We start from the raw sequence: 59,664 nt of genomic DNA, 5'->3' as shown, positions 1-59,664 counted from the left end.
GTCTGAGCAGGCGGGCATATATTTACTTCTATATTAGCTACAAATAGTATTAGAGCAGACCTTGCTCATGGCTTATAGGAACTAGGGGATACTATAACACAAGCTCATTGGAGCTGATTATAGGTTTATCGTGGTGCTTATGATTAAATTTGAATAGATTTGAACTTTTAGTCTGGCGAGAACATTAAGGCTTAAATAGAGAATATGTGAGGATCCTTACGAGCATGTATATAATCCCACATCGGCTATTTACTGAGTAGATCTTTGGTACTTATGTAGGACCAAAAAATTTAAATAACACATTTCGGCTAGCTTTTTTAAATGAGATTTTAGATTAATGTATATAATTAGCCACATATATCATCATTTAATCTCCAGCACTAATAGCTTTTTTATACATATATCACCTTATATGAATGTATAGAAGCTTCTATTCTCCCACAATCACGTAAAAGTTTGATTCAATCACCCACCATCGTTTGCTCATCAATGCACTCACCGAAGAATGGCCGATGCATGAGTTGTAGGAGGTGATCGTCCAGCTGGAAAACAAATACCGGTGTACCTTAACTCTATCAGTCAAAACCCCTTGTAATGCAATTTGTCTGGTTTTATTTAGGTCCTTTCAGATGTTAACATCTCGTATTATCTATATTGATTAATTAGGATCCTATGCTCGGGAGTTGGGATGCTCGTTGATAGAAGTATTTCAGCAACCTCACCTCGTCTTGTGACTAGTCCATCTCAGATACAGCAGTTACAGTACAAGTGTAGCACGACAAAAATCACACGGGAGTTTCAACCACTGTGAGTAGCTGGGCCCGAAAGAATTTGAGCAGTTATGGAGGAGTTTATCCCCTACTCCGTGACATTTGAGAGATGGCGAGGGAGAGTGTCACATTCCAGGCCATGCATGTATATCGTGAGGACTATAGGGCGGCTGACTGGGTGGTGGCATACATTGCGAGCCACTCGGAAGGTACCCTATGGAGTGGTGAGAGAGAGAGATGCCTGGAGTACTTTGGGACATTTTGTTTTCCGATTCTATTGGGTGTTTTCGTACCCGTGATGTATGAAATGCCCATTTTAGCCAAAAAAAAAAAATCACATGGGATTGCACAAATGAATGCATATATCTACGTCTATGTCTACTTAGATGAATATATCAAAAATTTACATAAATTCTTTGAGGAATAAATCTATGGATCGAATCGATAAGCGGCATTAACATATATCGGACAGGTCTATAAACCTCATGTTATCTCAATTAACATCTCGACTAACAATAGGATGCCAATGTTTTGGGACACCCAATCTGCATAGGCAGCGAAATTTCACGGCACTTTTTACTGCACACGAGAGTGGAAGAAATAATCCATTAAGTTTCACAAATGTAATTCTACGCAACTAAATTCTTTTAGAGTTTTCAATTTGGAAATTCTCTCATAAGCTCTAATAACCTAATGAATTCCACCGTTTTAGCTTCATATTCCTTCTCTCTCTCTCTCTCTCTTTTTTTTTTGTACAACATCGGCTCATATCCTATAGATGTGGATACGGCCAACAAAATCAGAAAACAACAGAACAAATAAAGAATCCAGCACTATGCCGTCTCCCATTCATATGAAGCCTCCAGAATGATGAGTCGCATAGGAGGCAATTCAATCAGCTACTCCATTTACTTTTTTGTAGATGTGTATAGTTTGATAGAAGCCACACTCCTGCACCTGCAGTAGTCTACGAATGTTAAAGAACAGCGGCCTACTCTCGCCATAGGAGGCAACACCACTCTTTTAACCTTTCATTTAGAAAAGCTTTGGGTTTATCTGCTGGAAATAGTACGAGTTAGACTGGTCTTCGTTTATGGGTTGTGTTCATACGAAGGAGTGGTTAATTTAGTGGGAGAGAAACGTGACGTTGGTCAACAGAACGGGATGACTTGTATCCACGCATCCCTTGTTCCACCGCGTGACGCGGGCCACCGTGAACTCCGCGTGATAACAGTGGGGGGGGGGGGGGAGGGATTGGCCGCCAGCCTCTTCACATGACCTGAAATTAATTAAATGTGAGCTCTACCCTTGATTATTCCTACTTTAGGGCTTCTTTCTTGTCTCTATTTTGGAAGGTCTCTTTTCTCCACAAGATTTATGGGGGCAGAAAATCCCTAATGCTGTATTTCATCAAAAAAGAAATGAAAAAAAATGGCTAATCCTATAGCACGTGATAATTTTCCCCTCTATTTACACTTGAAAAGGTTATTATAAATTCCCACTTATTTTAATCAAAAAACAAAGCATTGATTAATCAAGAATTATGTGAACATGTCACCATGAATGAATTATACAACCAAGATTTGTTGCATTTTACGAGCCATTATTAAGCTAGAAAACATTTGTTGCTTCGACTGAAAATGTGCAAGGAAATGATTGATTTGGAAAATTTAAAGAATATTATAATTTTTTCAAAATAATAGATAATTAGGAGATCAAGATTTATAAATGATATCAACGATCGACAGAATCAAATTTCTCCCTCAACAATTTTATCCATTTGTGTACCGCCTGAGTTTGATGAGATGCATAAGTGAGACCGATGGAAAACAGATTAATGCAGTATAACATCATCTATTGAGTAATTTATAAGTAAAACCATACCGCAAATCCTCCGAGCTATTGTCAAACGAGGACTAGGACTTTGTGCATTACAGAAATTTAGACCAGCAACCAGGGCATCCTCTTCGAGCTTAAGAGCACCTGGCCTTCGCAGCCAAACACAAATCATAGTCTGGTATAGTTTGCCTTTAGAAGCACTGTAATTTCTTGCATGAAATATGATAATTGACTTGGAACAAGACAATAGGGGAAGCCATGCGTCAAGCACTTCAATTAGATTATATTATATTAATTCTGATGATGGAACATCCTTCAGATTCTAAACCGGATCTTGTAGTCTCCTCTGTGTCGTTAGTTGAAGGATTTTGTGCAATAAAGTCGGAGCGGTCCCAGATTTTGCGCGAGCGATTGAGGACAGGCTAACAGATGTCCTGTGCGTTGAAAGTTATGGATTCACTAAATCCTAATTTTGCTGCATCGAGAATTAATCATCGGGCAATGCATTCGATCAAAATATGCTGCAAGAGTAATTTCACCATGTAGATTAATTGTTTTAGCCTTGATTCATGTTATATGACTCTCATTATGTGTACAAAAAATCGAAGCAACTCCGAAAATTGGAACCATAAATTGAAAGAAAAAAATCATTAATAGTTAGTTGTCTCAGTAGTACTCTAAGAACTTTCCAGCTTGGTTGACATCGAATGTATATTGACATTTAAAATCAAAAGCCAAAAAAATCTAATGTACGTGCCCTTTGCTTGTGCCACTTATCCCATCTTTGAGGAATAACGCTTTATCTATAACATGGAAATCTAATCTCTGGAACTTAGGAGATAAAATAAGTAGCAGTCGATAGCTCGTATTTAATTGAACACAAGTTGGCAATTTGAACCGATACATAGATAGTCGTGCATGCGTCATTCCGGGTGGCACCGACTGCTTTGTTGTTCCTTCGCATGATTTGCTCAGGTAAACATATAATAGCTTCTCACTTTAACGAGTACGTTTCCTGAACGGTGGGTGGTACAATTTTTGGAGAATCTAAGGTTCATATTTCAGTAAACGCGAATTTATTAGTTACATTCAATCCCACACGTTGGACACGCCTAACCATGTCCTGTGTCAAGACTTTGACTTGGTTATGCTCTGCTTCTTGTCTTCCCGCCCTTGGTCGGAAACATCATAGATTTGGATTCAATGAAACAACTCCAAAGACAACGTTTGGGGACCATCAACTCGTACAAGTCACCCAAACAAAGCGTTAAATGGATAAATTAAGCCATATATCTCTCAACATCATTTCCAATTTACATGTTGAGGCCTTTATTTTTGTCAGAGCAGCCGTAAATTTACAAATTTTATTCTTTTTTTCTCAAACAATTTTCAGAAAAAAAAAGGTGAGCTTTTTCCACAATTTTTATATATGGGGTGGCAAGAGATAAGACCTGTGACCACAGATGAGATGGAACTAAATCCCTCTGGGAATTCTTCCACATGACATGTGGGTTTTGTTGGGGGAAAACCAAAGTCGTAGTATTGGGGGAAAAAATCAAGTCATGCCAACCGGAAAGGCGCCCGATTAGGAAGGCGCCCGACCAGAAAGGCGCCCGATCAGGGAGGCGCTCGACCAGAAAAGCGCCGACCAAGAAGGTGCCCGACCAGGCAGGCGCCCGACCTCACAACGCTCAAGCTGGAGGCACCCTGCTGAGCAACTGGCTCGGCTCGGCACCCGTGCCGAGCCCATGCCTTAACCAAATACCCGACCTCCGCCTAATCCTCTAGAGGATCTGACAGTTAGATACCCGACTCCACCGTACTCTGTTACCGTCATCAAGCCATTAAGGCACGTGACTTCCGCAGGCCTTCGGCACGCCCTATCAATAATGCGTGTGACCCCCTGCGGGCCTCCAATGCACTCAACCATTAAATGAACACGGCTCAAGATGATCTCCGGATCACTGGACCATCAAAGCGTATGGCTCTTCCTGATCACCGGTTCACTCAGCAATCAATGCACTTGCTATCTACGAACCCTAGGCCCACCATGGCCGGCGGTTCAACCACTCCAATAGGTCTGATCAACCATGACAGTTCGCTGGCTCCGGTCTGATCCGGTCTTATTCTCCACAACGCCATTAATGAGCGTGATCGTGCCCAATTATCACGAAAAAGACAATCTACCCTGTCACCTCTCAGGTAACATAATATCCTTCTATAAAAGAGAACCTAAGGGGAAAGGAAAGGGGGACACACACAGGAACAAACATTCTCCTCTTTTACTCCACTCATATACTAGCCCCCCTCTGACTTAAGCATCGGAGGGCCGGTGCCGGAGACCCCGGCCACCGGCTTTCTTCCAGGATTCTCCAGGAGGACGCCACCAGCCGACGCGCCGCCACCTACTGTTCCAGCAGCGGAGCTCCTCCCCTCTCGGCTCACAGTCGCCCCCGGGTCCAATTTCCAGCAACAGGTTTTATCCATGAACACTCTCAAGCACAGTGGTCCATTGGAAAGGTCCCTGTGGTGGTTCCCGGAAGGGAGAGTTGTGATCTCTACCAGCTTTTTCTAAGGGTGGCCAGAGGACAGGGCAAGCTGTCAGTAAGGCATTATCTTGCCCCCACCATGTGCACCAAATCATCCGGCGGTGCATCACACCAATCTCATTCCCAATGAAAAGTTCCTCTGTTCCAATGAAAACTTTTGAGAAAAGGTTCCCAATACAGGATACAATTCTTCGAAATTGTCAAATAATGAGGACGGTGATTCTGTTTATAGAGAGAAAGAAGATGCTTCGACGATGATGTCAAGTTGATGGAGGGAGGCCGCCGCCATGAGTTAAAGAGTACGGTTGTTGAATAAGAGGAGAGGCGTACAGACTACAGAGCATTACAAATTGAAATGCTCTTCCTCTTCTTTGACTTCAATTACAGCACTTACTGCCATGGCAGTTCTCTTTTGATCTAGGTCACTACTGCCTGTCTTTAAAATAGTTATCTTGGAGGTCCATGAACAAGCAAACAGTCTGTATTAACTAGGAAAAAGGATGGTGTGGATTTCATGAAACACCATAGTGAAACGATTTTTTTTTTTTATTATTCTAAATTCTTATTCCTTTCTACTGATTAAAGTTCTTTTGCGCAGAACTTGTGGGCATGCATGTAAGTATCTTTCAGCATCCCCGAACCCTTGAGGAATCTATCAATGAGCAGAGACGCTGGCCAACAAGTGGTGAAAGAAAGAAGTGCTTAGTTTGTTTCTTTTTCAATTATATTTTCATAAGATGCTTGTTTCCCACTAAAAAAGACGCGTCCAAAATAGCCGAAACTTGAAAGAGACGGGTTAGGTTCGGTTTGGAAGCACATCTGCCACGCGTGAACACTAGCTAGTGACAATGTGCACAAATAGTTTTGGGTGGGTTAACGTTGGTCCAGCACCTAAACTCAGAAGGATATGCAATGGGATGCAACCGGGGGAGAAGCCTTTCGAGCAAAGTCATCAAGTCAAGCTTGAGCTGGCCAAATTGTAAGTATTAGCAGCATGCCGGATTTCAATTCAAGTTTGAGGTCTACTCACTATAGTTTGAAGCCAAACTCTTAAGCTCAAGCTCAGCTTGATGGTGTTATGGAGCAACACTTCTTGAGCCGAACTTTAGCTACTCACTAATGGCATATGAAAGAGGTCGGAGCTAGTAGTTCCACTAGAAACTTATATATTGATCAAGCCAAACAAGAGCAAGTTAGGCCATTTTCAGACATGGTTGCAGAACCATTTCCAGCTCAAAGTACCAAATTCTAGCTCAGCTCATTTACAAATCGAACGAGGGAATGATCCAAGCTGCCCACAAACAACTCCCTCGACAGAAGGCCCTGTCACACATATAGATAGCAGGGTATTGTCGAGTCCAGTCCAATGAAGGATTGCAGACTTGGACTGCAGGTGAAACGAGCCAAAATCAACAAAACATTGGGTTCAAATGTAGTCTGGGTCGGCCCCAATTAAGCTTTCGAATGATCCATAAAAACACAAATCTTCCCTCAAAACCTTTAATCTACGACAAGAGAAAAGCCGAAGAGGTCTATTACAGCTGAAAGATGCTGGAAGCTGAAATTGAAATACAATAATTATATATGTAAATATATTGATATGTTAGTCTCTTTTTTTAGCACAGTTTCAAAATATTTTTTTTCATCAAATTTCTGGTATTTCGACAAAATACTCTGGATTGTGCGACTAATGACTTATTTGATTAATCTCTATTATTTAGTAATAGTTGTGATTCTTTTATAATTATTATAACGTAAATTGATCGGATGAATAGTTGACTTCCTCTCTCTTCTTTTAGAAGATTTGAATTTTAATAACATAAAAATGAAAGCTGTAGTTTGGATAAATAGCAATAAATCAAATTAGTTATTAGAAGAAGAATGGATTATTTTGTGCCAATTACCAGAAGTTAGGTAGCTTTTCTCAAATAAAAAAGGACATTTTTAGGATTGAGCTGGAAAATGAGGAGCAATGACGAATCAATTACCAATGTGCCAAAGCTCACTGACCAAATCTAATAATAAACATCGCAATTAACTGGTGCTCAGTCCTAAAAAATCTATTTTACTGTATCTCCTGGTCTACATGATCTATGAATCATGTCCACTCGGATATCATTTCTCATAAACCAAGATCTTGTTCAAAAAAATCTAACCAAAAGTAATTTTTGGATAGCTTGATGTTGTATAAGTATCTTAAGATCTTCCTAGTGCAAAGAAAAATGGAACTAAATATACTTGAAAAAAAAGAGAAAAGACTCTTCTTTGGCCATGTTTCTAATCATTCTATCTGTTACATAACCCAAAGCTTAAGCAACAAACTGAATAGAATTAAAAAAATGACGAGGACTTGTTCTAGCGATCATCTTTCTTCCAAGCAAATATCGAAACAAATCAAATATTTTGGATATGCATTTCTTTTTTCCTGAATAAACTTTGAATAACTTATAAATCATAGAAAACAGTTTGGGCAATTTACGTAGGACGGAGGACAAGCCTCCTAAAAGACGTCCACATTTGCACAACCCCAAATAGTCGGCCCAAACGTATAGGACATTGTTAGCCCAAGACCATTTGTGGCAAGCCAGGCTGGTTGCCTATGGCTGAATGCATGTCTGATTATATCCGGTCGTACCTCTTTTTGCATGGAATTCGGGTCGGATTTGGATACTACTTTTTTGCTCTGGGGATCCAAATACAAATTCGGATAGTCAATTTAAAAATCTCTCGGATACAAATACACTTGATTTTTTCGAATTCCAAACCAAATTTAGATCGAGATATCTATATAATAAGGATAAATGAAAAGAGAAGAAGTTTAAGTTAAATTAAATCAGAAAATAAATTAAGTAATTAACTAAATCTAAACTAAAAGGAATGTAGATATTACATGGCTGCCTCTTAAGACAGTAACTAGAATACGATTTACCTGATTCGAATAAAATCTTTCAAACCATTCCGCATGCTTGAAAGGCTAAAACTTCTTATTTGTCCATTTCGTCCCTCATTTTTCACCATCTTCAAGCAATTAGAGTTTCGAAGATTCCATTTACTTCTTAGTTTCTATCCGACGGTTGCAACCGATGACAGCCATGAGACGCCTTTGAAGCGCCATAGATCTCATCTACTTCGGTGACGAGCAACGTTGAGCGGTATATTCTCTATAAAATTATTAGTTTTCACTATTAATAAATACTTATTAAAATTATATTTTTTTAATTGATTTTTTTAATAATCATATGTTTATTTCTAGTTTTTATCATTGAATTTTGCTCTACTTTGATTAATATCCGAAAAATATCTGATTTATATCTATACTCGAATAAAAAAATATAGATATATTTAATATCCAAATCACATCTATATCCGTTTATAACAAATATAAATATACTTAATATTTGATTCGTATTTGTATCTATTTAGAATAAATATAAATATTAATTTTAATATATATTTAATATCTATATCTTTAACTATATTTATTTAAAAAATAAATATAAATATGAATATATTAATACCTAATGTAAATCCCATCCGTTTTCACCCCCATCGTGGACTCGCAAAGCCATCGAGAAAACGACACGTTGTCGCTAATATACTTGATTTATAATTAAGAATACTAAAGTAATAACCGGAAGAAATACTGTAGTTAGTCTCCTCTCCCAATTAGGATCGTACAGCCTCTGTGTTTCACGTGGTTCATGGATGGCCGACGATCGCCAACCCATTCCCCCTCCATCGGCCGATCAGCGGTCCCAATTCCAATTCGGAGACTAGTCCTAACCGCCACGTAGTCCATCGTCACCGCGATCTGTTGACACGTACCCATCCATCTTCTCCCGAGCGGGGCCCACACGAGGGCAAGACAAGAGACGGACGTACGAAGTCAGAAATCGTGCATGCATGTGATCTCCCGACTGAAGCCACGTATCATGATCCGTCCTGTCTGCATTCAAAGGGCGGCAGGGACGCATTGGGTCGGACGTCACCGCCGGGCATTAAATGGGTGCAGTTGGGTTGGAAACTCTCTCTCTCTCTCGGCATTAAATCCCCTCTCCTGGGTGGGGCCCTGAGGGAGAGATATTGCGACAGTCATCATTGACTTCCTCAAGGAAACAGGTCTTCAATAAATTTCGATTTGACTGGGATGTCTCCTAGCGGTAACTTTTTTTTTTTTGATCAAAGGAATGGTCATAACTGATGGCTATTTTAGAACTTTGTTTTCTTCCCCACCTTAATGGCGCTCAGCGAACAACCCTTGAATCAGCCTTAAAGATACATCCGTTTAGTCATGGCAGCAGGTGTCAGACTGACAAGTGCATTAGTACATTAGTAATAGCACTTTACAATCTAATATTATGATGCAAAAACCGTATCTACAATATCATTTTGAAAGTTATAGTAATTATAAAATATTGATAGTAAATATAAATATTTATTATATACTATTATAGTAATTATTAAAACAATATGATAGCATACAAAAATATATTATAATATAATATAATATAATGTAGTCTTATATCATATTACATAATATATCACTTTATTTTTGTTGTAGCACTGGTGAAATGATAATGTAAATCAAATTTGGGAGTATAATTTGAGAGGATGAAGTGGGCATAAAATTATTCTAAGTTGGACAGAGAATAACCTGTGCTTGAAAAATAAGCATAAACAAGTTAGGCCGGGCATAACCAATTCTTAATATGCTGATTTTGCAAATGATGTTTAGTTTGCACAAAATTTTATTGCAGATCTTATGCTCCAATCAAACACCACCAAAAAATTTATTTAATTATTAATTTTATAACAAACTTTCATATTTATATTTTTTATTTTACAAAATGTGGATCTTAATATGTTTCTTCTAAATTTAGGTATGAGATAACGGTTGTCAAAACATATATATATATATATATATATATATATATATATATATATATATATATATATTAGATACTTAAATTATATATGGCATGTTCGTTTGATGCATGTCAAAATATTATTTGAATTTTTGGATTTTATATAAATATCCAAAATTTATTCAGTGCACATTACAGTTGATTTGTGACCAACTCCGATAAATTTGTATTGCAGTGTTTCATAGTTCATATAAGTTATAAGCCAGATCCACTCAAATATTATTTATAATTACTTAGAATCTCAGTAAAAAAATGGGTAGAAAAAAATATTTAAATTTTTTTAGCTTGTATAAATATTTAAAATATATTTAGTGTACAGCTAATGTGAGACAACAGACACCTGGATCCTCACGAGAACAATCAGCCATCATTATTTGCTTTTGTTTTTATGTTATAGTGATTTACTACCATGGTTGTAGTGACAGGTTCCATAGCCCCTATCATCATATATGGATATAAATGTCAGTACGTAGCATGTTGCTGCTACGTATTTGGTGTCTTAATTTGATGGATCATGTGACTGCAAATGCGCGACCAAGTGAGCGACGGCCAGATCTTGATGAATCTGTGCTGGCTATATGGACTCCTAAAATGAACAAGATTTCTCTTTCAAACGGGTCAAGTATACTTGGAAACTGAACCAAGATACAGGGCAACCCATCTTTACATCAAGCTACAGCAACAACAACAGTTTATAAATAAACAAATAAAAACATGGATTGCCTGAGGTTCGTCCAGTACAAGAGAGAGGCATAGCAGTCTCAAACCTGTATCAAAATTAAAGAGCAGAGAGAAAAAGAAGATTACAGCCTAAATAAGACCGGGAAGTAAAATTTAAGGCTGGACATGGAGTTAATCTCCCAACTGAGTGATCTAGCAAGCCTCCCAAGTAAAACTATAATGGAGCCTAATTACACCAGATTAAGCAGGAATATTGGCGTGGCATTAATTTCCTATTAGACGAGCTGGTCCTTGGATGAAGATGGTTAGCGCTCCAAGTCCCAAGCAAGGACGCCCCAAACGGAAGGCCCTAGTTTAACTGCAGGATTTGGGGCCTAGGGTTCTATATTTCTATCAGAAATGGGTCGTATTATGAAGGGATTGCATGAAACAAGAACTTAAAAACATGTGGAAGTTCATAATTCTCTCAACAAAAAAATGAAAAGAAAACAAGCATGTAGAAGTCTAAACAACAGCTGTATTCTTTGCATCGATTAATAATGGTTGAGGGCAACCTTTCACCGTGAGGGAAATAAAGCGGAAGATGGAAAAGGGAGGAAGGGGTTCTGAGGCCAAAAGTGGTTTAACCGGTTAGACTAACCCTCCCATTCAACCATTCACTGGCCCGGTCCATGGTTTCGGCCGGAAAGAAAAGTTCTAGGGCCGCAGGGACTTTAGGACTCCTCTATAAGAGAGAGCTCCCCTTTCCTCTAAGGGCCCTCCATGAAATTGAAATCCTCCATACGATTGCCCTCCACCCGCTGTACAGTTTATTTTTTCCATATGAGAAGGGGCGGTCCATTGAAGAAATTGGTAGGAACTAGGGAACTAACTAAATGAGGTGACACCATCGAATTGGAAAGCGCAAGGGCTAGACCGCCCGAAACCCTCCCTTCGAATTATCCTTGATTAGTCCTAAAGAGTAACATTAAACTATAAGTTAACCCAAAGTGGGTGCAACCAATCCAAAGGTCGACGTTTGGGGCAATCTTTGTATGAGATAAGCCGGGCGCGGGTCGAGGGAGCGGGCCCAGAAAAAGCATCCGAAAGCAAGCCGTGCAATCCGGACTTAAGTCAGGTGCACGGTGTTATCAGAAAACCCCCTGTCGGGTCATCTTGCATGAAGGATACTCCTTCTCTCTTTTTTTCTCACTTCGAAATTACTGCATCTCATTATTGTGCTCGCCAGAAATCAGGGCCGTTGACGCTGTCCGAGCCAAGTTAATGTCTCGGCCTTCTTCCCTTTTATTCTCTCTTCCTTCCACAGCCTCAAACTACCGCCACAGGTGAAGAAATTCACCGGAAATCAGTCGAACTTCACTTCCTCCTGTTTTCCGATTTGTTTTCCCCTTTTTTCGCCCATCTCCGCCGCCGACCGTCCACCACCTCTGGCTGCTATCCAAGTCCCCTGGCATGATCCCATCTCTCTTATTTTTTCTCTCTTCTTTCTCTCTCATCTGTTTCTCTCTCTCTAAGATGACCTATGGATCATCAACCGAGTTCTATCTCCTTATCCGATGGATCCGAGTTGATCTCCGGGCCCTAATCTGCCGTAGCGCCCAGGCAACCTACCAGACCAATCATTCTAATAGTGTCTAAGTGTTTATGAAACTCAGCTGTTGATGAACCTGTTAATTTGTCATAGAAAATAAATGCATTAATTGTCATCCTGTTTCTCATATCAACCTTCGTCTGAAAATTAAGCTATTTTCACAAAGGAGGGCGTGGAGAGCTCAATAAATTGGTTTTAATAATGTTATGATAATAAAATAATAGAGCTTCTCTGAAGGTTGCTGTTCCAAAAATTAATACCATTGCCTCACCAGGAACTCATTACCCACAACTGCCAACTACCCGTCCCCACACCCCGCCATAATTCTGGCTCGCTCTCCTCCCCCCACCGACTCCCTCAGGCCTATAAAATCCCCTCCAGCAGCAACCATTTCCTCCATCCCCACTTGCCTGTTTCCTAGCCTTTGAGAGACTTCCGCTTGTTTACGAGAGTGAGGTAAAAGAATCCCATACTACTAAGCCATGGCTCGCTCTGGTTCCCCCCTGGCCTTGGTAGCGGTGCTGGCCGTGCTGCTGGTGGCGGCACCGCACTCGGCGAACGCCATCACCTGCGGTCAGGTGGCGTCGGGCGTGTCGGGATGCATCTCCTACGCCCGCAGCGGTGGGTCGATCCCCCCCAACTGCTGCAGTGGAGTGAGGGGTCTCGTATCGAGCGCGAAGACCAGCGCTGACCGCCGGACCGTGTGCAACTGCCTCAAGAGAACGGCCTCCAGTATCAGTGGCCTCAAGCCCGGCCTTGTCGCCGGCATCCCTGGCAAGTGCGGCGTCAGAATCCCCTACACCATCAGCCCCTCCACCGACTGCTCTAAGTAAGCATCTGAAACCATTACCAACCATACTTAACTGGCCCCAGAACTCTGTATCGTACTTCGCTCAGCATCTTGCAAGGAATTATAGGACTTGAAAAAAAGAACTCATCCATGACTCATTACTTCAGATGAAGATTTGAAACAAGAATAGAATAATTAAAATAGAGTAGAATATATTTTTATGTATATTTTGATGAGGGGCTAACCGGCCATTTTCGTGGCTTTTCCTTGGTTAATTTTGCATGCAGGGTGAACTGAGTTCTTCTTCGGAAGACTATCTCCCATGTAACTTCTAGAGTGCTATATACTACGTCCTTGCTCGTTGAGACTTGAGAATAAGGTGGTAGCTGTACCACAGCGTGCTTTCGGTGTGGGAGCGGTCCACCAGCATGAGCTTTTGTGTTTTAGTATGTTTCATGTTATGAATATTCCGAGTGCCCGTATTTGTGGTGATTGGGTTAATTTTGTAGCACTCATGATGCATGAATGTCAGCTATTTGTTACTACTACTACTACCACTTCTACTTAATTTGGCCTTTATTTGAATGGATTGTGTGTGTGAGTGCCACATAACGAAGCGAGGAACGGTCAGATCTTGATCGGTTGGTGCATGCCCTGGCCACATGAGCTCTCCAGACCAAGTAGATATTCCACTTTCAAATGGCGTAGGTAGTCATGACATCCCATAAATGGCTTAATGGTACGGTTTATTTTTATATTCAGTAAAAAACAAAATGAAGAAAAAGAAACTGCAAGACGGAACGTAGTCTGAATTCGTATGGGACTGTGTCTAAGATGGACGCAACCATGCAACAAGGACAGGAAGTAATTTTTCCTAAATCTCGAGCTCACTTCTTATTTTTCTGAAGAGAAAATTAGATCGGGTCTGATCACCTTCATTGAGATAATGAAACAAGGAAAGTAGAAATTAGGAAAAAAACTGAAGAGAACCAGAAGTCGGAAGACGGAATACTAGCCGCGATGAGGGGTCGACATCCGACTGGAAGCAATGAACCTCTCGGTTGCTGAAAGCAAAATACAAAATACGAGGAATTGCCGCCAAGTAATATCTTCTCACACCATTAAACTATTGCATGGAGAGGCTCAAGCAGGCCCTGCTGCAACTGTCCCACTAACATTAGAATAATAGAAACCGAGGTGGGAAGCAATCCTCGAATTCGACGTCGTTCTTCTGGTGACAAGGAAATGATGAGCACATTGGAATGGCAAGGTTTCACCAACGTTGGTTTTCATAAACAATGGATCCCCACAAAAATCCTTATTACTGCTTACCTTTTCATGTCTCTGTTTAGCTTAAGCCACCTTACTTCAACTGGTTGCTATTCGTTTATAACGCGAGACATCCTAGCTAACCCTTAATTATGTAACCTAACAAAGGTAAATCATAGGTCTTCAAAACTGTCGTCATTGTCAGCGCAATGTAACTGGCTTCTGTCCTCTCTCTCTCGCCCTGAGAAATTTGAGCAAGCCGGAAAGACGTTCCAAAACCAGCAAGAGAGACTCGGGCACTGAACCCATCCAGTATGGGCGGTGCACAAGGCCCAATTGGCCGCTTCTTCGTTTGGATTTATTGTTCAGCATCCCTCTGCTATGGTACCCAAAACAAAGAACAAAAAAAAAGAACAAAAAATTACATGTAAATGTAACACGTCGACCTGGTGACTCCGTGGCACATTTAGTGGCATTCCTTGCTCTCTCTTCTGGTTCTTTCTCCTCCTCCATATATAATTAACTTCTTCCCCACCACCACCTCCACCTTGTCCCCGTCCGACGACGCTCCCCGGCCCCCGCAAGAGTCTGAATTTGATCAACATATTCAGCCTAGGCTAGTAATGCACCCTTAGATAAGGAGTTCCTCTCTTGTCTTCAGCTAGAATATCTCTGCCCGGCTGATTAAATTCTTGTAGGCTCCCTTGAACCTGGCTACTGCATATGCGCTGGCCCGACTCTCTACTCGTTCATTGGACTATTTAGCTTGCAGAACGGTTGCCTTACCAGAAATAAGGACTCGTTTGGTTTGCCGAGAAAAAGGAGGAGAAAATGTGGGGTCAAGAAAAGAGACAGAAAATTAGTTTTTTTATGAGAATAAGATATGAAAAAAAAAATTTGTTTTACAATAATATTTTTTAATTTTAGATAGAATAGAATATTTTTTTATTATATATATAATATTATATATATATATATATTAAAAAAAGTAGATGCTCAACTAAATAGAAATTATTCTAAAATGTGTCACTTTACTATGGTAACTAAACATATAAAAACTATATTTCTAAGTATCATATATTCACTCATCAATTTTTCAAAAAAGATATTTTAGTAAGTAGAAATTCTTTCTGCGAGTCAAACAAATTCTTAAAATGACTAAACTGTATCAGTCATTCTCTCGACCCGAGATCGCGAACAGCGGGGAGTTGTGGCAACCGCCGCAAACTTATAAAAAACTCTTTTCACAAACATGTAAGGCATTTCATCATGATATCGTAACCAAACAACGAAAATAATTTAAATAATACCAATCAAATTCTTATTAAATGACAAAAATACAAGTCTTGCAAACCAATAATATTCCAAAATCTAGCATCAACTCTAAAACAAAATATAGTCTAAACAAATATGTCAAAATATTGTCTCTAATCGCTCTTCCATGATAAATCTCCAAGTCGATGTAATTCTTCGAATTTGTAAAAATAGTAAAAAATTGTATAATGAGCTAAACAACTCAGTATGTAATGAACAGTATAAAGATATAACCAATTCCGTTTCAAAACACAAATTCATTGAAAATCATTATCTTTTAACTATTCATTTACGCAATCATAAATTTGATTCAAAATAAATAACATTCAACTCAACAGCATTTTACTATGACTACATTTATATTCGGTGGCTAAATCAGAAATAGGACTGCATTTATACTCTACGGAGTGGACTAGAATACCATGTTCATACTTTGCGAAGTGGGCCAGAAAACTACAATAATATTCTGTGAAGTAGGCCAAAATACCACACTTATACCTTTAGAGTAGGCCAGAATACCGCACTTATATTATGTGGAGTGGGCCATAATCAATAATAGTGAGAGTGCCAATGCATAACCCCTAGTTGGCAAAGTTCAGAATGTAATCAGATCGAGAGTTCAAATCTGATACACATCAAAGCTCTTTTTATAAAATAATATATATGTAATCCAATTAAAATATAGATATGCGATGTAAGAATAGTAAATAATTTAGTAATAGTCGAAAAATATTACTTTAATTTGCATATCTATTTTTTATTCAAATCACCATCTCGTAAAATTCATAAATCGCATATAAATCCATTAACAATTTATTCGATGTAAAAATAATATTATATAAATAAAGAACTTAGAAAATATAAATCATTATTTATCTCACAAATGCAATCCAACTAATATATCTAATTAATTCCAAAAATTCTTCTTGAAGTCTAATATTCAAAAAATTTAATTTTTATCATAATTTTTTTGGGTCAATTTTTTTGGGCTAATTACTCCGTGTCGGTCAAATGGACCTGCCAGGATACTGGGTATTATAGTATCGCTCTGAATGTCACCCCATCGATATGGCGTATCACCACTTGTTAGGGTCGGAGCTGGACAGCTAGGTCTCTTGGGTCGGACGAGGCATTTTTTATGACCTGGTGGTGTAGAGTCACATATTTTAGAGCTCATTTCCAGGCTGCGCATCGCGTCGTACACTGGTTCCATTTGTTTCCATCTAATTGCTGCTTCTTTTTTCTGTTAGCCGTGATTTTAGCTCCACTGTGAAACACTTGATCTGTGATACATGAAAGTACAGAGGAGGGTGCCGCTAATTATTCCAAAAAAAACATACGGACGTGGACATTTACACCTTTCGGTAATATATATATATATATATATATATATATATATATATATATATATATATATATATAGCTGAACACAGGATTATCTCATCGTTTTTATAAGCTTGCTCTAACAAACATACATGTGGCAAAAAATATATGCAATTTCCATGGAGAAGCTCACATGTGCATGAAACTTTAACCTTGTTAGAAATTCTTTATACTTTCATACGCTTTAGAGAGGAAACTGTTAAAGGATTTTTGAGCCATGGTTACTAGCTAGATTTTGGACCCTGTTTTCCGATTTATTTCTTTCTTTTTCCGGCCACCACCTCCATCTGCTATTTATGCCCTCTTGCATGATCTCATTTCTCTCATTTTTTTCTCTCTTCTTTTTCTCTTATATCTCTCCTTTCTAAAAAGACTTATGGATCCATCAACCGAGTCTCATCTTCCTATCCGATGGACCCGAGTTGACCCCTGTAAAGAGCCCTAATCTGCCATAGCGCTCGGGTAACCTACGAGACCGATCACCCTAACCCTATTAAGTGTTTATGAAACTGAATGTTGATTAACCTATTAATCTGCCATAGAAACGAAATGCATTAATTCTCATCCTATTTCTGATATCATCCTTCGTAGAAAATTAAGCTATTTTCACCCAGGGGCCAGGAGAGCGTGGAGGGCTCAATAAATTGGTTTTAATAATGTTATGATAATAAAATAATAGAGCTTCTCTGAAGGTTATTGTTCCAAAAATTATTACCATTGCCTCACCAGGAACTCATCATCACCCACTGCCAACCATGTGTCCCCACACCCCGCCACAATTCTGGCTCGCTCTCCTCCCGGCTCCCACCCCCGGCCCCCTCAGGCCTATATAATCCCCTCCAGCACCACTCATTTCCTCCATCCCCTTGCCTGTTTCCCAGCCTTTGAGAGACTTCCGTTTGTTTGCGAGAGTGAGGTAAAAGAATCCCATACTGCTAAGCCATGGCTCGCTCTGGTTCCCCCCTGGCCTTGGTAGCGGTGCTGGCCGTGCTGCTGGTGGCGTCGCCGCACGCGGCGAACGCCATCACCTGCGGTCAGGTGGCGTCGGCCTTGGCGGGATGCATCTCCTACGCCCGCAACGGTGGGTCGATCCCCCCCAACTGCTGCAGTGGAGTGAGGGGTCTCGCATCGAGGGCGAAGACCACCGCCGACCGCCGGACCGTGTGCAACTGCCTCAAGAACGCGATCTCCAGTATTAGAGGCCTCAAGCCCGGCCTTGTCAACGGCATCCCTGGCAAGTGCGGCGTTAGAATCCCCTACACCATCAGCCCCTCCACCGACTGCTCTAAGTAAGCACCTGAAACCATTACAAACCACACTTAACTGGCCCCAGAACTCTGTATCGTACTTCACTCTGCATCTTGCAAGGAATTATAGGACTTGAAATTTAAAAAAGAACTCATCCATGACTCATCACTTGAGATGAAGATTTGAAACAAGAATAGAATAATTAAAATAGAGTAGAATATATTTTTATGCATATTTTGATGAGGGGCTAACCGGCCATTTTCGTGGCTTTTCCTTTGGTTAATTTTGTATGCAGGGTGAACTGAGTTCTTCTTCGGAAGACTATCTCCCATGTAACTTCTAGAGTACCATATACTACGTACTTGATCGTTGAGACTTGAGAATAAGGTGGTAGCTGTACCACAACGTGCTTTCGGTGTGGGAGCGGTCCGCCAGTATGAGCTTTTGTGTTTTAGTGTGTTTCATGTTATGAATATTCCGAGTGCCCGTATTTGTGGTGATTGGGTTCATTTTGTAGCACTCGTGATATATGAATATCAGTTACTTGTTACTAGCACTATTGCTACTTAATTTGGCCTCTTATTTGAATGGATTGTGTGTGCGAGTGCAACGTAACGAAGCAGTTGGTGCCCTGGCCATATGAGCTCTCCAGATATTCGACCTTCAAATGGCGCAAGCCGTAACATCACATAAATGGATCAATGGTATAGTCTATTTTTATATACAATAAAAGATAAAATGAAGAAAAAGAAACGGCAAAATCGTACTTGGTGTGAATAGAAGAATATTGGCGTTTCTGTCCAATCGTTACATAGATACAATACAATATCTCACTTTCAGAGGTGCCCATTGAGTTCATTTGCTTTTGGTTTAATATCGCAGAAATATTTCCCCATGGCACATCTAGAATATGGGGCTAGAAATTGCAGAGAAGCAATATCCGAAGCGGTGCATGTTACAAAAATGGAATATTCCAATCGTTATATATATAGACACAATACAATCGTTACTTGTACTACTTCTACTACTACTACTACTAAATTTGGCCTCTTATTTGAATGGATTGTGTGTGTGAGTGCAACATAACAAAGCGAGGAACGGTTAGATCTTGATCAATTGGTGCCCTGGCCATATGAGCTCCCTAGATATTCGACCTTCAAATTGCGCAAGTAGTAACATCACATAAATGGCTTAATGGTACAATCTATTTTTATATGCAATAAAAAACAAAATGAAGAAAAAGAAATTGCAAAATGGATCGTAGTCTGAATGGAATATTCTAAAGCATTCACTTCTGAAAGAATTTGAATTAATTGTGCCACAGTCAAGTGTTTCCATCTAATCGCTGCATAGACATAATACAATGTCTCACTTTTAGAGGTGCCCCTTGAATTCATTTGCTTTTGATTTAATATTGCAAAAATATTTCCCCATGGCACACCCAGAATACGTACGGGCCAGAAATTGCAAAGGAGCAGAATCCAAAGCAATGGCTACTACAAGAATGAAATATTCCATAGCATTCACTTCTGAAAGAATTTGAACTAATTGTGCCATAGTTGAGCGTTTTTGTCCAATCGCTACATAAACATAATACAATGTCTCACTTTCAGAGGTGCCCCTTTGAGTTCATTTGCTTTTGGTTTAATATCATGGAAATATTCCCCCATGAACACCTAAAATATGGGATTAGAAATTGCAGAGGAGCAGGATCCGAAGCAGTGGCTGCTACAAAAATGAAATATTCCAAAGCATTTACTTCTGAAAGAATTTAAACTAATTGTGCTACAGTTGGGCATTTCTGTCCAATCGCTACATAGACATAATACAATGTCTCACTTTCAGAGGTGCCCCTTGAGTTCATTTGCTTTCGGTTTAATATCGCAAACATATTTTTCGATGGCATACCCAGAATATGGGGCTAGAAATTGCATAGGAGTAGGATCTGAAGCGGTGGCTGCTACAAGAATGGACTATTCCAAAGCATTTGTTTTTGGAAGAATTTGAACTAATCGTTCCACAGTCGAGCATTTCTGTCCAATCGTTACAGTCGAGCATTTCTATCCAATCGTTACATAGGCACAATACAATATCTCACTTTCAAAGGTGCTTATCATGTTTTTTGTTTTGTTTTCAATTTCATTCTTTCTTGCTTTTGGCATTATAGGTAAGCCAAAGCGCTTTCTTTTAAAAAAGCATTTGGCTCCATATTTCTTTCATTAGTCAAGCCACCTTTTTTGAATAAGTATTTAAGTAATTCGGGATCTATACTACTTGGAATGGCTCTCTCATATTGAGAAATTCTATTTAGTGGCATTCAATAATGGAATCCCTTGACAACTGCATAAATCACTACATTTTACTTTTCAATTGGAAGTGGTGAATATTATGGTTGTTTGGGCACTTCTGTAAGCCTTGCACCTCTATTGGGTAATGCCTGAGTCGCAGCATCAAGGTCTGACCCAAATTGAGCGAAGGCGGCCACTTCGCGATATTGTGCCAATTCCAGTTTTGAACTACCGCGGACTTGTTTCATAGCTCTCAACTGAGCGGCAGACCCGACGCGACTGACAGATAAGCCAACATTAATAGATGGTCTAATTTTGCGATAAAAGAGTTTTGTTTTCATACAGATCTGTTCATCTGTAATGGGGATCACATTGGTGGGGATATAGGCCGATACGTCTCCAGCTTGTGTTTCAATGACGGGTAACGCAGTCGAGCTACCTGCACCTATCTGGTCCGATCGTTTAGCGGCTCTTTCTAAGAGACGGGAATGTAAATAGAAAACATCCCCTGGGAAAGCCTCACGGCCTGGTGGTCGGCGTAACAATAATGACATTTGTCGATATGCCACCGCCTGTTTACTAAGATCATCATATATTATTAATGCGTGCATTCCATTATCCCAGAAATATTCTCCTATGGCACACCGAGAATATGGGCCAGAAATTATAGAGGAGTAGAATCCGAAGCGGTGGCTACTATAAGAATAGAATATTTTAAAGCATTCTTTTCTGAAAGAATTTGAACTAATTGTGCGACAGTCGAGTGTTTCCGTCCAATCGCTACATAGATACAATACAATCGTTACTTGTTACTACTACTACTACTACTACTACTGAATTTGGCCTCTTATTTGAATACATTGTGAGTGAGAGTGCAACATAACAAAGCGATCAGGAGCGGTCAGATCTTGATCAGTTGGTGCCCTCTCCTCTCCAGATATTCATCCTTCAAATGGCGCAAGTAGTAACATTACATAAATAGTTTAATGGTACAGTCTATTTTTATATACAGTAAAAAACAAAATAAAGAGAAAGAAACTGCAAAAACCGAACGTAGTCTGAATCCATATGGGATTGTGTATAAGATGGACACAACAATGCAACAAGGACAGTAAGTAGTTTTTCCTAAATCTTGAGTTCAGTTCTTATTTTTCTGAAGAGAAAATTAGACAGGGTCTGATCACCTTCATTGAGATAAGGAAAGTAGAAATTAGGAAAAAACTGAGGAGAACCAGAAGTCAGAAGACGGAAAACCAGCAGCGATGTGGAGGGGTCGACGTCCGACTGGAACCAATGAACCTCTCGATTGCGGAAAGCAAAATACGAGGAACAAGTCCATTGATCCATCAAGTAATGTCTTCTCACACCATTAAACCATCGCACGGAGAGGCTCTAGTAGGCCCCGCTGCCACTGTCCCACTAACAGTAGAATAATGGAAACCGAGGTGGGAAGCAATCCTCGAACTCGGCGTCGTTCTTCTGGCGACGAGGAAATGATGAGCCCACGGAAATGCCAAGGTTTCACCAACGTTGGTTTTCATAAACAATGGATCCCCCCTATAATCCTCATTACTGCTTACATTTTCATCTCTCTATCTAGCTTAAGCCACCTTAATTCAACTGGTTGCCATTCGTTTATCATGCGAGAGATCCTAACCCTTAATCATGCAACCTAACAAAGGTAAATCATAGGTCTTCAAAACTGTCGTCATTGTCAGTGCAATGTAACTGGCTTCTGTCCTCTCTCTCTCTCTCACCCTGAGAAATTTGAGCAAGCCGGAGAGAGACTCGGGCACTGAACCCACCCAATATGGGCGGTGCACAAGGCCCAATTGGCCGCTTCTTCTTTTGGATTTATTGTTCAGCATCCCTCTGCTATGGTAACCAAGACAAAGAAGAAAAAAAAGAACAAAAAATCACATGGAAATGTAACACGCCGACGTGGGGACTCCGTGGCACATTTAGTGGCATTCATATCTTCTTCCGAGTCCCAGCCTCCCGTCCAACCCCGACTTTGTCTCCGTCTTCCCTGCCTCTCGTCCAGGAAGTAATGGATACTTTACTTAGACAATTTATATAATAATATAAAATATAAATATAAATACAAATTATACTGAATCGGTTCAATGATATAATTAGTTTCATTTCAAAACATAAATTCATTAAAAATTTATATCTTTCAAATATTCGTATACGTAATCATACTTCGAAATGAATTACATTCAACTTAATAGTCTTTAACTATGGCCACAGTTATACCTTGTAGCCAAATCAGAAACAGAACCACATTTATATCCTGTGGAGTGGATTAGAATACCACACTTATACCATATAGAGTGGGCCAGAATACCACACTTATATCGTGCAGAGTGAGTCAGAATACTGCACTTATACCCTACGGAGAAGGCCGTAATCAATAATAGTCAGAGTGCCAATGTATAACCTCCAATTAAGAGGATTCAGAACATAGTTAGGCTGAGAGTTTAAATCTGATACACATCAAAGTTCTTTTTATAAAATAATAAATATATAATCTAATCAAAATATGCATATACGATATAAGAACAGTAAACAATATAGTAATAGCCCGAAAAATATTACTCCAATTTGCATATATATAGTTTTTCATTCAAATCGCCATCTTGTAAAATTTATAAATCACATATAAATCTATTAATAATTTATTTGATGTAAAAATAATATTATATAAATAAACAATCTAGAAAAGATAAATTATTACTTACCTTACAAATACAATCCAATTAATAGATCTAATTAATCCCAAAAAATCTTCTTAGAGCTAGCCTAGTATTCCAAAATTTTACTTTTTATTAGAATTTTATCATAGTTTTTTTTAGCCAATTACTCTAGATCGGTCAAATGGATTGGGCCAGGTACTGGGTATTACAATATCGCTCTAAATGTTACCCTATTGATATATATGTTACCCTATCACCACTTGTTAGGGCCGGACAGCCGGGTCTCGTGGGTCGGACGAGGCATTTTTTATGACCTGGCGGTGTAGCGTAGAGCTCATTTCCAATTAGCGCATCGCGTCGTCCACTGGTTCAATTCGTTTCCATCCAATTGCTTCTTTTTTTTCCCGTTAGCCGTGCATTTTGGCTCCACCATGAAACACTTGATCTGTGATAGATGAAAGTACAGAGGAAAGTCCTGCTAATTATTCCAAAAAAGATATACGGACCTGGACATTTACACTTTTCGGTAAATATGAAAACAGGATTATCTCATCGTATTTAAAAGCTTGATCTAACAAATATGCATGTGGAAAAAAATATATTCAATTTCCATGGAGAAGCTAACATGTACATGAAACTTTAACCTTGTTAGGAATTCTTTATACTGTAAAAGGATTTTTGGACCATGGTTACTAGATTATATAGTTCCAAGGACACAGCTATATCCATAATTTCATTGTTTGGAATTTCTGTTCCAATCAGCAATGAGCAAGTAGTGCACCAGCCTCGCTTAAACACAAGCTTTTAGGGGCGAGGAGTCAACCAACCAACCTATCTTAACAACGCGTACGAATGGTTGGTTTACAGCCAATACTCTATATTCTAGAAGAGCTAAACATGCCTACCTCACAGTATTCAAAAGCAAGCAAAAAGAATCAAACACAGTATGTGTCACGCCCCGAACCCGGGGCCCGGGGCGCGAGCAGACGCCGCGCACCTGCAGGGCGGACCCCGCAGGCACGCAAGGCAGATAAATCAGATCAACCATCAATAACTAATTAAAGATAAATTTCAGTTTTCATATCAAATGTCCATGTATACATAAGTCAAAAGAAAGTCCATATCTACTAGCTAATTACATCATGATCACTCTATCCCGTAATCCCCATAATCATATATCATCACCTGCAAAAATGTAAATGGTAGGAGTGAGCTAACAGCTCAGTAGGCAACATCATGCAATAAAGTCATCATATAACATGTCATGATGCATATAAAAAGCAGCTAAAACTCATGAATCCAAAAATTCACACGACAATCGTAAACCCGATCCGAGACTCAAAATAACTCAACCGCATGACTACGGCCACATCACCCAGTGGCATGGTTACACCAAAGTGCCAATACAACTCTCCGAAGAGCCGCTCCACTGAGCTAACGCACCACTGTGCCGCACCCCCTGGTGCCAAACTCACGCTCCACTGAGCCGCTCCGAAGAGCAAAATGCACCCCTGTGCCGCCACTATTCTATCACCGGTGGTCGCGGTGTCGGAACTAGTTCCTCAGTACAAGTCGACAGGGCCAACGTATCATCCCATTGGCGGGGCCTAGACTATAGTCACGCGGATTTTAAAAATCAACAAATCAACTTTCCAACTCAAGTCATGAACAAACTCCCAATAGTACAGTACATAACAATTTATGAAATTAAACATTAATTTCTAATTCTAACATATAATGTCAATAATAAATCATAACATCAACATATGTAATGTACATGTTAAAATTCTACTTTAAAGCAATAGGTCACCTACCTGGGCTCGCTTAAAAATCCCTGCCACAGATATCACGAACCCCTGATTAAACATAAATATTAATTATTTAATTAATTAAGAAACATAATTTAAACTAATTTCAACTCCTTAAACTCCTAAGTTCATAAATCCAAGAATGGGCCCCCAAGATCAAATATATATCCTAAAATCAGAATCCTTTAAAGCCAAGTCAATTGTGGCCCAAAACAGATTAGGTCCAATTGAACCAAACCGGATAACAGGTCCAGATCAGATTCGGGCTCAACCCAAACCAGCCCACAGATCCAATCAGGCCCAACACAGCCCAAAAACAGGTCCCTAGCCCAACCCAAACCAGGTCTAATCAGACCAAATTAGACTCAAGTCAGACTAACCCAAATTTCTGACTCAGATCCAAACCATAACCCAAACCCATTCACTCAAATCCAGATCAAACCAAATACAAGAATTAGGTGGAACCGGTTCATGGTCTGATCCCCACTTGAGGCACGGATTTCAAAGCAAGGAAAAACCCAGGCCGAATGAAGAAGAAGAAGAAGAAAGAGAAGAAGAAGAAGGAAGAGAAGAAGAAGAAGAAGAAGAAGAAGAAGAAGAAGAAAGGAAAAGGAAGAAGGGGGGGGGGGGGGGTGGCTGGTGGTTCCGGTCGGCCCTCGGTGGTCGACCGTGGCCCTCGGCGGCGGCGCTCAGTCAGCCGCCGTCGGCCATCCCACCTTCACGGGCGGCGCCGAACGGAAAGAAGAAGAGAAGAAGGAGAAGAAGAAAGGGAAGAAAGAGAGGGAGATCGGGGCTGGGAAGCCCGGCCCCCGTTCGCCACCTCCGGCCAAACTCATCTCAGCCGGATTGACCCCGGCCGGCCACCGTCGGCCGGCCGAAACCCATCAAAAAAAAATTTCCAAAACAGGGGATGAAAACCGGTTGCCATCCCTCATTTCTCTCCCCTTAAATCCCAAAAAAAAACAATAAATAGGTTGCCTTTCTCACCTCTAGTCGTCGACATAAGGATCCCCGGCGGCGTTGGCGGCTCCGGCTGCGGCGGGGCTCCGGCGATCCTCTCATAAAGAGGGAAGAACGAAGAGGAGGGGATGGGCTCTCAGAGAAAAGAGAAAGGGAGAGAGAGAGAGAGAGAGAGAGGAAGAGGGAAGAGGGGGGGGGTGCGGAGATCCCGCGGGCCGTTCGGCCGGCGTGTTCATCGTGGGAAGACCACGATGAACAGACTGAAGTCGGCATCAGTTCATTGGGCCCAAGAACGGGCCCAATTTCTGGTCTTTACAGTATGGGCTTGGTCGGCGGGAATCCAAATGCAGTCCAATCAGAACAAAAGCAAAATAATCTACTGCAACCTCCACATTTCCCATTATCCCATATCCCGTCGAGAATCTGCCACGGCCTCAGTCACTCACGGGCGCCTATCCTACAAATAATCCAAGCATCAGCCTCGTCATCTCTACTATTTTACGCCACGCTCAGCCAAAATAATTCAAATCCCATATGCTTTTCAGTCACAGGCCAGGAACATTACCTTGACGTAACCAGTAGATGAAAACTATCACCGCCGTGCTCCTTTTAATAACATCCGTAGACCCCCCACCCCTTCTCCCAATATATATACAAGCCCCATCCCTACCTGAAAGCACTCACTCGCCGAGAGAAGAGAGAGAGAGAAACAAAGCCTCTTTTCCGATTCCAATCTGTAGAGAGAGTCATATGGCTGGCTCCGGTGCGTGCATGGTTGTGGTCCTCGTGGTGGCCATGGCAGTACTGCTGGCGCCGGCTCGCAGGGCGGCTGCGATGACATGCTCGGATGTGTATGGGGATCTGCTGCCGTGCGTCGAGTACGTCCAGGCGGGCGGGGCGGTGGCGCCGGAGTGCTGCAGCGGGGTGCGATCGCTCCTGGCTGCGGCTCGCACGGCTGATGACCGCCGCACGGCCTGCAGGTGCCTCAAGACCGTTGCGGCGAAGTTCTCCGGGTATGTCAGCCGGGCCAACTCGATCCCGGGCAAGTGTGGCGTCTCCATCCCTTTTAAGCTCAGCCCCTCCATGGACTGCTCTAAGTAAGCCCATCCCTTGGATTCTTTCTTCAGATTTTACATTGTTGTCTGGTTTGATGTGATGGAGGATTCTAGCGATCTTTTGTATTTATGTGGGTGTGATTTTTTGGTTGGCAGGATTCATTGAAGTGGCTGTTGAGGAGGCTTCGTGGAAGAAGGAACGAGCTAGTCCAGAGAATAATAAGAGGTTGTCTTGCTCCCTGTGTGTGCCATTATTGGAGTTGTTAACAGCGGGTCTTACAGTGTCGGTGATAGCATGCTTGTCCCTATTTTATCATCTATGATCTCATCTTGATAAGAAAGGCTAAGGTATTAAAAAGCATCTCTCTCGCCGACCTACTTCTTGTGAGTTAGTGCGCGTTTGCACGCCAGATCTAGGAATAAAAAATAGACCTGTCAACATTATCTAGTGGAATGAGCCCGTAGGCCAGACGATTAAATAAATGAAGCGACACTGGGCCCATAATAAATGAGGAATCGGAACTTTCATGGGAGCGAAATTCCTTTTCCCTACTCTGTCCTAACAATTGCCAAATTTACTAAGTTAGCATTGTTTAAAAATAATGCAATGTGTGTGAGATTTTTTTTCCCCTACCGCAGAATTGGACACAAGATTATACGCAAGTCCCACTTGAGTGATGAATTTGTTCACGCTATGGTCTTCGTCTAATCTCGTGCCAAAAGACAGGAATGCTACATATGGTTGTTTTAAATCCCAACAAAATGCGGCTCCCATTCGTGCGCGCTAATTTTTTCATGGGCTTACATTTTACGGATTTTGATACCCATCCCTTATGTATCATACCAGTTCTCCGAGTTGCTAATGTGCACAAAACTGGCGCTGCATCACTTGTAATTCATAAGCAATATTTTCTTAATGGATACTCAAGCACAATCGGCTTTGTGAAGACAGGATCAACACTGCACATACTTTTGCAAAGCTTGTCCAAGAAATACTCATATTCTCCTCATAATACATAATGATCATGTCTTTCGTCCTAGATGTCCATGTACTTGAACTTGGGCCTGCACAAGCCATACTTCATTTTGCAAGTACAGAAGTTGCCGGACAAGAAATTTTCATTAAAAGCTTGGCTTTCTGATATCCCTGTAGGGGAGCAGCATATAGCAAAAAAAGGAGAGACCACAAGAACACAGAGGCAAGTTAGCTCGTGTGCTTGTTTTTCGGTAGATATGTGCTAGTCTGCATACCTCAAACCATCAGGCAAAACTTAACTGAATAAGGCAAGAGCATCACAGGTATGAATGAAGGATTGGTATTGACATAGATTATGAAGGAGGAAAGGGAGATAAAGCATCAGAAATAGTCACAATTCAAACAAACGTCAAAGGATAGACAGTATGATATTAGGTCGAGCCTTGTAGTGGGTGTCAACATATCTAACAAAAAAAACCAGTACAAAGAAAGCAAGCTCTCCAATATGACTGGGGACTATCATGACTGAGTTTGTATTTCTTGATTGTACAACACATGCATGCCTAATGTTCAACAGAGGAAACTGAGGGGAAACAGGACATGAAATCCAAAATAAATGGAACCAAATAAAATTTAAAGTTCGAAGTATAAACAATATAAAGATCAGAAGATGAGACTCTTAACCAATCTCATTCCCCAAAAGACATCACTCAGAAAATGACCCTGAACACGAGTAACTTCCCAGAACAATCAACCTGAAAATTAACAAAGAAAGGGGAAAAACTATATTAAGCCTAAAGAACAAATAATTTCGGTTGAATAAAAATGACTAAAATAAATAATAAAGAACCAGCAAGAGAAGATCAAGGATGTCAGTCTATGGACAATGAATCTAACAAATGTGCTATTTCTTAAGTGGCCTTGGTCAGAAAGTGCTGCTGCTTTCACTGGCAGAAATTGAGGAGCTCTCTGATTTTGCCATCTGCGAGCCCTTTCGGGTATCTAATTCTTGTAGTTTCCCATGAGGGTCTTGCCACATCCCATCAGAAAAGGCATGGCAGTGGGTGAGAATCTGGTGACCGGAGATGTTGGGCTGGGACTGCTGAAACTCGGGGTGCAATTGAATTGCCTGATGATTGCCTGGTTGCTGGTGGGAAGGAATGAAGAATGACGGATACGGCACATTTAAAAGTTCCATGCTATAGGTACCACTAGGGCTTGCTGCTTCCCCAGTGGCAATCTTGAGCCTTCCAACTTCCTGTTTTAATGTTTCATTGAGTGCTGCAGAGAAATGGTAGTGGGATTAGGCTGGGTATTTGCCAAAAGAAAAAGGTTATCTCTTTGCATTGCGAGGAATGCTAATGGAATGGCTTTTTCCTGCTTTCTGGAAGGAAGATATGATGAGTACTCAGAAACAAAATCCAAAAGGGAAGAATCAACCCCACTCATTCACAAAGAGGTTGAAGACAGGGTGAAGACAACCAATAATGGACAGATGCACCACCACACTTTCTAATAAGGGAGAAAGCCCTCTCTATGATAAAATGCAATAACAAATTGTATCTCAAGTCACAACTGACCAAAAAAAAAGAATAATGAAAAAGAGGAAGGAGAAAAAATAATAGATGGAAACAGAAAGAATTGCAGCTTTCTTCACCTTTTCAGGACATCATATTCAATATAAAAAAGGAATACAAACCTGTCCTTCTTCATGTGGTTTCAATTTTATTCATCATTTAGAATAAATTGGAATTACACAACTTTTTTTTTATAGAAGTTTCCTTTCTTCCATCATCTCTTTTTTCAAATACAAGTCTTCTAATTCATAAAATTCATTCACCAAACAAAAAATACAATGAAAAATATACACAAAGATATCTAAAGAAGCTTCAGAACTTTGGATATCATCCAAAGGTTTTACAACAATCCAATTGAAATATAAATATAAATATAAAAACCATCTTTTATTTGACCACCACCAAAGTATCAAAAAAAAAACCATCTTTTATTGCCCCAAAAAACAAACACAAGGATATCAAAAGAAGCTTTAGAACTTCGGATATCATACAAAGTATTTATGTTTGAATGGAGGCACATTCAAAAGTTTATTAATGACAACAATCCAGTTAAAATATAAATATAAATATAAAACCATCTTTTATTGACCTACATAATAGAATCTTGTGGAAAAGTGCTTTGAACTTTTCTCATAAATTATTAATCATTTTTTAGTATTGAAAAGGGGCATTTCTAGTGAAGAATCCGTAAAGCTAGTTTATTTTTTCAAATGTTGGATACCCTTGGGTCAGCAATGGTCATGACGAAATAGCCCTATCCAATTAAAAGCTTTAGGGCATGTTTAGTCTTGCTTAAAGTTATTTTAGAGAGAGTGAACAGGTTACAAATATTTCCAGAGAATTCTCCAGGCTGTCATCTTTATGATTTATGGCATGATAGTTGTTTGAAGGTAGGTGGTTGTGTAGACGAGGTTTGTTGCTAATGGCATGCTCACTTATGATAGGATGCCAAAGGAGTATTCTAAGACAGGTTTGGTGTTGCTTCTGCTTTCCTAAAAAGAACTTGTTACAAAATAGGTCAAAAGCTAGGCTTCCTAGCTTCTCCTAAAAGAGTTTTATTGACTTTTTTTTCTTGTATAAGCACTTTTCTGGCAGTGTTACCAAACACTTATTTTTCTTGGGAAGTTGTTTTGCTCTAAAACTTACAAAGGACCATTTTCAAGCAATATGGTACATGCCCTCAATAATTTTAAGCCTAATGTCCCTCCTTAAAAGTTTTTATTATAGATCTTTCTCCCTTTATATACTTCTATTTCAGTCTCCACAATTTAGAACAGCTTGCAGTTTTTAGAGCCTCAAAATCTCATCTTCTATAAGCCTGTCGAATATCGCACCTTTTCAACTCACACCATCACTCCCTATTGAATGCTCTCTATATCCCATTTTTTGCACCTTGTATTTACCACCACATAGTGCATTGAATTTATTTCTTCATGGAATATCACAATAATGACAGATTTTTGGGATAATATTAAGCTGAGTTGTGTGAATTTTTAGTTCCATCTTTAGTTTACACAGATAGGGGCAAATAGCTAACTAGATCCCACCAAAAAAAACAAGCGCTAACTAGATCCCCAGAGACTAGAGAACATGTGTCGGCAGGACCTTAAGGAAAAAATAAACAATTATGAATGAGTCATCGAACCAAGAGAATTTAAGCACAAAGATACAACTTTTACTTTTTTATGGCAAAGAATCTTCAAGAAAATTTGCAATTACATGATAAGTACCATTCTATAGGCAATGTACAATACATATTACCTTTATCCATACTGATTTGTTTCAAGATTAATTTTAAAAACTGCTATCATGCTCCTATCATTTCTGGAATGATATATAATATTAAATCTCACCATCTCGCAGTTGAGTCTGCTGCTCCATAGCTTGTAGTCGTAATTTGAGCTCAGCATTTTCTGCAGCCAGCTCAGTAGTATCTCTCTGCAAAGAAAATCAAGAGAGAGAGAGAGAGAGATTAGTAATCAAGGTTCACTGTCTTGGTACTGGACTCCATATCGGTGCCACACTAGTATAGTATCGGTATGATACGAAATTTTTTGGCGTACCTATTGGCATATCGAGTATCGGTACGCCACCCGTACCGCGTACTGGTACCGAATCGGTATGATACGATACGTCCCGTACAGCCTGGTTTGGGCCGGTACGGTATACCTTATTAGTAACCTTTCTAACTAGCAGAGTAATTAGTGTTTAGTTAAAATTAATAAGTGATTAATCAGAGAAGAATATTTTAGAAAAAAAAGTCCACTATAGAAAAAATAGAAACTGAATTAATCCTTTCTATTCATGCCAGCAGTACAACGAATATGTCAATACCAGAATGCATGGGCACTGGGAATAAGTCCATAAAATTTTAAATGGCTAAAATGACATATAGTATATTTGCATGTTCAAAAACATGCATCATTTTAGCGCACATAATAGCAACACATGCAATCATCATCTAATGAAGACATAATCAAAATTAGGGAAATTATTACCTTGTCAAGTAGGAAATTTAGCAAAAAGATATATGAAGATAAGAGAACAAAGTGAACATGCAAAATGATTAAAAAATCAAAGAAAAAGTAAACAGAGTTAAAAAAAAAAGGAAATCTGAGTTTTATAAGTATGATTAAAAAAAAATAGAAAGAGAAGTTGCATTGCACTGTTAATGAATGCTCTCCAGCCCATTCAGAGCAAGGAAAAGACTGAACTATGAGCTTAAATTCCTCTTAACATAGGAGGCAAAAGTTTACTAAAGTTCAGAGGGCTAAGGCAAAGCAAATCCATATATAGCCTGTTGAAAAATTTAAATATCTACTGAAGCCAGAATATTTCATTTCATGGAAAGCATACCAATACCAACCTGTAATAGTGTGAGTTGTGCAGAAAGAGTTGTGGCTTCAGTTTGAAGGGTCTGAACTTTCCGTTCAAGTTCAGCGATATAACGTGCCTTTCTTTCTTTTGAGCGAGCTGCGGATTGCCGGTTTGCCAGAATTCTGCATATAGTGAAATGCAAATAACTGAACAAGATTTCCATAATTATATATTGACTTAAAGTTAGATAGTATACATATATTAAAGTAAATAAACACTGACTTCTGGCTGCATATATACATAGCATTTACTTCAGCATCTTCTGATTAAGAAGAAATGATGGACAATAGAATTTAAATTGCATGGAAACCATGACTTTACGTGCCACATGATGTTGCAAAGCCAAGCCGACTCTGGACGGATGACATGAGGTTGTGAATAGGGGTGGACGATGGAACAAGCTTGACAAAAAATCACAAAAAAAGTTCAAAATATGAAATAAAACATAGCTTTCATGCTCTTACTCCTAAGAGGCATAATCAGCAGGGATTCTTAAAGCTGATTCAGGAAGTAAGGACAAATCTTTCATGTTGTAATTATGGTATACATACTTTAATTTTCGTTTTCTACTAGCAATCAAAGGTGACAAACGTGTTTCAATTTATTAAAGAGAATTATGGTGTTGCATGGTGACCTCCAACACTGACACCACATTATCTAACAAAACTTTCACCTAAGACTGGTTCTAGTATTACAAGGTTATACTCATAAACTAGAAATAAGAACACGAGTGTGAGTGGAAAATAGATTTGGTGGAAGAAACATGCTTATTATCATAACACTTCAAATGGAACAGGAAACATGAGAGGAGTGGAGTGCAGTGGGACAGTGATCCAAAAACATAATTTACCAATCCTTGCCTACATCAAGAAGTTAGAAAGAGAAGCCACACCACATAACTTGATTTTCTTTCAGAGTTAAGACCTTAGGTTCTAAATATATTTAATAATCTATCATTCTTTCAATATTATTCTTTCTTATATACTGTATTAAAATGCTTACATGTTGTAGGATGGAAAACATGGGGAATAATACAGGACAGAACAATGGTTGAGGAGGCATAATAATGATCACCTGACCTTGAACTAGATGCTGGTTTATATATTTCAGTTTATATGCCTTACATAATGTGAGAACTCCACTCCTAAATTCATTCAAGGTCATGAACCTACCCCTTCTAATTGTCAAAAACTCAGCCTTGAACGAGATGCTGGTTATACTATTCAGTCTTATATGCCCTAAATAATGTGACAACTCCACCACTCTTAAATTCGTTCGAGGTCATGAACCTATGCCTTCTAATTGTTGAAACAAAATCCAGCACATCACACATACACACACGCGCGCGCGCGCGAACCTACACCTTCTAATTGACAAAGCATAACTCAGCACACATGCACACACATATATGTTCAGCCATGCATATTTTCATAGTCAGTCCTATATACATTATATAATACGAGAACTCTTTTGCTCCTAAACTAATTCAAGGCTATAAACCTACACCTTTTAATCATCAAAGCAAAATCCAACATGTGTAGGATTTGGAATTCAGAGAGCACATAATGATGCCCAACATCTAGGCAAGACAAAGTGCTGAAATGTCCGGAGAAGCCATTGTGGTCTATATATTGAAGGTGAACTCGAAATTCCTATCCAAGTTTCTCACAATTTAAAAACCCTCCCTCTTACATAGCTAATGGATAGTCCTAAGATAATCAAGATTCTTTCCAGAATTTACACATAGATTACTATATCATCTTGGATAAACATACTTATAGCATGATCAATCTAATCGTTGCATCATTGGCACTCACAAAATCCAGCGCGAAGTTAGCAAGATGAACTAGTAAGTGCACCTGATGGAAATCATGGAATTGTTCATACAAGGTTTAGGAGATCGTACCATGACATGCTGCTACTTTTGTGGGCACTTCAAATTTTATTTTTCCATATTCATGTCTGCATAGAATAATGTAGGTCTACAACTTCGACCAAAATGACCAATAGGCACGTTAAGATCAGGAAAGAAAAGAAAAAGATAGGTAACTTTATACTTTATTCTCACAATTAAATAGCATACCAAATAGCATCCTGAACAAACCCAACTTAAAACTACACAAAGTGGCACAAAAAATATAACAAACCAGAATTAAAACATGACAAAATCCCTTTCCCTTTTTTTTTTGCTGAAAAAATCCCTTTCCCTTGGAATCGAACCTTTTAGCCCGCTTCGGATCGATAGCCGCCAGCTCCGAGAGCTTCTCCGGCGGCATGGCCTTCTTCGCCTCCATCACCTCCCCAAAGACGCCCTCACCCCTCGACTTCGCCATCAGCGATACGTCCGCCGAGCTGCTGTGCGCATGTTTCGGCCTCGGGGCCGCCGCCTCGCCACCGGCATTCCCCACCCAGGGCTCCTCCTCTCCACCCGCGCCATTCCCAGCCGTCCAATCCTCGGATCCGACGCCGTCCGACCGCGATCCGCTCTCCTCGAGCCTCGATCCGATCTTCTTGACATCGATATACGTGGAAATAGGGTCATCCTCCGACCCGATCTCGTCGGAGTTCCCCGACACCGCGGGATCGCCATAGCCCAGGTGGACGTCCTCAGGTATCCGGAAGGCCAGCTCGGACTGGGCGCGCCGGTGGAGAGGACGGCGGAGTGGGGAGCCAGGGGCGGGTTGCGGGTCTCCAAACGCGGACGGTGGCGGCGCCGCGGGCGGCGGAGCACTGGGGCGGGGGAGATTGGGTCTAGGGTTAGGGATTCCGGGAGGATTTAGATTTTCCATCTGCATTTCTTTCTTCTTCTTGTGTTCTTCCCCAAGAACAACAAGCAGAAGAAGTGGGGAGGAAATATATGGTGGTGATGATGGTCCGATAGTAGGAAACTCGTGTGGGGCGGTAACCGGTAAGGGCGGGGAGGATAAGATGTGAGTCTTATACAAAGAAAGTAACCATCTATAAACGAAAAGTAACCTTTGAAAGTTAAATATATTATTAGATTTTCACACCGTGTGTATATTTTATATCTGATAGAGAATATGACTGACTGCAATCTTTTTATCTAAAAATATAAATAACTGATATTTAATAATTTTCAAAAAAATGGGAATTAAATATGAAAATCAAATATTTAAAAATTGATGGCTAATATAGACCCTCTTGCATTTCTTTATTTCCTTTTATTTGTTAATTATTTGATCTATAATTATACTCAATCTTTTTATACCTGTGTCGCATTTACCTCAGATGTATTGGAATTTTCTCATCAGAAATCTTGATTTTATATAATATAAGATTTTGGACTAATTATTTGCAGAAACCATACAAAATAACTTTCCATATGCGAGATTTACACAAGAATCAAATTCCTGCTTATAGCGGCAGTGGGAGTATCCGAGGAAGAAGCTTGGAGAAGGGACAAAGGAGGTGTCGCCTCTAAGATTGCAATGGGGCTGGTTTGATGGGGACTTGGCCATGGCCATCTAATGGTAGTGACTTCGGGAAAACCATGCACGTGGATTGATCCAAAGGGGCAGTTTTGCGGTCCATTGCTCTGTATGCTTAGGCTTGCTTTTATTGACAAAATCTGTTTGAAAATAATGGAAATCTTTATGCGAGTTTCACTCTTATCCCTGCAATGTCTTACCTACTATAAGGGCCTGTCCTATGGGAGTAGGCTGCTTCATCTAGAAATGAGGTGCCATTATAATCGAAGGATAATTTTGCTAACTGGCGGTAATGGTGATGCTTGCAATGGATCATGATTTGGGCTAGTTTGAATGGAGTAACAAGATAGGAGAATTGGAGAATTGCTAGGTGAAAAAATATTTTTGAGAATTATTTTTATTTATCTAAATGATCAAGAATATGAAATTCCAGAGCAAAATTTTCAGGAAATATTGGTATGATACATCGCATTATTATTAGAAATTCTTATTCTTTAGAATTTCTTTCCAAAGTATCTAAAGGGAGCCTAATTTAGCTTTTCTGTAATATCCAGCCAAACTAATAAAAAACTGGGCCTAATTTGGCTTTTTTGTAATATTTAGACAAACTAATAAGGACCTGGGCCTAATTTATACGACTGTTTTTTTTATGGTATGATAATAAAATACTTGGAGGGTTTTCTGTAGGCTTAATATATATATATATATATATATTTCAAACACCTCTACAGTAGTGAATCCCGGTAGGGTTTTCATAGCGAGGGAGACTCGCGTGCAGACATTCACAAATGTTTCCATCAAGGTTTTAAAATGGTGTCCATGTTTTCCCAGGCAGACCTCAACCACCCACATGTAGTGCGTCGCGTTTCATGCGCAAGAGCCTTCGGAAGGTGACACATTTATAGATGGCGATCTTGCTTTAATTAGTGTGGATGATGTATCTGAGGTACTATGACGACAAACTTGTCACAACCTGCGGCATCAAAAATTCCAAAGTACTGTGTGGCCTTCATTTCATATAATGGTTGCTTGTAACGCTAAGTCATCACAAATTTGCCAATTGCTCTGCAACGCAGGCCTTTTCTTTTTCTTTTCTGTTCATTTTTCTTTCTTTCTTTTAGTTTTTTCGGCTAAGGTACATCTTTAATTTCCCATTTGAAGAACATGCATACGGAAAATCCCAAGTTTCTAATGTCATGGTAAGTAAGATATAAGGGAAAGATAATAGCAGATAAAGCACCCAATTGCTTAAATTTTTTAGGAAGCTTAGCGTGCTTGTCCTATCTTTTCCACTTCAAATCGGTGTACTTGCCCTGCCTGCTTTGGAGATACTGGTCGGTCCAAATGATGTGAAGCTTTGAAGACTCTTGACAGGGGAGTCAGCGTCGGCGAGGCAAGGAACGGCTGCGGCACGGGTTGTGTGAGTGCTTTAGTTTATCCAAAACCGTCATTAGGAGGTATACCTTTTAGATTTATCAAGGAAAGCAATGCATGGTTAACAAAGTCAAGGTTGGTAAAATATCCTTGTTAGTATCCTACCCAAAAGCATGCTCTCTTAAGAGTCTGAAAAGTAGATAATATAGAAGTTCAATTGAACCAAAACGAGTCGAACAGTTAGAGGCTTGAATCCAACTCGATTCAAAATATTCTAACTCGAAATTCGACCCAGAATTGATTGAACTTTGGTATCCAGTTTGAATTCAACTTGATAAAAAAAAAAAAAAAGTAATGGTCAAGATCGGCTCGACTCGAATATCAGTTGAGCGATACTCAAGTTCGTATTCGAGCCTTGATCATAATTAAAACTATGGTTAAAATAAATACAACATAATATTATTTAATAATATATTATAAATAAAATATAAATATTATTAAAAATAAAATGACTAGATTAGGCTCGTGAGTCGCTAAGCTGAGTATTTTGCTACTCGAGCCTGGCTCAAAAAATTGTTTGAATAATTTGAGTTCGTTACCAGTCAAATCGAGTTGAGCACGAGTAGCTCGCGAGCTGGCAGCTCAATTACACACTTCAGATAATGGTAGATGGTGATGGTTTTGACTTTAGCCTAAGCCCTGGGTATGCTGGTGCAATGTTGATCGATCGGCGGCTTTGATGCAAATGAAAGGAGATGGACCCTGTCATCTTAATAAGCCAAGATGCATCTAGGTCACGGAATCCTGAGGCAGTCACATGAGCTACCATGGCCCGCTTCAATAAACAAGTGGATACAGATGTCAATCCTGCCGGAAGAAACACACCAAAGACCCAGAAGGCTAGAAGAAAATATCAAGCAGTAGTACAGCTTAAAAATCAAGCCTCATCCTATCATGTGCACTTAGAAAAGGACCGAACGGTGACATAAGGGGATGTATTAGTTACTTCTCTTCCTGTGGCAAAGGAAAAAATGATTAATTATTAGCAACTATGATGTAAGATATATTTAAAAATCTTACACTTGAAGCCAGATGAGACACTGAAAGCTAGTCTCCTCTGATTCGTTCTAGGATGCAATGACAAGTGTTGAGTAAAATTTGAAGACCAAAACAAGTGGATTTGGTGCCTAACCCTAACTATGATTAGGTGGGATCCGGTGCGTAAACCATGGTTCTCGGATAACCCTTGATTTCTTTTCCGTGTTTAAATCAAAACTTCCAAGTTAAGTAGCTACCCCCTATATATATATATATATATATATATATATAAATCATTCAATAATCAAAAGAAAGAATTTAAACTCAGATATCTGCCGGCACTTTGTGTGTCTTTGAAAGCGTGTTCTATCTCCCCTACCTCCTCGCTAATTCGCCCAACGCATCCATCCAGTGTCATCAACTCGCAAGACCTTCCAAAACCATTGAAGTGAGATACAAAAGGGTACAAAGATATCACCAAGCCTCCTCTTCCCTTGCGGGAAATTAAAGAGAAGATAAATCCCCCATCCTTGGATAATTCAGACACCGCCAAATCTCGGCACGCCGGGGACGGCAGAGGTAAGCTCTAGTGCAAGCTCCAACTCTTCTTCCAAACTCACTCTTCCTCCCCTTTTAAGTGGAGAGATGCCTATCGATCAATAGGATCTCCATCTTCCAAAGAATCCATTAAACATGCACTAGCCCCAAAAGCGTGCTCCCTCAACTCAAAGACATCAGTAATTTCACAAGTTGACGAGTTTATTCGCCCACTATCACAATTTCGAAAACGTTAGCCTCCCATCAGATCCATGCGTCAGCTTCTCGGGGCACCACCGCCGGAAAATGGGGGCAAGCCGCAAGGCAGCGGGTATGACGGCGGCGGGGATGCCAACTTCGACACCAACATGGTCATCATCCTGGCTGCGCTGCTCTGCGCTTTAATATGTGCTCTCGGTCTCAATTCCATCGTGAGGTGTGCTCTCCGGTGCGGCCGCCGGCTCGCCTTCGAGACCCAAGAGGAGGCTGCCGCTAGGCTCGCCGCCACCGGGCTAAAGAAGCGGGCGCTGCGACGCATCCCGGTGGCGGTCTACGGACCGGGGGTCAACATACCTGCCACCGACTGCCCGATATGCCTCGGGGAGTTCGCCGACGGCGAGAAGGTCCGGGTCCTGCCCAAGTGTCACCACGGGTTCCATGTCCGGTGCATCGACACGTGGCTTGCTTCGCACTCGTCGTGCCCGACCTGCCGGCACTCGCTGCTCGACCGGGCTGACGGCGACGGGGCCGACGCCGGAAATAGGACGGCAACGCAGGATGACGGCGTGGCGGTGGCGGTGGCGGTGGATGAGGTGAGCTGACCCTGGTCAATTGGAGGTCTTTGTTACCTCTAAAAGCTTCCTAGATTTGTTCCTGTATATTGGAGAGTTTTGTGTTATTTTTCTTTGCTTTTATTTTGTTCTGACTGTAAATTTTTAGGCTGAGGAATAGAGGAATGATGAAAGTGGAGATGGTAGGAGATTTTTTTTTTCCAGATAGTCTTTTTCTTTGTTGATTCTGTGGTTACATTTCTTGCGCAGTCTCATAGAATATATATATATATATATATATCATGATAAGCCATCTGTGGATGCAGGTGAAGGCTGAAAATTTGTAAAAGGCCTCTCAAAATGATCATTTTCTTGACACATATTTACAATAATTAAAGATTCTAAGATTCATCTTGCCTTTTTATTTCTGAAAAAAAAGAAGTTTTCTGTGCTGTAGGTAGTAGGTAATTTGTTAATTTTCTTATCTTTCTATTTTTCAAGTCAATATGTGATTTGCCAAGAAATCCAGAGTTTCGGTAACCAGTACAATATTATATGTTTTGTCAAAGATTAGCTGTCTATATTTGAGGGAAAAGCTAATGAACATGTCATTTTTTGTTAGTTTCTCTTCCCCTGAACATCTTTTTGCTCTAATTTTATTTCTTATATGTTATTCTTTTGAGAGAAAAATAGATGATATTTTTTCTTTCATTCAGTCTAATATTATCTTTCTTATTCACTAGTCATAGGATCACTCTTTTTCCTTTTGTTTCTTTCTTTTCCACTTTTTTTTTTTGTTTTGGCTATGCGGCACTCTCTGTCCTTTAAAAGTCATTTCTTTTTCTTCTTTTTTTCTGCATGCTTCCTTTATTTGACTTGTATTTGTAGGATTTTTAAAATATTTCTAACCCCCATTTTTTTGTTAATTATAGATTATTAAAATAGTTAAATAGACAATAAATTGAACAGAAGAAAAAAGCCATGAAAATTGAAAGTCATGCTCATAGTTTTTGGCTCATAGTAAGAACATGTTTAAGTTTTACATCTCAATTTATTTCAATATGATGTAAAACTTAAACATGTTCTTACTATGTCTAGAACATCAAGAGGCTTAAACCTAAAAACTTTAAGCATTTGTCTCTAATTAGAAGTGCAGTAGACAAAAGTACATTATATAAATGAAAGTTTACGCATGCAAAGCTAAAAAGAGCTGGGGTCAAACAGATGATTATAGTCATCCACACTTGCTCTCAGATATATTTGGAGCACAGGTGCCTGCCATTAGTGGGTTTTTCTTTTTATATGGCACAGCCAAAAGATAAATCTTAATTAGTTGGGCTTATAGAGGTCCACGTAAGATCTTATTGGTAGGTTTGGGAACCTTCTTACTTTTAATTTGGTGATTTGGGAGGCGGAACAGGAAGAACATGTGCAAGGGCATGATTAGACGACATTAGATTCCCTCCTTTCAAATGGTTCTGATCTTTTTCTTCCATTCAATGAAATGTCATGAGTCTTTTTGAACCATTAGAAAAGCTAGAGAGGCGTAACCATAAATGCTACCCCATACTGGGCCCCCTCACTTATTGCTCTCTGTCTCTCTCTATGATATTGTCCTTCCCTTCATTGTGAGCACAAGAAATGAGTATGACAAGACTGTAGGAGCATATATGGAGCACTAAGAACCTAGGTTTTATGGTTGGGGAATAGGATCCCTTCTCCCTTCTTTTGCACAAAGGGAGCTTTCCTTGTTGGGTTTGATAGCTCTGCAAAAGCTTAATTTCTCCTTGGGCAAGTTGTTTGGTCACTATGGAATCCTTTAAGTGGTGTAATATTGGAGAAGTGGGAGCCATACTTTAGAACCAAATGGACCACCCTCTATTGCAAGTGAGCTAGAGCAAGATCTTCAAGATTTTCCTGTTCTCAGGTAATGGTGTGGTATCAGACAAAATCCCTCCCAAGGCCGGCAATCAGCAATCACCCTTCGATACGTGGTATCAGTTCATGCTCTTGCCGCTAGAGGTGCAGTGCACCGTACATAAGACACGCATGTTCGTCCTCGTCAATTGATCACCCCAATCATTTTTGTCACAGACTTTACAGAATGTTGGGATAAAGTAGGATCCAGTTCGATGCCCAAACTAAAGGTGGAGATTGCCAGCTTCATTGCAAGTTTTTTTTTTTTTTTTTTTTATTTTTGGATACAACGGCTGCTCACATTACTCTAGTATAAGTGCAGCCAACAGAATCAAGAGAAAGATAGCGACAAAGCATTGGAGGAGAGACCCCCTGGTGTATCCAAAGGACCTCTTCGAAATACTGAGCATTATAGGAGGCGATCCAGTCGACAGTCCTGTTTGTCTTCCGGTACGCATTCACGACTTGAAAGATATTGCACTCATCCACTATCCACCGGATGTCTCTTGGCAGAGGGTTTACAGCCCCTGCCCTCCTCCCCGATCCAATCGATCATTGTAACTGCATCTCCCTCAAGCAGAATATGCTCAGCCCTCAGCACTCGTCTCGCATAGGTAATGCCTTCCCATGCTACCCTGAGCTCTGCCTTAGTGGCCGTCAATCCAGCTATGCTTCGCCCCCTAGCTGCAATCAATCTTGAGTCATGACTCCTAATCACAAAGCCCACTCTTACCGGACATACTACCATCGAAGTTCAGCTTGAGATGGCCAGGAGGTGGGGGCTCGCAAGAGACAAGAGCGATCCTAAGCACTGTAATAGCAAGGTGGGGGTCCCAAATGTCTTTGGCTATCTCATATGAGGTCGTCATGATAGCCCTGGTGATCTCAGCTATATGAAGCAAAGCTCTCTCCACCACACTCCTCGTGGGCGCCCACTTGTCCTCTCATTACAAGTATTTACTTTGATAAAGCAAAAAATGTTCTAACTATTTGGGCGGGCGCAGAAACTTTATGATTGCTTTGCAATTATTAATTCCCATTTAAGACTAACTATGAAAGCAATGCAAGTCTTCTTGATTCTTCCTTCCCTTCACCTCCACGAGGTTATATTTTATTTCTATTCTGATGGCAAGTGATATAATTGCTAAGCTAAAACTCGTTCGAGCTTGGTGCGCTCTTCAGGTACAGTAAGAACCTATTAAATTGGAAAAAAAGCTACAACTTACAACCATCGTTGAGCTAATCTACATTTATATATATAGATAGAGATCGGAACATGCATGAAAAAATAGAAGAGGGATTTGTCTCCTCTTTTAGCCTTTTAGAACACCGGATGTGACATTGAATGGTCCTGCTAGACTAATCCATGGATGGCTTGGGACAAGAATTATCCAAATTTACGTATTACCAGTAATAAAGACCTTATAAAGGCAGTCATGCTAATTCGAAGAGGGCTAGCCTGTTCATGACCAAAATTACTCTTTCCAACCTTTTTTAAATCCACAAACAATTATTATATCGGCAAGAGAAGACAAAAAAAGCGAGCTCTATCTAATTCTCAAACTCAAAAGTTTCTCGAGATCATTATGAGGTCCCTAATTACTTTGTGCCTTTAGTGCCAAATATTGCAGTCCTTAGCAGTCTTTTTAACACTACTGCCAAAGTAATCTTTAAACTTGCCAACTCTTTAAACATCCCTACCGTAAGGCTGCAACCAAAATTGTTTAAAAGATCCAATCAAAAAGAGATGAGACAAAAAACAAGATTTTCAATTGTTTTAGGAGATACAATCCAACCCTCTAACAAAATAAGAACAAAATTTTTTTACATTTATTGAAGTAGCATTTATTTGCAACCAAACCCGAACTACAGAGTAGAAAGATAAAAGTCTACTGTGAAAGCATTGCTCCAAGATTTTCAGCTAAGCTTTTCACTGTAGATGGAGACACAGCTCTGCTCCCACCCAAGTACCATTTCTGGATCATCTCAACCACATTTGCATTCTCTACCTTGATTTTAGTTTGTTCCTTTCCTTCTGTTACAAATGATATCTGTAAAACAAGTCCATAAATATAAATTTAGGTTCAAAATGAGGTGGTCCTACATAAGATGAGTGCTCTTAGCTTGGTGTTTCTCCTCAGGTTACTGACAAGAATTAGATGATAGCTATTGTTCACCATAACACATGACCATGATGAGACCTCAAGCAGTAATTCTTTCACTATAAACTAAACTATTATTCAGCTCTAACTCGCTTGTTATTGGCATAAGCAAGTAAACTAAGACAAGCATACAAAATTTGTTACCGCTGCAGTGCGAGGAGTTACAGGAAAATTAAAGGTGATCACAGAATCCTTCTTAAAATATTTGGTTTGGAAAAATTCAGAAACCTTCTCAAGTGCTTCCTCTTCTTCTTCTTCATATTTATCAATGGCTGCCAATCTATCTCTGACAGCACTCTCCAGTTGCACACCATATTGAGAGCCCTTTATCTCCTTTATCACTACGATTCTGAAAAATTTATCCACAGGAGATGAACATCAAGTAATGAAGAAGCATATTAGCAAATTACAACTTTGGATACTAAAACACTGTATGATGGTATTAATAAAAAAGAAAAATTTGTTCCTGCAAAAAGAAAAAAAAAGGATAACTTAACAATGATGAATTCTCCTGGAATTTGGCCTAATGTTTTAATTAAACCTACATAGGATTTTTCATAGTATTTTATAGGATTTTTCTTTTTTTGGGGTTTTGGGGAAGTAGTCATCAATGATGGAATTTACTATCAACTCTAAGAGCTTGTTATGCAGTAGATATGTCCAAAAACATGAATTAAATGCCTTTTTACCGTTGCATGTTAAAGAAAAACGGAAAATAAATTACATAGTTGTTTAAACCTAAACTTACATCCATTATTTGTTCCCGATTTCGCTTTACCATATACAAACTCAGTGTAGTGCATGCTAGGCTGAATTGAATCCTACACCAGCCTAAAATTTACTCTAAAAAGTTTTATATCAGTAATTAAATAACCTTCTATGCACAAAGTATAAGCTAGCTCAATAAGGGCAACAGACAGATTACCTCACCCAAATACAAGCAAAAATTGCACTTTAAGACCAATCCTACTTTGCCATATTGAACAGCGTCATCAAGTAGCTACATTATGCTCCCCTGCAACAAGAGCCTCAAAGAAGAGATTGTCCTTAGCTAGCTCAGCTCCCTTTTTTCCTCTCCAATTCCCCAAGTGTTCGACGATATGTTTTTCCATGTAAATTCCGATAGCGTTATACTTTATCTGAAGGAAATGGATCTCAATATCCGTAATACCTGGATACAAGAACACCAAACACTTAATGTCCAATCTAGATTATACAATTTGAGTAAAAACAAATTGAATGCCTAATAATCTTGGTAGTGTTATTTTTCAAATATTTGACCTAGATAACTCTAGCAGATGATGCTTCCACCGAAATTCTCAATGACAGAAAAAACGTTAGCCAAAGGATGCCCCAATGCATTGGATAAAAGATGGATTGAGGCACTTGTGCACCTTTCATACTAGATCTAATTAAGCTGCTACCAAACCCAATTGATTTGGGGCTACTAAGTCCAAATTAGATATTCCAATGTTCCACTTCTGAGCGAACCAAGTTAGTTTTTTTGTTGAGATTTCAGGTGGAATTCTATTGCCTCCTCTTTTCTTATGGGAATGATGCTAGGGATTTCAAAAAATTGATGGAAGAATCCCAAGTTTGGAGCACAGATTTATGGGGCACAGACGGGGCTGTAACTGGACCAGCTCAACTCATTCAACCCACTTGCCATCCATTAGCATTATGGATTGGGTTCCAACACAAGCAATCTCAGTCCCGAAGCCATCCTAAGCCAATATGTGCAATCTGACGCTGGAACAACTAATACACCCAAGTCCAAGATCTGATCTAATCCGAGCAGGGGCGGCTCAACCCTTAGGCAACTGAGGCGGTCGTCTAAGGCCCCAGCCCAAAGAAGGCCCACCGTAGAAAATGCCTCAAAGATAAAATGAAAAAAAAGGCCCCTTGTGAATTCGCCTTAGGCCGGCCCACTGTAGAAAAGGCCTCAAAGACAAAATGTCCTTAGGCCCCCAAATACATTGGGCCGCTCCTGAATCCGAGCTCATCCAATTGATGGTTCCCAATCAAAGAAACAGCCCCAAAGCTTATATGGTTCACTTGGACTCTGAGATCGTGAGTCCTTAATGAAACGAGATCGTGAGCAACCAAAGTTTAGATCCAGAACAGATCAACTAAAAGAAAAATTATATCCAGAATAAAAAATCATCAATATGAATGGAAGGCTTACCATGGCCAAGGAGAGCTAAAGGTTTGGCAATGGTGACCTCAGGAGGGAATGGAACTCCATCCACCATCACCATCTCAGAGCCCACTGCACACATATAAACAGTTATAAAACAAAAATTTAGAAACTTAGCAGCAAACCGGGATCACCTGGTTGTGAGTGAAACTTTATGGAAGGAGGGTAAGTAGATGGCTAAAATTACTTATTGATGAAAAGAGAGAGAACTCAATGGCTAGAAGAGAGGCAAAGTTGCCAAGAAATTGGAGAGCTCAGCAGATGTGATGGAGGATCAGTTCTAGAGAAAGGCGAGGGGCCTTTAAGAGGTGGGGACTGGGCAGGTGAGAGTGTGCTTGTGCTAACCAGCCCAGCCCAGCCCAGCCAAAACACAGAGAGAGAGAGGGAGAGAGGGGGGGGGGGGGGGGGGGGGGGGGGGGGTGCATAACTTTGTATGTGACACCCAAAAGAAGAAGGCCACATTTAAATTAGTGGGCCCAGGGAAAGGCTTGACCAATTAAATTAGTACATTTATGGTCCCTGGTGCCCCTAAACTAATACTTCATACCAATATGAGATATGACATTATAAGCAGAGGTTGCCCCAGTTTATACCTTGAGCCGTGTCCAAGTAATGCCCGCTAAAATGGGGGCTCGATTTGGGCAGCAGCCGAGGTTGGTCACTTTTCGCTCATGATTTTCGTAGCAAATTTCCTTAAGAAAATTTTCGCTCGGTGCTTAGACGTAATCAAGTTCTCTCAGAGTTCAGAAAGTAGCATAGTAAGCTAGTCACTTTAACCTAAGGCCAACCCAAGAAAATCTATATATGGTCTTAAAGTGCATCTCTTTTCTTGGCACATTATAAAGAACGCAACACTAACTATGTGCCCAACCATGACATGGTATGAAAAAGAAGTTTCAAGCCAATAGGGGGATCCATGCAATTCATGGTATGAAAATTATCTCCAGCAATTGAGGCTTGTGCATAATTTCATGCAATTTGGGTATGGTAGGACTCCAGAGGGACGGCCACTTGCAGTCTAATGGAATATGGCTGAAAGTTCTGCATGGCCTGGGCTATCTGTGGCTGACCTCAAATTCATGGAAGCAACTGATGTGATTAAGAAAATTTCAAATAACCACGAACAATTTCCCTTAATATCTTCACCATACACCTTTTGAGAGATTATCTCTATTATATATAATTCTAGAAGGGGATTTGTTCCTGACCGAAAGATCTTAACATCATGCTTAATTTGCAATTTAGCAATAAGTAGTTACCATCCCTATTAGCATCTAAGTTCCAGTCTTTTGGCTCCATCTCCACATGCATTACACGTACAAGATACTAGTAATGCATTTATTCGATCTAGGGATGGCAATGCATTGGATTGCGCTAGGTTTGAGATATATCACATTTGTGATAACCGTCCCAAATTGGGCTGAAGTCGGCAGGCCCAACCGGCTTCAGCTTAAACTTCAAAAAAAAAAAAAAAAGAGGAAGGGGAGGGGGGTTCTGAACAGAGGAACTATGCTCCCCAGCCGTTCGGTCTTGTTGATCCAAAACTCTTTTGAATCTCTCTCATTCTCTGCAATTGATCCGCCGCTGAGCCTCCTTTTCATTCTTCCTCATGTTTGAAGACCACTGTGCCACTACAACCGAGCTCTACCACCCCAAAAACATCTTCCTTCTATCTCTAAATTTGTGTGACATGTTTTACCCTATTCCAAGTGTCGCCCCTCCTTTTCTCATTATCTAAACTCCATTTCTCTGTTTTTTGGCCAAACAAAGAGTTTTCTTTTTCATTTCCATTAGCCGATCACCACTGCCAAACTTCCAGCCCTGATAGAACCTAGACCGAGTTTCTCTCTCCTTCCTATTTTTGTTGGTTGCCCGAACCGAGCCTAATTTTCTTTAATTAGTCTAATTTTCTTTCAATTAATAGATTGAATCTAACCTGAAAATGCTAATTTGATCAGGTGGAAATCCGAATCCGGCTAGCGAGGAGGCATGATCGAGACCGGTTTTTTTGCATTTAGGTAAGCATGAACCCCACCTCTTGAACGAATTGGTGTGTTGATCCAACAGACGGTCCAGACCTTTGGACATTAGACTAGTGTCGGTGGTTTGGATATGGATGGATCTTACCTCAGGACATTTCAAGATATATGATGCCTTATCGAGATTTAATACACACTTGATTATTTTAGGTTTTAGATGATTTTTATGATTGGTCAATTTCGAGAGATTTTAGAATGAAATGGTAAGTTACCTCTACCCTGGGTGATTAATCATATACATGAACTATTTTCCATTATTTGAAAATTAATTTATTGCTATTATATGATGCTTAAATTAAGTATTGTATGTATGCTGTGTGAAAATAATTTGCAAAATAATTAGATTGAGGATGTTATGTTTTACTTGGGCATGAACTATATTTTGTTGCATTAATAAATGTGTTAATATTGTATCTATGTTGGTTTTGCTACTTTCTAGTCCGACTATAGTTATACAAGCTTAGGATCTAGTCTCTTTTCGGACCTCTAATGGGGCAATCACCAACTCATACCAGTTGACAACATGTAGTCAGAAATCGGAGCTTATCGCTGGCACATATTGATAGAAGTTTATATCTCTATGTGATTTCAAAGCTAATTTCCTTCCGAGCCTTCAATGGGATAATCAATAGCATATGGCTGATGGACGGCATGTTATAGTCAGGATCTTGTCTCTTTCGAAGCTTGCCACAAGCCGATCGTGGCTATAGTTGTGAGAACTAGGTGTTTATTTTGGAAAATTTATTTTTAGCCAAATACATTATATATTTTGAAATCTATATCAATAGATATGGTATGTTTCATGTATTCTTCAGCATGTTGTTGTTTATGGATAATTATATAAAATTTATATTTTTTGCACAATATACTTGATCTTGCTAGAGATTTTGGTAACTTAGTGGACCATGAAGCTCATGACCTCTCTTCTATTTTTTTACATATGTAGCCGAATAGACGAGGCTTGCGATGGAGCTGTGAGGAGGTTAGGGTTTAGAAACCATTTGATTAGTGTTTTTGGAATGATTTGATTTTATTTTTTTTTGGTAGTTGAGGATTATTCTTTTGAATAAATGCATTAATTCCTTCATTTCTACCACTGCCTAAGTATGGAATGGCATGTGTACGAATAAAAAAACAGACCTTGCATGCTTTGAGGGATTATTTTAGAATTGTGTGGCCATCTGTCACATGCTCGGCTTGGGCTATTGGGTCAAAGCACGACAACATTAAAACAAATGCCTTTGAAAGCTTGACCAACGCCTGATCTTACATTTGCGTTAAGACTCTTCAACCCAAGCTTGTTGGTGGCTTTGTCTTTTACTTCTGAGGATGCCCCTCGCCACTGTTGGTTGCTCCCCTGTTCTCCCTCCTCACTCTTCTCCCTCCTTTCCTCTATTCTTTTTAACTTCTTGTTACTGCCTATTTCATTCTGCCAATAAATATGCTTATCCATCGTTTTACAACCAAAGAAAATTGAAAAAAAAGAGTAAAAAGAGTTAGCTCCTGTGTTGGCTGCCAAAATCATCCCACCATGAATGTCCAAACTTGATTCAAGCCAACTTGAGTCGACCTATCATGGCTCAACTCATCTTATACTTTATTCCAATGATTCACAGGGAATCAAACTACTAGAACAATTTGATAAGCAAACCTTAAAAGATATAAGCATAATTAAGCTAAATGACACAACCAAACCTAGAGGATTCCTTGAGGCTGACTCAAGTCAAAGCTCCAACATGCACCTAACCCATTAATATTTATGTCCAAAAGTCTAACACGGAAATGACCCGACCAAAACTCGGAAGTTCCTCGTAACAAAACACAGCCTAAACATGTTTGCCTTGGTCAGGTCAATTTTTGTCACCACCAATGCACGCTATTAAGTTGAATCATGCAAGGGCAAGTTGAAAGTTTCTGAATTTAAACTTTCCATAAGATACAAGCATCCGATTTCTACACACAGTCTCTCTCTCTCTCATGCACAAATATGCACACATACACACAAATAAGTTGGGGATATGCCCATCCAACTTCTAGTCAAAATGTTTTAATGAAAGTAGTCACAACTTACAAAGAAAACTTGTGGTCTTTTTTTTTTTTTTATGCAATGGTAAAAGGTTTGGTCTGAGAAGCACAATTGTGTAAGCTCGAGTCTTGGGTTAGCCTAACCCTAAATCGAGCATCATTGTCATCCCTGTACCCAAAATAAAGAATCCAAAAATCATAACTAAAAGCAGAAACATTGTAAGAACCCAGTGAAAATATGACATGATGTAGTTTTTCGAAGCTGGTTCTTGCAACATACGCTCGTCAAACTCACTAGTGATCTATTTTTGAATAAGGAAGGTGGAGGACCTCTAAAGGTCCGTCACAAGGTGTTCCTCATCCGGGTGCTTAATGACATGTTCTTTGGATCCTAGTGGTGTAGTTCCCACTTCCCATCCTGCAGAAGAGGCTCCAAGTTCATCATCTTTTCATTTGTCTTTCGTGTAGATTTGGACATTTGTTTGTCCTTGTATATACAAGAAGGGCAACATGTCTTTGATCGACAAAACTTTTGCTTAAAATTCAAAAAGAGAAGTCAATCCAAGGACTCTTGTACTCAATCCAAAAGAAGATGGTCCCAGAAAGCCAAATCCAATGTTCACACCTTGCCAAGCCGCCTCAATAAAAGGCGTGTAAAATCTAGGTTGTGGAAAAATTGACGATGACAAAGTACACAAACCTATCATTATTCTTTGGTACCGAAAGACTACTGGTGGTTTGGATTCAAACCTCAGTTCAAGTTTGACTTAAGTTGATACAATTTTGTATTGGAACTGTAGAAGCCTTGGCAGCTAAACCAACCAAACTCTAGCCTACCATATGTGGCTGCTATTTGCTTTTGTTGCATCCCTGCAATGGAGGTTAGATGAGGATGGTGCATTTGTGATTGGTTGGTACTAGTTGAATGTATTGATAAATAATTATGACTCTTATGAGTATTTCCAAACTTCGCATCCCTTCTAGATGGATTCCTTAGATAAACATATATTTTCTTGGGTTTTTAGTCAATTTTGGACCGCACAATAGGGTTAGCCCTCCCACACTGACGCATTTGAAACTTGGTCTCAGACTAGAAAATAAGTGCTAAAAAACCCGATTAGGTAGTAAGTGGTCCTAAAAGCAATCGATAGGAAAAAATTTGTAACTAGAATTGGTGTTTTCGATCAATATGTATCATATAGAAAAAGACTATGTAGTACATGCATCACTAATTAATCCTTTCTCGGTAATTCATTTTTTTTTTAAGAGAGTGCAACTATTGTTACCAATCTGTCCATGTTTTATATTGTTACCAATATAAAAAAATCAATTGCTATGGGGCTATCATCATGAACTTTGATTGTTATTCAAAGTTTGTGTGGAGAATGAATTCAAGGTTAATGCAAAAACAGGCATAGAAGGATGTAGGGTGGGAGCAATGGAGCTATAAAATAAACTTAGGAGACAATCAAATTGTAAGACCTTCATAGAGCACTGACTTTACAAGTCATTTGGAATGATGTCCTTGTCATGCACATGTTTGTGTTGTCAATATTGCTTCTTATTAAATGTTATTATTATGAACAAATGATATTAGATCGGAAACTCTCGAAGTCCAAGTGTATTAGGGGCAAAAATCTTGTTTTCGTCAAAGAAAAGCCATTTCTAGTAATAAAAAAGTGCTAGATTGAAGCCAAATAGCTTTCAAACAAATAGTAATGCCGAGGATAATTAAAACTTTTAATGATATGGTAGAAAGTTAACTTGATTTCTCTCTCTTTGGAAATTTTCTAAATTAACCACCAAAGTCATTAGATCAAGCTAGATTTTAAACAATATATTGTGGGTGGAAGGTTTTCCATCAACAAGCATTTTATAGGTTGAAATTAGTTATGTAATCTATGCGATATAGTACATTGCAGTGAATTTGAAAGATTTAGATGAATATAATAGGGAAAGATTTCTCTTTTTCCCATACTCTTGAGTTTTGATGTCCTTATATTTGGGCTAGACCAAGATTTTTGCAAAGAATCGATCTCTTAATGATTGCTATGATCGTCATAAAGAACATCGGCAAAAACGCTATAGACAAATACAAATGACAATTATAAATAAAAAATAAAATTTAAAAAAAATCCTAGATCAATTAGAGAATGCTTCCAAAGAGTTGGGGTAACCTTTTGTCACATAGTTCTTACGATAAACCTTAATTAATTGCCCAACAGAAGTAGACCATCATCTTTGAATTCTCCGGTCAATGGTCGGTAAACATCATTGCTTTTACATATAAAAAACATACATCAATGACAAGTGGGAGCTTGTTAGTCCTTCCTCAACTTGAATCATCTCCAGGTGGGAGATAATCGTAATATAATTTAAAACTAATCAATATATCACAGACATCTACATACATTTGCAATGTTATTATATCTGCCCCTATCTCTGGTCTTGCACCAACACCTAAAACCATATTCACCATTCTCTCTTCTTGCAAACTTTCATGACTGAAAGAGTTGTTTAAAACTCATTACAACCATTGTAACAACAACTAGGAATAATAATAAAAATATGTCCATGGATCAAAATGTCTATGGATCGTGATAGAAGTATAATTTGAGGCCATCGAAGAAATAAATGGACTGAAGATAAGAATTTTCCAAACAGCCAAACTAGTGGTGAGGTGAGAAAGCAAGTCATATGCGTTGTATCCGCATACTATAATGTCTAATTGTGGCACGACATATTCCTTGTGAAATCTATAGATCAGTCCTCCGTGGAGCAAATGATCGCCCGATTGGACGGCTTTGATCGATGTTCCATCATCTGCTTATAAACTAGAGTTTTTGATTGATCTGATCAGACTGATCTAATAATGCTTGCGTTTACTGTGTGGTGTTCGTCGCGCGAACGTGTATCGAGCCGTTTTTTTTTACTTTTTTTCTTTGGTAAATTCACGCGGTTTTTCTAAGCCCACTAGAGCGGGTTCCTTGACCGCCCCCACCGCAAAAAAATTGGGTCCCATTATGGAGGACCAGAAATCCTGGGCCGTTGATGTCACCGGCCAAAGACGATCCAACGGATGGAGAGAGGTCAAAACCCATGAGTCCTTCGTTGCTTTGACTACACCTAGAACGGCTCGGAGAATTAATTTTCCGTCTGACTGGGTTGTCACATCAACCGCGTCACCCCGAATATACGCTGAGAATTTACCTTATGCCCTTCCTATTTTTCTTAATTACACAAATAGACTCACTCTTCGTATTCATTCTTAATACCCTCCCCCCCCCCCCCCCCCCCCCCCCCCTCTCTCTCTCTCTCTCTCTCGCAAATGATTTCTTTAGCATCATGGTACATCATCTTTTACTTTAAATTTTTTTAAATATTTTTAACTTCTTTTTTCTGTTCTTATAATCACACATTTTTTCAATGATTATACTCAAAGTCTCACCAAACTAATTACTTAAGAAAAATTACTAAAAATTTATAAGAAGCAATGAAAAAAATTATAGATATTCTCTGTAAATTTTAAATTTTTGACATTTTAATCTATTTTGAATCTCTTCATGTTCTACCCCTAAAATTATCCAAAAATTAGAATCATTTGATAGTATTTTCTAAAGAAAAACTTATTTGTGGGGATTGGTTAAAGTTAATTATATGTAAAAAATAAATTATAAAGATCCTCTAATATTTATATTTATTATATTTGCAATCAAATTAACAGTGTTAGTGCAACTATTTACTTCAAATAGAAAGTTAAAATTGTTCTTAGAGGGTAGAGATTACACATATCTTTTTAATATTTTTTATTGTTGTTATGTAAATTATTTTGATCATTTCTGATTTTTTTTTCAATGTAGTACTTGGGTTCCATTTAAAATTAACTATTTAACTAATTTTTATTAAGTTATATATTAAAATATTGAATAAAAATAAACATAAAAAAGATAAGTATAAATTTTTTATGTTATCGAATGTAAATGTAATTTATCATAAATTTTTTAAAAAATTATTTGTATTTTAATTAAAAAATCTACCGGATAGATCTGGATGGCCTTGTGGGCATTCAGTCCAAGTGGCAGGGGCATTTTTTGCGAGGGGCATACCGTCTGGCCGTAGCCTTCGCAATATATCCGACTTTTTGACCGGTGCCGTTCCGTCACCATCATCTTCCCTCTCTCTCTCTCTCTTCTTTTTCTTCATCTTCCTTTCTTTCCTCCCCATACTGTTACTATTTTACCATTTATTTATTTTATTTTAAATCCTTCTCTTCTCGCTCGCCCCCACGCTCCTTCTCCTTTTCTCTCGCCATTTGCTCCTGGAGCGGCGTTGCTTGGCGAAGCTGAAGGCTTTCCTCCAAGGTTGGATTTTCTGTCCTTTTTTACTTCTTTTCGAGGAATTTTGATCGAAATTGGTGGAATCGGGTTTTAGGATGGATTCTTGAAACTTGTAAGGGTTTGTTCATCTCTTTATTTTATAAAGATTGAAGCTTTATCTGGAATTTTGTTTGATGGGTTTTTTTTTTTTTTGTGGGATTTGCCGATGGAGTGGTCTTGAATCACGGGTTTTCTTGCTTATTTGTGGGGTTTTTAGGCAAAATTGGTGGAGTTAGAATTACAGGATCTTCTTGATCGTTATTTGGAATTTTGTTCATGGGGAGATTTGAATAAATATTTGGAGGCAGTTGGGGCGTCCTTCAGATGAAGATGCAGTGAATTGGTTTTGTCGAGTAAATAAGAATTCACAGCAAATTGTCTAATATTCTTGGGATTCGAGTTCCCAATTGTAGAATTCAGGAAAGGATTCAATTAAATTGGGGTCTTCTGTTGGATTTTAGGTTATTGATTGTGGTAGTTGTGCAAAAATTCTTATGATAATAAAGGGGATCATCTTGATGGATTGGTGCTTTCTCTTAAATGGGGTAAACGATTTTCAATGGACTCCTGTGGTTTGGCTCTACAGTTCTACTCGAGGTTTTCTCATTATACTCCTCCTCTTACTACTCTTTGTTCTCATAGTGCACTTTTTATGATTTCTACATGCAGGATAAATCTGCTTCCTAAATATTCAACAAGATGCGCTGCTTCACCGTCTTGAAACGTAAGAAGAAGAAAAGTTGGCATTTTGGTAACAAGAAACCTATTAGTATTAAGGAGAATACAGCTACTACACTTCCTGAACCAGAATCTTGTGGTCCGTCCCTTCAGTCAGCTCCTCCAAGTTTCAGAAACAGAACCCAATCCGCCCAATCAGCCAGTCGAGTATCCAACAGCAGAGCCCGAGCATTATCTGCTCCTTCTAGCCTTGTAGTGGCAGATCAGGATGCTTTCTCATCAATAGAATTGGATGACCAAGAAGAATTTAAGGGAAGAGGAGGAGCAGTAAAAGAACAGCGATTTTCAAATCCTCTACCTCTCCCTTTACCATCACCACAGGGAATGTCTGCTTTGAAGAATATGGGAAGTTTCAAATTGAGCAATGCCAGTGGTCCTATTCTAACTTCTGGTCCTCTGCCTTTGCCTCCATCAGGGGGAGGAGGGATTAGGAAATTCTCATTCGAAGAGATTTTTTCTGCTTGCCAGCAATTCTCTGTTGATCGCTGTGTGTCAGAAGGTATCTCATCTATGGTTTACAAGGCAACCTTTGGTGACGATACCGTTGGTTCCAAGAGGATTGAAGCCACAGTTACTCGTCTGCTGCCTTCCTCTCGGGTAACATATGCATACTGATGCATTCATTTTCTTTTTATTTTTACTTTTATTTATTTTTTGTTTATTCTGACATTTTCCTCAAAGGTGAAACGGTCACCTAAATAAAGTACCCTATTTCTAATTAATTATGAAGATTCATGCCAGTTAACTAGGACAGTAAGATTAAATTACATTAAAGACTAAACCACATGCTTGAAAAGAGAATCATATAACAACCTGAATTAGCCAACCAAACTGACTCCAACCTTCATAGAACTTGTACAATATAACACTTGAAAATCCTCCACCATCTAGAGCCAGTTAATAACCATCATAATTGCTCTATACCATTTCTAGCTTTTTTCAAAAATCTAAGACTTTTACTGCAACTTGTTTGATATCACTTTCTGCCACTTGAAGGACATCACCTCAATAAACTTTGTGGTATACTTGCATGCCATGCATGTTGATTTTACAGCAAGCGGCAGTGTTTTCTTTATGCAGTGTTTTTTTGACGTCCCGGGAGTCATAATCTGTGTAGTTGAATCGCTTTTTTATGTATTTTCCTACATGTGGAAGCTAGTAGCATTGCTAATCATTTTATATAATTATATATGGTTGACTTGTTACACCGCCAGAGATGTATGTGTATATGAATTATGACGTGTGCTTATATTTTGCTTGAAATCACTTGCCAATGGCATGTTCTTTAAGGCTGAATTTACCACCTGTAATTAACATCCTTGTAATGTTCTGCACCATCCTGACAATTACTATTGGATAAAACTTAACCAGAATGTTTGAAGCAGAAGGAAATGACTTGCATTTGTTGTATGCACTGTGCTTTTCCTACCTATTCGTATAGTTATGATTCTGATATCTGATTAAATTTCCTGGGGATATCTCGAATAAGACATATGGTTCAAATCTTTCAGGGGTTGAAGGAATTTGTGAATCAGGTGAACACATTAGCAACCTTACAACATCCTCAACTTTGTAAACTGCTTGGGTTTCATGCATGTGGCGGCTCTGACGAACGGATGTTGGTATATGAGAAGCTTCACCATGGAAGCTTAGATCGACTACTTTATGGGAAATCTGATGGTCCTTCCATTGACTGGGGTACACGGATGAAAATAGCCTTCTGTGCCGCACGAGGTCTTGCATTTTTGCATGAAGAAGGGCCTTTTCAGGTTACTGAACTTCATCCTGGACTTGTTTTATTGTTAATTTGAACATCATGATTTGAACTTTAGCTACGAGTGCTACTTTTGCTGTTATACTAATTGAACTCAAAAGAGAATTGCAGTTTTACTTCAGATGGCTTGCTTATCAACTTAACCTGTATTAAGAAAATTCCATTCATGACATATATGGTTTCCAAAATTTTTTGAAGTGGCTTTACATTATACAAGGGTGACCTTATTTTTTCGTAATTTGACCATCAGACTACTCTGGGCTCCAATTTTTCTGTTGCAGTTAGCCATATCATAAGGTGAATTTAACTTGTAATTGAAACCTGAAATCCTTGCTGCTGATTAAACATTCAGGTAGCATGTAGAAATATATTTAGAAAATAAATTTACCCTAAAATGACATAAATGTTGAATCATATTATCGTCTGAAGGCAGCGTCACTGAATTTTCTTTTGATATAATTAATTTTTTATTCAAATCCAGTTGTGGATGATCAATTTATTAAGATAGATGGGTTTTTTGTGCCCTTTTCCCGCTTAGTAAATTAGGGAATTGTGCATGGGAATCTAAGGACAGTTTTCTCAATTTCTGTTGTGGACTGTGGGCATACTTCTGATTCTTATCTCATAATGCATCGCTATTTTTTAATAGGCCATGTACAATGAGTTCTCAACTTCAAATATACAAATCGATAAAGATTTCAGTGCAAAGCTATCAGGATATGGATGTGCAAACTACAGCCCCGAGACAGATATCACAAATGGCACTGCTGTAAGTACCCTTTCTTGATATGATAACAAAATGACCACATCCACCATGCTATACTCTAGTAAATTAGGGCATGTGCAAATGCAATATTCAGTCTTATTGGAATTGTTTTCATAATTAAAAAATTAATGCTTGCGTTAATAGATCAATGTACATCCCAACCAGTTACTTGGAATTCTTATTTGCTGGTCCTTTTGCATAAGATGGAACCTCATACTCTTGAACGATCTTCTTGACTCCACAGATTAGCAATTAAATTTCATTCTTAAATTATTCTCAAATATCATATTAGAACTACATCTACCTCTATTGTTTCTCAGAAAAATTGTTATCAAATAGTTTTGCTGAACTCTTTCCAGCAATGTGTTATTTTATCCATCTGCTCGGAGCAAAATAGCATGTAACACCATAACAACTTTGAAATCATAAAAAATAAAAATGTTCTGCCATTATGGGGTCCGGGGAGGGTTAGAAGTACACAGCTTTGACCTCTATATGCAGAGAGGCTGTGTCCATGCTCCAAATCTTGTACCCAGGTAATAATGGGGCAACTTTAACGTTGCACCAAGGCCTGCCCTTAAACTTTGGAAATCATTACATAAGAAAGTTAATTATTGATCTTATATGGTTATTGCATGTGCGAATTATCTAGAAATAGTTGATGAAAGATTCTCTTACGACTCATGGTTGCTTCGTGATTTATAATCTTTGGCAAACCTCCACTCTTCAGGTTACTGCAAATCTATCTGTGGAGACCTTGGAGAAAGGATTGCTTACTCCCAAGAGTAATGTATGGAGTTTTGGCATAGTCCTCCTCGAACTGCTGACCGGCAGGAAGAATCTTGACCCCCGATATCCAAAAGAAGAGCGGAACATCGTCAAATGGAGCCGACCCTTTCTTGCTGATGATTGCCGTCTATCCCTTATCATAGACCCCCGCATCAAAGGTCGTTTCCCTCCCAGAGCTGCCCGAACTGTTGCTGATATTGCCCTGAAATGCCTTCAGAAGGACCCTTCAGAGAGGCCTACCATGAGGGCCATCGTGGAATCCCTCAAGAGTGTTCAGGACATGAAGTACCCCTGCCGCTATCCCCTGCAAGAACCATCTGCTGTTGCAGGCAAACAGATGCTGAAGTCTCCAAGCCTCAATGGAATCATCACCCCACCACCACAATCAAGTTTTTCACCCTCACCCCCGTCAAGAATCCAACCATTGCATCCACCAAGAACATCTGTGACCATGCCTCTTGCCCCTCAAACTTGTTCTGCTCTCTCATGGGAAGATAATAGCATAAATGCTGTTAGGAAATCACCTTCAGCCACGCTGCGGAGGCCTGGGTTGGAAGGGTTCTAATTGTCCATAGATTTTTCTCTTATTATTTTTGGTATTTTTGATTATTTTCTTGACATTTTGTAATTTGTTTTTCAATCACAGATATAGTAAATATAAGATTTCTGTTCATCTGGCCCCGTCTGCCCCTCAGGGGTGGACATGGGTTAGGATGACAGCTTGTAGATAAACGAAGAGTGTGATCCTTCTGTTGCGAATGGATTCCAGTTTTTTTACAGCCAAAGTCTTTGGTGGACCCTATTCTCGTCTCTTCATTTTCTGCTGCAATTGCCTTGTTTTGCTGGTTCGACTGCTTAGGTCTGAGAATGTTATCTTAGTCGGAGCTAAAGTTTCGAAACCTTTCTGGAGTTCATATGATGCCAAATAACTTGGCAGCAAATTCTCATGGCCGCTCATTTCTGGATTATAACTTTCTTTGTTTGCTCCAAATCACCATTTAACGTATCACATGACCATTCAACGCAGTTTTTCTATTTTTCTGACCAAAAGGTGTGGGAAGGGTTCTGAATTGTAAGATTCTTAGTTTTCAGCTATCCCCAACTCCCAACAACT

General features: G+C 39.4%; 8 protein-coding genes and 1 pseudogene across 9 annotated transcripts; 5 read left to right on the top strand and 4 right to left on the bottom strand.

The window, feature by feature from the left end:
* Positions 1-12,716: 12,716 nt before the first annotated feature.
* Positions 12,717-13,713, top strand: LOC103699469 (non-specific lipid-transfer protein 1-like). Its single transcript, XM_039132391.1, has 2 exons — positions 12,717-13,184; positions 13,433-13,713. Exons 1-2 carry the CDS (start codon positions 12,838-12,840, stop codon positions 13,440-13,442), a joined length of 357 nt encoding a protein of 118 aa, XP_038988319.1. The 5' UTR covers positions 12,717-12,837; the 3' UTR covers positions 13,443-13,713.
* A 4,239-nt stretch (positions 13,714-17,952) lies between these two features.
* LOC103698517 (non-specific lipid-transfer protein 1-like) lies at positions 17,953-18,929 on the top strand. Its single transcript, XM_008780544.4, has 2 exons — positions 17,953-18,400; positions 18,655-18,929. Exons 1-2 carry the CDS (start codon positions 18,054-18,056, stop codon positions 18,662-18,664), a joined length of 357 nt encoding a protein of 118 aa, XP_008778766.1. The 5' UTR covers positions 17,953-18,053; the 3' UTR covers positions 18,665-18,929.
* A 1,567-nt stretch (positions 18,930-20,496) lies between these two features.
* LOC120112785 lies at positions 20,497-21,994 on the bottom strand (annotated as a pseudogene).
* Positions 21,995-26,529: 4,535 nt separating this feature from the next.
* On the top strand, positions 26,530-27,617 carry LOC103708898 (non-specific lipid-transfer protein 1-like). Its single transcript, XM_008794002.3, has 2 exons — positions 26,530-27,211; positions 27,326-27,617. The coding sequence occupies exons 1-2, from the start codon at positions 26,697-26,699 to the stop codon at positions 27,333-27,335; spliced, it is 525 nt and encodes a 174-aa protein (XP_008792224.2). The 5' UTR covers positions 26,530-26,696; the 3' UTR covers positions 27,336-27,617.
* A 1,025-nt stretch (positions 27,618-28,642) lies between these two features.
* LOC103708899 (transcription factor RF2b) lies at positions 28,643-35,487 on the bottom strand. 2 transcript variants are annotated; one of them, XM_008794004.4, is made up of 5 exons: positions 34,820-35,487; positions 32,589-32,721; positions 31,576-31,660; positions 29,043-29,426; positions 28,643-28,900 (listed from the first exon to the last, which is right to left on the bottom strand). In XM_008794004.4, the coding sequence occupies exons 1-4, from the start codon at positions 35,392-35,394 to the stop codon at positions 29,071-29,073; spliced, it is 1,149 nt and encodes a 382-aa protein (XP_008792226.3). In that variant the 5' UTR covers positions 35,395-35,487; the 3' UTR covers positions 28,643-28,900; positions 29,043-29,070. The 2 variants fall into 2 exon arrangements, with proteins under 2 accessions (XP_008792226.3, XP_008792225.3); XM_008794003.4 differs by having other exon boundaries at positions 28,643-29,426.
* A 3,279-nt stretch (positions 35,488-38,766) lies between these two features.
* On the top strand, positions 38,767-39,986 carry LOC103708900 (RING-H2 finger protein ATL74-like). Its single transcript, XM_008794006.3, has one exon. It carries the CDS (start codon positions 39,270-39,272, stop codon positions 39,816-39,818), a length of 549 nt encoding a protein of 182 aa, XP_008792228.1. The 5' UTR covers positions 38,767-39,269; the 3' UTR covers positions 39,819-39,986.
* Positions 39,987-43,573: 3,587 nt separating this feature from the next.
* On the bottom strand, positions 43,574-44,649 carry LOC103708901 (probable chalcone--flavonone isomerase 3). The gene is made up of 3 exons (XM_026805315.2): positions 44,595-44,649; positions 43,991-44,187; positions 43,574-43,735 (listed from the first exon to the last, which is right to left on the bottom strand). Exons 1-3 carry the CDS (start codon positions 44,647-44,649, stop codon positions 43,574-43,576), a joined length of 414 nt encoding a protein of 137 aa, XP_026661116.2.
* Positions 44,650-44,781: 132 nt separating this feature from the next.
* Positions 44,782-46,332, bottom strand: LOC113462841 (probable chalcone--flavonone isomerase 3). The gene is made up of 2 exons (XM_026805329.2): positions 46,032-46,332; positions 44,782-45,017 (listed from the first exon to the last, which is right to left on the bottom strand). Exons 1-2 carry the CDS (start codon positions 46,123-46,125, stop codon positions 44,839-44,841), a joined length of 273 nt encoding a protein of 90 aa, XP_026661130.1. The 5' UTR covers positions 46,126-46,332; the 3' UTR covers positions 44,782-44,838.
* A 7,979-nt stretch (positions 46,333-54,311) lies between these two features.
* On the top strand, positions 54,312-59,329 carry LOC103708903 (probable serine/threonine-protein kinase PBL1). The gene is made up of 5 exons (XM_008794009.4): positions 54,312-54,468; positions 55,153-55,818; positions 56,733-56,990; positions 57,645-57,764; positions 58,492-59,329. Exons 2-5 carry the CDS (start codon positions 55,183-55,185, stop codon positions 59,113-59,115), a joined length of 1,638 nt encoding a protein of 545 aa, XP_008792231.2. The 5' UTR covers positions 54,312-54,468; positions 55,153-55,182; the 3' UTR covers positions 59,116-59,329.
* Positions 59,330-59,664: the final 335 nt, after the last annotated feature.

The sequence above is a fragment of the Phoenix dactylifera genome, chromosome 12, assembly GCF_009389715.1.
Source record: "Phoenix dactylifera cultivar Barhee BC4 chromosome 12, palm_55x_up_171113_PBpolish2nd_filt_p, whole genome shotgun sequence".
Classification (NCBI taxonomy): Eukaryota; Viridiplantae; Streptophyta; class Magnoliopsida; order Arecales; family Arecaceae; genus Phoenix; species Phoenix dactylifera.
Note: the sequence above shows the minus strand (reverse complement) of the source record. Positions and strands in the feature narration are given on the sequence as shown.

Excerpts from the sequence above, each read along its gene's own strand:
- LOC103699469 (XM_039132391.1), top strand. The coding sequence starts at position 12,838 with ATGGCTCGCTCTGGTTCCCCCCTGGCCTTGGTAGCGGTGCTGGCCGTG.
- LOC103698517 (XM_008780544.4), top strand. The coding sequence starts at position 18,054 with ATGGCTCGCTCTGGTTCCCCCCTGGCCTTGGTAGCGGTGCTGGCCGTG.
- LOC103708898 (XM_008794002.3), top strand. The coding sequence starts at position 26,697 with ATGAAAACTATCACCGCCGTGCTCCTTTTAATAACATCCGTAGACCCC.
- LOC103708899 (XM_008794003.4), bottom strand. The coding sequence starts at position 35,394 with ATGCAGATGGAAAATCTAAATCCTCCCGGAATCCCTAACCCTAGACCC. Across the intron at positions 31,661-32,588 it reads CACAACTCACACTATTACAG|AGAGATACTACTGAGCTGGC; the intron begins GTTGGTATTGGT and ends TTTTCTTTGCAG. Across the intron at positions 29,427-31,575 it reads GCAGACTCAACTGCGAGATG|CACTCAATGAAACATTAAAA; the intron begins GTGAGATTTAAT and ends ATTTCTCTGCAG.
- LOC103708900 (XM_008794006.3), top strand. The coding sequence starts at position 39,270 with ATGCGTCAGCTTCTCGGGGCACCACCGCCGGAAAATGGGGGCAAGCCG.
- LOC103708901 (XM_026805315.2), bottom strand. The coding sequence starts at position 44,649 with ATGCACTACACTGAGTTTGTATATGGTAAAGCGAAATCGGGAACAAAT. Across the intron at positions 44,188-44,594 it reads ATCGGGAACAAATAATGGAT|TGATAAAGGAGATAAAGGGC; the intron begins GTAAGTTTAGGT and ends TCAGAATCGTAG. Across the intron at positions 43,736-43,990 it reads TAACTCCTCGCACTGCAGCG|ATATCATTTGTAACAGAAGG; the intron begins GTAACAAATTTT and ends CTTGTTTTACAG.
- LOC113462841 (XM_026805329.2), bottom strand. The coding sequence starts at position 46,125 with ATGTGTGCAGTGGGCTCTGAGATGGTGATGGTGGATGGAGTTCCATTC. Across the intron at positions 45,018-46,031 it reads TTTAGCTCTCCTTGGCCATG|GTATTACGGATATTGAGATC; the intron begins GTAAGCCTTCCA and ends TCTTGTATCCAG.
- LOC103708903 (XM_008794009.4), top strand. The coding sequence starts at position 55,183 with ATGCGCTGCTTCACCGTCTTGAAACGTAAGAAGAAGAAAAGTTGGCAT. Across the intron at positions 56,991-57,644 it reads ATGAAGAAGGGCCTTTTCAG|GCCATGTACAATGAGTTCTC; the intron begins GTTACTGAACTT and ends ATTTTTTAATAG. Across the intron at positions 57,765-58,491 it reads ATATCACAAATGGCACTGCT|GTTACTGCAAATCTATCTGT; the intron begins GTAAGTACCCTT and ends TCCACTCTTCAG.